The 72,089-nt window shown below is 36.6% G+C and overlaps 1 protein-coding gene across 1 annotated transcript; it reads right to left on the bottom strand.

The window, feature by feature from the left end:
- Positions 1-23,251: 23,251 nt before the first annotated feature.
- DSC3 (desmocollin 3) lies at positions 23,252-65,143 on the bottom strand. Its single transcript, XM_069467845.1, has 16 exons — positions 64,919-65,143; positions 55,574-55,658; positions 54,904-55,103; positions 53,588-53,707; positions 49,974-50,129; positions 48,558-48,702; positions 46,736-46,902; positions 43,668-43,802; positions 43,087-43,272; positions 36,740-36,996; positions 36,485-36,627; positions 35,385-35,609; positions 32,911-33,135; positions 30,235-30,356; positions 25,584-25,841; positions 23,252-23,449 (listed from the first exon to the last, which is right to left on the bottom strand). Exons 1-16 carry the CDS (start codon positions 65,141-65,143, stop codon positions 23,252-23,254), a joined length of 2,847 nt encoding a protein of 948 aa, XP_069323946.1.
- Between the last annotated feature and the right edge of the window lie 6,946 nt (positions 65,144-72,089).

Below are 72,089 nucleotides of genomic sequence, written 5' to 3'. Positions count from 1 at the left end.
ATCACAGCTCTTCTTTAGATTAGGAAAAGCCATGGTTTGTTAATACTTGCACATAAAAGTGCCAGAAATAAATATTTAGTATGAAAATTATAATATTTAATGTTTTCTTAAGTACAATATCAAAGGCTGTATGAATGAGTAATTAAACATAAAACTGAATCAATAGTTTAGAATCCTAATTTTCTTTCGATTTCTTTTTCCCTTTATGACTTTGATCTACTTAGTAAACCTCATCACATCTATTAATGTAAAATAGAAATGTTAACAGCAAGCTTCTTGGTAAGTATGTACTGACTACTGACTTTAATTGGTTTGACAATTAATACAATGGTGAATATTAATATTATTTACATTAATCCTTGATATAATATTTTAAAATTATCTTTTCATTAAATACAACTAGGAAAGAACAGGTAATTTGTTTTAAATTATAAACAGGTGATCAGAAGCTAGCCTTCTTTGAGAAGATAATTCATTAGCTGTGCTGTAAATAAGTGAAAGTATTTCTACCTCGAGTTGCCTAAAAGAGACTTCCATTCCATTACAGGGTAGATTATTGTGCAGGTAATAGCAAGAACACTTGCATACTAGCAGCATGTTTCATTAAAATAAAAAAAGATAAAACCTGGAGTAGTGGCATACCAGAATAAATCAGCCCGGCTCTGTGCTGATCAGCTTTAGCTTTTACAGTACTGTGTGGATATGATGGATATTTTTTAAAGCCTAGATTAGACAAACTGTTCGGAAAGGAATGAGTTCTCGATCAAATGAAAATTAAGGTGAAAATAGATGTCCTTCTTCCCTCCCCCCATGGAAATATTTAAGAATAAGAGACAATTACTTCTCAGCACTAAGTCCTCTTAGGATTTTTCTCCTTCATACATTATGCAGCAACTATTTCAAACTCAGTCTATCTCTGAGGGGTGGAAGATGGAGACAAATAAATGAAGGAAAGCCACTGAATATCATTCTTTCTGGAGACAGAAGGCACATGTCTGCTTGAGTCTCTTTTTTTATATGATTCCACAGAAGCAGATGGTGCAAAACCCTTTTTTTACACATTGGATTTCTCGCTTTAGTCATTTCTCAGATGACCACAGGATGGCAGCATAGTACGATAAATCAAAATTGATTGCTGCATTCAGAATCATCCACCAGAGGTTATTAATCAGATTTGAATCCTTTCCTGCCCGACACATGGAACTGGTAGCAGATTCATTCATGGGGAAAGTGTGTGTGATATTTACTTCTACCTGTGTGTCGCTGCAATGACACCTCACCCAGGGATTTCTCAATTTAGTCCAGTAAAAAGGGCATAACAGAATCTGTCTTTCATGCTATAGTATCTTACAGCATCACAGTTTTAACAATCCAAACATGATTTGTAGTGAGAAATATTATAGCTTCAAAGAAGATGTACAAGATCTGTCACGACAGCCTTAGAATTTCTCTTTTTGTAGAAATCAACACCCAGTTTCTTGTTTCTGCTCCCACTTCCCTCTTCCATAATGATAAAATTAAAATGTGCAAAAGTCCCTTCTGATTATATCCAGTTATTTTGGCTCATTAATGCAGGATTTTTTATTTTCCCATTATCCACTGCAGAATAGAACATATTTTATTTCTAATCTGGATGAACTAGCCAACGAATTTTAGGTTTTTTTAAGTTTAAAAATTGCAATCTTTTCAAAAATTACTTTGGGTTTAGAACACATATATTCTATACTTTCCATTTTCATACATGCTACAGTTACTTCAAATCACATTATTTGTCAAAATGCTTAGAAATCCTCATTTAGAGGAATATTTTACCTTAGGAATGTTCCCTAAGGAAATGTTTTATTAAAAGGGTTCTATTTGGGAAGTTCTACATATTCTTCCCTTTGAAGAGAAGGGATATACACATTAGCATATTAAGTCTCTGAAAAGTCCTCCGGAAAAAAAGCCTATTTTATCTTTTATGAATCCAGCCTTTTAAACCTTGCTATTGACATGCACTGAGAAATGCTGCTTTAGAACATATAAGCCAAAACATTAATATTACTCTCCAAGATCCATAATATCTTTCACGTGCAACACTGGCATTTTGATACCATGAATACTGAATAGCCAATCTACTTAGTTGTCAACCCAGAGTATTTGTTAACAGTAAAAACTCCATCAACTTCCAAAATTCCTGAAAGAACTATTTTAACCCTATTTTTGAAATTTCTCATGTTTCTGAACTGATATAAATCATTGAGTTTACCTAATTTGTGTATGTGTGAAAATTGTACACCTCATAACTACAACTTGGACCTAACAGTGAAAACTATCAAATTTATCAACATATATTGCCATCTAGTGGCCATTTCATAAATCACAGTTTGGACTCAAAATGGAGCGGACATTTGGCTAAAAAGGGCCACGCTGGAGTGATTACATACAGAAAGAGAAGTTTTGAGTAGATCATCACTGAACTCAGATTCATTTATTATAATTCCATTATAATAACATTTTAATTTGTGATGACTATTTCTTCCGGAAATCTTCCATTTAATTTTCATTTCATTTATCCATTTTTTCTAAATTTACTGAGTATGTCTAAGTGTAAATAATACTTAACTACTACTATTTCTGGGGTTGAATGTTAAACTGTTTCTGACCTACCTACTACTCATGCATATTTCCACCTGGCTGTTTACATTCAATTTAATTGATAAATTTTCCAATCATGTCATGTTAGGGATAGTCATACTGCCTTTTAGAAGAAATAACAGTTATGATACCAGTTAATTGCAACTAACTAAAATTAAGTTGTGGTCAGTTCCTCGAGTGATAGAATGCTCCTACTTTAAGCCCTAAACATAGTTACCATTTCACTGATTTAAGAAAAAGTTTTAAAATATCTATTTGGTGATTTGTCATATGCTGAAAGTAGAAATAAATGATAAACAAGATACATCTAACCTCTGCTCCATGGGGCATCTACGGGAGAAAAAATGTTAAATAATTATCCAAAAAAATACTTCATTGGAATTTAACCTAAGAAAGTTCTATCCATTCACGAGCCAACATCCTTGAATATATTGGGGAAGAAGGTGGTTTCACATGTCTACCCATCTGTGCACCTAGTGACTACTTCTCCAAGTCTGTTCCCCACTGGTCACTGCATATAGTCACCAGCCACTGCCCAGTACGGTGTGGCTGTCTCCACGAAGGACCCTGTAAATGTGGGAGGGCCTGCTTTTCTTTGCTGATTTCTCCTTTGTGTTGATCAGTTAATACCAATTTGGTGGTGAGTACATGTGGTGCTTGTTTTTCCATTCCTGTGATACTTCACTTAGCAGAATGGGCTCCAGCTCTATCCAGGTTAATACAAGAGGTGCTAGATCACCACTGATTTTTGTGGCTGAGTAGAACTCCATGGTATACATATACCACATTTTATTGATCCACTCATGTATTGATGGCCACTTGGGTTGTTTCCACATCTTTGCAATTGTGAATTGTGCTGCTATAAACATTCGAGTGCAGATGTCATTTTATTAGAATGTCTTTTTTTCCTTTGGGCAGATGCCCAGTAATGGGATTGCTGGATCAAATGGTGGTTCTACTTGTAGCTCTTTGAGATATCTCCATATTACTTTCCACAGAGGTTGTACTAGTTTGCAGTCCCACCAGCAGTGTATGACTGTTTCTATCTCTCCGCATCCACACCATTTGTTGTTTTGCGACTTTTTGATAAAAGCCATCCTCACTGGAGATAAGTGATATCTCATTGTGGTTTTGATTTGCATTTCCCTGATGATTAGAGATGTTGAGCATTTTATATATGTTTGTTGGCCATTAGTCTATCTTCTTTTGAAAAGTTTCTGTTCATGTCCTTTGCCCACTTTTTGATAGGGTTGTTTGATTTTTTTTCTTACTGATTTTATTGAGTTCTATATAGATTCTAATTATCAGCCCTTTATTGGATGTGTAGCACGCAAATATTTTCTCCGATTCTGTAGGTTGTGTGTTTGTTCTCATGACAGTTTCCTTGGCTGTGCAGAAGCTTTTTAATTTGATCAGGTCCCATTTATTTATTTTTATTGTTGCTGTGATTGCCTTTGGGGTCCTCTTCATAAACTCTTTGCCTAGGCCAATGTCTATAAGTCCTTTTCCTTTTTATAAGCCTATGTTCCAGGCTTTCTGTTTGTGTATGAAACAAATAATAAATTAAGATTCATTATAGAACCAAATACTCTTTGATGATTATCTCTTAGCTGCACAAAGACACAGCAGACATTTTGAAACTAAAATTACTGGGAGCTCTTCCCTTTGTATGCCAGGTCAAGTTTATGAACAAGGAATTCTTTGACCATTTAGGTAAAAGGAAGTAAAAGTCTTTTATTCGTCTACCATTTTTCAAACCAACCAATACCTGGGAGTGAGTGCTCGGTAGCAACGGTGACGGTGTTGGTAATGAAGGGAGTAACAGGTGAATTTGCTCTGATTGTGCAGTTGGAGTAAGTCCTCAAAAGGAAATCTAATCAAGTGGTAAAAGTTTGGAATATCATAACATTTAGGATGATTCTTCAATAATTAATAGAAAATTGCCTTGCATAAAGAAGCTAGTAAAAAGAATGGGAAGAATTCCAAGTAGAAAAAGAAGTATATGCAAAGGCCTCAGTGTAGAAAGCAGCTTGACCTCTAAGGGTCAGTTAGTATTAATAGTAAATAAGGGTCATCATGCCTTAGCCATGGATTATAGCTATTTCAACTCCTTTGGGGATGTGCCTTTCTTTCGGTGAATTGTGTTAACTATGTTATATCTCACTGTGTTAGTGGAATTTAGGCTTACTTACACTCCAAGGGTATTTACTTTCCCTTTTTCCCAGACTGAGTACACTAAACAACCCAGTTAAACTCCAAAAGTACAAATGGGAGCCCTCCACTTCATCAGATGTCCAGGAATCTCCCTGGAGACTCAGGTGTTGGGAGCAGTATGGAATAGATGACATAAGATGACCAAGGACTGTGGTGAAGTCTTAAGGTTGATCCCACTCACGTGTTGCACTTGGAGTGCAAATTCTCTTGCAAGCAGTGTAATGTTTCTACTTACATGGGAACTGGAGAATTGGCAGTGTAGGACTTTGGATATAATTGTGTGACCTCCCCAATGACACCACATACACCTAGCACCTGGGAGTCTCCCCCTCATAATACAAAAGTCCTGAGATCAGCTCTTGAGTCTGATAGTGAGGCCCTCAAAATGATGCTGAGCTACCATGGATGCTTTTATCCCAATCTAGAGAGCTACCCTCTCTTCAAAGACTTAGATATTTTCTTTCATTGCAGCCAGAGACAGAGGGAATGGGGAGAGAGTGTAGGATCAAGGGCCAGAAAGAGGCAGAGACAAAGGGAGAGAGAGAAAGAAAAAAAAAATCAAATCTTTATAGCTTGCTCACTTGGAAAGAAGTTCAAAAAGTAACTGGGGAAATATAAGAGTAAATTATCATGTGAAAGGGGAAACAAGTTAGATGTTTAATAAAATGGTAATAGAAAATAATGCTACCATGACCACTGACTGAAGTTTGAGATGGGTAGCCTAAGAGAGCCGTGAAATGAAAGAGAGAAAGAACAGGAGAAAGAAAGACAGAGAGGCTGGGCGCAGTGGCTCATGCCTGTAATCCTTGCACTCTTGGAGGCCAGGGCAGGAGAATCGTTCGAGCTCAGGAGTTCGAGACCAGCCTGAGCAAGAGCAAGACCCCATCTCTACTAAAAATAGAAAGAAATTAGCTGGAAAACTAAAAATATAAAGAAAAAATTAGCCAAGCATGGTGGTGCATGCCTGTAGTCCCAGCTACTTGGGAGGCTGAGGCAGGAGGATTGCTTGAGCCCAAGAGTTTGAGGTTGCTATGAGCTAGGCTGGTGCCACAGTATTCTAGCCTGGGCAACAGAGTGAGACTCTGTCTCAAAAAAAAAAAAAGGAAGGAAGAAAGAAAAGAAAACAAACAAAGAAAGAAAAATAGCCTTGTCATACTAAGATTTGCTAGTCCTCTCAGTTTGAACAATCTTTTCCTCCTCACACTTCTCACACAGAGATTAAAAATCCATACCTTCCTGAAAAAGGAAACTCTCACATTACAAAAAGAATCGTAAAATATAGTCTTGAAATATTTACAATTATTTATATTTATGTTTTTAAAGAATTTTCTCTGGCACCCTCTCTAATTGGAAACAAATCATGTTTAAATTTGCCATCAATTTTGGGAGAAAATATTTATCATGTGGAAATATTTTTGAAACATCAAGATCTTTGGCACTTTTTTCCCCAGCTAGAACATCTGTATAAAAATTAAAGAGACAGCAAGTAAGAATGACAATAAACTAAATGACTAAGTTGGTGCTGGCATTCAAATAAGCTTTTGGGTATTCAAATAAGCTAATCTTTGATATATTTTTAAATTGACTGGGGTAATATATTTTTTTCAACACCACCATTGTTTTCATGGACTGAGGACAGATAATTTCTAAAACCTATTATTGAAAACACCTGTATTCTTGGCATGACATGAGTAAAAGGCCTGTATATAAAAGGTGAGCTTTTGCTCTTACCACTCAGATTTTTCATGTTGGTACACATAGCTACAATATGGTAGCCTAATATGGTTTCTTCTCAAGCTGATTTCATCATAAAATAGGAGAGAACCAGTTAAAATAAATTCACCAGTTGCAATCAAACAAGGACTAGAGCTTCATCATATGCCCCTAAAACTTTGAGAAATAACAAACATCAAAGTAAGGGGGAAAAAAATTCATGGGTTTATAGGTAGCTTCTGGCCTCCATCCCACCCCAAAGAGAGAGTACTGAGAAACAAATATAAATTATTTTTAAAATCCTGAGTATTCTTACTAATAGCCTTCAATCCTGAGATAAGCTGACAAATGCTTCATGGAAATTTACAAAGAAAAAACCACTGAGAGTAGAAAACCTCTGGGAGCAGAAGTTCTCAATATTCACCTTGAGACCTCAGCTTTCACAGGAAGATCACACACAGCTTTTCATCTTTCAGGGCACTAGGCTGAGTGTAGGATGAAACTTTGTTACCATAAGAACAGAAAAGATCTCTAACTGGGATAGTTCAGATTGGTAAGAACTTAAGGATGATATGCATTTTGTTACTTATATTTTCCTGTCAATGTTTACATTTTTGAATAATAAGCATGTATCATTTTTATTATAATAATACCCATTTTTTAAAAGCACAGAAACATAAAAAGGTATAATGGGGAAATAAAAGGTATTTCTAAAATATATGCACAAGAAGATTTATCATATCAAGTGGTTATTGACTCGTTTGAACACTGACATTCTGGTATACTCATGGGTAGTCAACACCATGGAGCAGCTCATCTCTCTCTAATGTTTACCCTTGTGTCATTATTAAAATAATCCTTTAAAAGTTCTTGGTTGACATACTCTCAAAGTGACCCCTTTATTCTCAAAGGTCTTATTTGGACAAATTTTCATCCCATGAAGCACTTCTTAGTTAATTGAAAAGGTAATTGGAGGCAAAAACCAACTTTAAAGGCTACTTGTGAGGATATTCCATAATTACAACATTAATTGGGTTGATTAAATCAACACGATTTTGAAAATTGCTTTCACAAAGACAGTTCCTATGCCCACATATGTTTTCTCAGAAGAAAAAGTGTCATTTCTTTACAAAGAAAAATACAAGAAATCTCTAAAAACATTAAAAAAGGATTTTAAATATGAAAGCAATGCTACTAGGTATTTTAAATTACATTTTTAAAAATAGAAACAAATATATCTTTTTTAAAATCGAAAGCCAATAATTTTATGACTCGAATGAAATGTAAAGGATATTTGAATTACATATTAAAACATTTGAAGTATTATATAAAGATATTTACCAAGCCTACAGGGAAACCAAGCATACGATGTTTTACACAAATAGTACTCCAGTCAGAAAACATTTTATAAATAATTTCTATGGGCAAATGCTATCATTGAGCCTGAGTTATTAGGATTTAATATCTTCCTTGTGGCTCAATAGGGAATAAAGCTAAACTTTTGGGCATTAAACAATACATCCTTTAATTTTTTTTTTTTTTTGGCCTAGCACATCTTTTCACACATAAAATACCAGAAGATGGGTAGAAACATGAAAAAAAAAATAAAAAAAAGAAAAGAAATTATTTGGTTGGTTAGAAACTCTGTAGAATTCAACATGAGTAGAACGGCAAACTAGGAAGCTCCAAACTCTCCTTTCTTCATAGACACATTGAAAAAATAACCAGAAAGTATCTAAACCAACTTTGCAGGAGCTCTAAAAAACAAAGGTTTGTAGCAACCAAGCAAACCCTAATCAAGAAGAAAACATCTCCTAAATGGTAAGAAAGTTTGTGGTGTTTTTATTTTCCCATCCTCTCCCTGGCCCACAGGCCATCTTGGTCTAGAGCAGAAGCTGCCTAGTTCCCAGTTCCCCTCATCCTTGAACCACAGGGAGCAGAACGTACCTTATTTGCAAATTATTATGTACATCGATGCTAACCCGGATGGCGAAGATTTGACGGGCTGACGTATTAGGCTCTGTCTGACATAACTTAGAATGCAGGGAGGGAAAAGAGGTAGGCATTCCTCATAAAAGCTACAAGGGACTATGAACCCACACATGCCTGGGATCAGAGATCAGGAGTGGAGACATACAGTGGGCCATCTAAGACCCAAAGGAGAAGCTGGGGTGAAACTCTTTGGGAAATCAGGAATTTCAAAAACAGTGGCTTGTATATATGGGGGATTTTAGAAAGTCACAGGTGCACGCCCAGGCAAGATGCATGCTCAGAAAAGTCCCGAGATGACCTCAAGCTTTCACCTTGAGGCGATCCCTGGGCTCAGAGCAGGCTTAGCTAATTGGTGAAGTGAAGGGCTGACCCTGCACAAAGCCAGTTTGCATAATACTGGGAGAAGTAGTTGTTTTTCTTTTCAGTCTTTTTTTTTGAGGGGGGAGTGGGGTGTGTGTTTTTGTCTGTTTCAGTTCCTGGCACACAAGGAAATCTCCATCAAAGCATTTGCTTAACACAAGCTAAAGGAAGAGACTTCAGTGAGCTCATATAACAAGAATAATTGCTTCATAGTTTGAAGTTGTCTCAAAACAGATGGACTACTACAGCTTTTAACAAGTAAAAAGATAGAAAATCCTGGAGAATGGGGAAAATCTGATTTTCAGAGTTAGCGCATTATAATCATCAAACGCCCAATTTGCAATAACAAAACAATAATCACAAGGTATACAAAGACCAAGAAAACATGACTTCAAAGGAACAAAATAAATTGACATAAACTGTCCCTGAGGAAGTCTAGACATCAGATTTACCAGACAAAATAATTTAAAATGACTGTTTTAAATATGCTTAAAGAGCTAAGGGAAAACATGGATGAAGAACTACAGTAAAGTAAATCAGGAAAATGACATATGAACAAAATGAGAATATCAACAAAGGAATAGAAATTATAAAAAGGAACCAAATAGAAGTTCTGTAGCTTAAAATGAAGTAACTGAAATGAAAAATTCAGTAGAATGTTTAAACAACTAATTTGAGCCCAAAGAAGAAAAAAATCAGCAAACTTAAAGATAGGACAATTGAAATTACTGAGTCTGAAGATTATTATCAAAATATTTTTTCTTATATAGACTATGAATTTCTTAATACCTTTCTTAGTAGATATTCTATATTTCTAGGAATTGACTTTGTTGTGGACTGAATTTTGCCCTCCCTCCATATTCATATGTTGAAGCTATAACCACCAACATGGCTGTATTTAGAGATAGGACCTTTAAAGAGATTATTAAGGTTAAATGAGGTCATTAGGGTGGGGCCCTAATACCATAGGTCTGGTCAGGAAGAAGCCATCTGTAAGCCAGGGAAAGAAGCCTCCTTGCAACCCTGCTGGCATTGTGATCTTGGACTTCCAGCCTCCAGAACAATGAGAAAACAAATTTCTATTGTTTTAGCCACCCAGTCTGTGATATTTTTGTCATGGCAGTCTGAGTAGACTGATACAGACCTTAAATAGACTCTGGGGCTTGAACTTCAATGCATTATTTGCAAATGAGTAAGTCATGGAGAAAAGTTATGTCAAATGTTGATATCATCACCTTCTGCTTGCCTTTTCTATGGTCCCTCAAATATTTTCGGACTTGATACTCTTAAAACAAAGGGTTTAAAAAATATTGATCTCTTTAGTTGTTCTAATTTTTCCATATCTAAGAGCTGGCCTAGGTCTTTGCCCATTTTGTGTTACTATAATATAACACAATACTTGAGGCTGGGTAATTTATAAAGAAAAGAGGTTTATTAGGCTCACAATTATGTGAGGTCCAAGATTGGGCAGCTGCATCTGGTTAGGGGCTCATGCTGCTTGAGCTCATGGTGGAAAGTGGAAGGGGAGTGGGTATGTATAAAGAGATCACAGGGTGAGAGGAAGAAAGAGAGAGAAACCAAGGAAGCCAGATTCTTTTCAACAACCTCCTTTCTTGGACACCAACCCATTTCTGCAAGAGTGAGAACTCACTCCTAATGAATAGATTAATGCCCTCATTAAACTCTTCACGAGGGATTTGTCCCTATGACCCAAACACCTTCCACTAGGCCCCACCTTCCAATACTGTCACATTGGTAATCAAATTTTAGTATGAGTTTTGTCAGGAACAAACCGCATCCAAACCACGGCAGTCTGCAGCTCCCTAGTTACCCATTACTGAAAATAAAGATATCTACATTTTTTCAATATGCAATAGCAACCAACGCCAAGGAAACTACCATTTTTCAAACTTCTAGAAAATAATAGATTTCAAGTTTCAGTTATCAGCAAGAATTTTATATTTATGAATATGTGTGTATGTATTGAATATGTAAATGTTATTTTAACCAAAAAGTAAGAGTATATAGATATGAGGATTAGGGTAATGGAAGTATTTTCATGTGATGAAAATAAAGAGGCAGGAGAGATATAGACCATAGAAACGCTTAACAAAAGAAAACTGTATTACTATCAAATTAGAATTTGAGGCAAAAAAATGTTATAAGAGATAAAGAGAAAAATTTTATAATGCTAAAATTATCAAATGAACAAGAATATATGAAATTTTAAAATTTGTATAAAGTTGTCAAAAAAACAAGAAACAGGCAAATTCATAATCATTGTAGGAGGTTTTAACACACCTCTCTCCATACAGATGTGTGATAGAATGAGCAAAATATGTGGCAAGAAAATACAAAACTTGAACGACTTGATTATTCAAATGTACCTAAAGGGCATCTATAAAACGACTACCTGTAAAAACTTTAGAATGCACACTCTATTCAAGTTTGAGGAACAGTGATATAGAATACCCCATTTTTTGACAATTTCAAATAATGTTTACCACAGTGATCTGAGAAGTTTTCTACCTGGTTTTTAGCATTGTAACCATTTAGGAAGAAGAGAGGGACTGACTGGGCCTTCAGTTGGGGAGGTGTCTCCCCAACTAGTTGACTGGGATTTACTCTTCCCAGAAAGGGAACAACGTCATTAGTTGCATGAAAAGAGTCAGAGATATTTTAGGTTAATGAAAGAAATTTGATCAAGGATTACTATAAAATATAAACTCTATCATGTAGAATATAGCATCATTGCTTAAAACAGAGCATCTTAAGCTGTATGCCATGCTACTCAGGCGACTACTCGTCAAATAGGTTTTTTTGTTTGTTTAGATGTACCTTGCTAGTTTATGCCCCTTGATATATTTTTCAGATAGTCCAGATTCATACAAATGAGGGAATCTAGTAAGGTGTAAAACTGGGAATTGAAACCTAGTTTTGACTCTGGATCTGGTAATATTAAATATCCAGACAAATGCTGACATTTCTTGAACACTCACTCTATGTCAGGCAGTGTTTTAAGTATTTCACATGTACCAGCTCAGTTAATCTTTGGATCAATCAGTGAGACAGGTACTGTTATTGTAGCTCATGTCTTTCTACTCATGAAAAGCCACCGGTGGGCTGTCATTTTATTCAGAGTAAAATCCCTGACAAGAAATTTACAAGAGTTGCTTGTCATTACAAAAAAAAAATACTTAGCAAAATTCCTCTGAGAAATTTCTAAGTTCAGAAATCATGAAATTTGCTGTTTAGTATCATCATGAAAGAACAGAAAGGGGCCTGTCAGTTAAAAGTATCTCAGATAAAGTAATACATTTGATGTCATTAATAACTGACCATTTTTTTTCTGACTCAGGGTTTGTAGTGAAATTAGTCAAATACATAATTCTACTTAAGAACTCCCCATTGATCCTTCAAAATACAGGGATTCTGGAACTGCCCAGGTTTGGGGGGAAAAAAAGAAAGAAAGTCTTCTTACCACAGAGGTATGAAATGAGCATGGACAATATCTGCAAGTTTAATAAGTATTATTTTAGATAGAAAATATAGGGACAGGTTTTTTATTTCAAAGCTATTTAGATTGTTGTCTATCCTGAAAGCTTAACCTCATCAGTTTTAACATAGAATTTTTAAAAAATAGGTCTTAGTTCTAAACTGGGATTTTCACTTAATGTTGGCAAGGTATGGAAAATAAATTAATTTTATCACAGAAACCATCTCAAGCACATTTATTTGATTCATGTTTGATATGAGCAGCAGCAGCAGGAAGAAAGCGCTTATAAATATCTATCCACCACACATGAATTGCTCTGGGCTTTTATGGTGTGTGAAATAAAGCATCTGGTTTTAAATGGAGAAGGGGAAAGGAAATAAAAGGAAACATTGTGTTAACTATAGATTAAGGTACAACCGATATAGTTAACAATAAATAAAATTGATTAAGAATTATCACATCATACATTACTCATATTTGATACCTTCCAAAAATTATCTAAAACTTGTTATTTGGACACATAAATAAACTCACAGGTAAATTTACTCTGTAGTAAAAGAATTTGACAAGTGACCTCACTTTTTTTATAGTAAATGTCAGTAAACACAATTGAGATAATTTATAATTTATAATAAAAGTTACATGAATTACCAAATTAAATCACCCTTCAATCTTTGTTATAATCTGCTTAATCATCAAGATCGTTCAGTATGTTTGTTTGACAAGCTCGTTGGAGCATGAATATTTATATTTTTTTACCTTTCTTACCAGCACGTAAAATTTTAAGACTATTGGTACAGGGATGAAAAGAAAACCTAAATTAAGAAATATAAGCATGTCAAAGCATGACATAAGGTTAGTAAGGGCACGCAGGTCCTGTGTAAGGGGGATATTTTTCAAGCACTGTAACAAGAGTAGATTGACTTGGGGTGGAGAGAAAATATTCAAAGGTAATGTAAGCTGGCTGGAGAGCAAACATCAGATGTGAAATCAGCTCAGACTCAGGGCTGTGAAGACATGTTAGAAGACAAGTTAGAGTCCCATTGTTGGAAGGAGGAACAAGATGCCAAGTGTTGATCCTGGCAGCTTAGGTTCTCAAAAACACTTGCCGGTTCCTGCTTTTTGATGTATTTTCTATGATATTCCGAAGTCATTCACATGCAGGCCTCCACTATGGCATGCAAATAAGACATGTGGCAAGCGGCAAAGGCGGAATGCAAATTCAGTTCTAACTCTGGGAAAGAGTAAAAATATGACAGAAGAAGGAGGGAGAAAGAGGAGGAAGGAGAGAGGGAAGAGGAGGAAGGAGAGAGGGAAGAGGAAGAAGGGGCAGGAGGAGGAGAAAAAATGAGAAGAAAATAAAAAGAAGAGAAGAAGGCAAAGAAAGAAGAAGAAAATATATGTACTAACTCATTTAGCCTATGGCGTATGCACTATTATAACTCAGGTCTCTCTGCTCAAAAGCCTCCAGTACGCTCTTACCTTATTCAAAGTAAGGTCTGCCTTCCCACTGTGACCTCCCATAACTCCTCCCATGCTTCCTCTCTTCCGCTCAAGTTCAGCTGCACTAGTTTTATTGAACATACCAAGCAAAATACCACCTCAGGGCCTTGGGTTCATTGTTTCCTTTCCCCTTCATGCTCCATACTCACATGGCTTGTCCCCTCACTTCTTTCAGGTCTCTACTAAAATGTCACCTTATCATAAGGGCCTTCTTTGACCACTCTTAATAAAATAAAAATCTGCTGTCATTCTCTGTGCTCTTTACTGTTTTATTTTTCTTCATATTATTTATTGCTGCAGGATATATTTTACACGTATTTGTGCATTTGCTTATTATCTGTCTCCTCTCCTTTCCTGGGATGTAATTCACAGGGGAATGCAGATTTGGCTATTTGATTCACTGCTGTATCTGTAGCATCTAGAACTGTGCTTGGCAGGTGGTAGTTGACCAAGAAATATTTGTCAACGTCTGAATGACTGAATAACTGAAGAAATAGCCTCATTTTAGACAATGAACTGAAACACAGAGAAATTAAGCATCTTATCCAGGTTACTTGCCACATTAGTTAAATATTTTTCACCTGCTAGGCCAAGCGATTGTTGTGCCTGTTCAGAACATAAATTTCATTAAACTTCAAGCTTATCTTTTGTTTGTGTGTATGTGTTTTGTTTTCTTGTCCTTCTCTTTGGATCATTGTTCTTTTGTTGTTTTATCCTCATCTATCGAGATAATGATCTTATGCTACTGTTAGTGTTTGATGGACATGTTGGGGTGTAGATTGGAGATAGGAAGTTACTTTCTTTGGCTGGCTAAGATAATTGGTTTAATTAGATTACCTAGCAAATCTGGTCAGAAAAAAATTGGCTAGATTCAAAAGTTACAATTTCTTCAAGTGTTAGTGAAAGGTAGCCTTACTAAAATAGCCTGTCTAAAAGAGGAAAATAAACAATATAACAGAAAGTAAAGAAAAAACTCACAAGGCAACTACACCCTTTGTTTTGTTTACTTAAAACACCTGTGTTCTAACTCATTACATCTGACTTCATTTTCTCAGCCTGGAAGAGCCCTAAGTGAACAGCAGGGGTGCAAGTTCCTTATTTCAGTTCTCACCAGCACCAGATTTCAAGGACTCAGATAACCCAGCCTCACAGAGAAAAGAAAAATGCAAACACCTACAACAGTTTCACTACCAGTCTGGTGAAGCAGAGAGGGAAGAAAAGCCATTTTTAGCCTTTAAAACTCCAAACGACTTTCCCTCGGGCTCGGCATTTTCGCTTCTTCCCGTGTGCCATGGCCACTGCCTCCTTTTCTCTCTCTCTATCTCTGGCTTTCTTGATTAGAGAAATAAATAAACTTTTACTGTGTGAGAAATCTTTCTCAGCCTGCATGTGGACTTCATACCCTTTCAGTTAGTAAAAAAGTAGTATTAAAAAAAGAAGTTGGAGACGAGTCCTGGATCTGAAGATCTCAGGAACAGAGACCCCTCACTCTGACTCCTGATTATATGAAGGGGCACATATTCTTTGAAATTCAGATACAATCTATAATTCAAGAGTGAGGCAAAGTATAATTGTAATCTAACAAAATTATATTTTTATTTCATTCTTTCCTCCCACCTAAATGGGGCAAGGGGGTGTCAAGATAAAAAGTAAAATTTTTCATATTTTATGAAAAAATAAAGGCATATTTTCTACATCTGAATTCGTGATTGATGATATTATTGGTAGCCTAAGTTAACAAATAAAATCTAATTCCTCCTAAATGATATGTGATCTTTCTGAATCAAGAGGGTGAGGCGAGTGGGGCCTCCTTTGGAAGAATACAGCATTTCAAGATTCAGACTGAGGAAGAGATTCATGTTTAACTCTGAGGCACCACTTTCCTTATGGATCACATATAACCCACTTCACCAAGTTAGAATCACAGAACAAAAATGTGACTAACTCAATATGATTCCAAGATAATTCACATCCCCTTTTTTCTTTGTACCTTTTTTTCTCCTCTATGACTTAGAAGGAGAAATGCTTAAGCTATTTTTTGCATTTCCCCAAATAACCTCATATTACTATATCTGCTTTGACTTGTCTGTGATGATTCATATTAAGAAAAAAAACTGAGAAATTTCAATGTACCAGGAATTTCTGTGAAATTGCTCTTTAGCCTGGAACCTGTCATATCATATCACAGAAACTCATGTAGGCTACAAGCCATAATTTCAATGTCACGGCACAATTCTATAACCCATAATGCAATTTAACTATATGGACTCAGATTACATATGCATAGGAAGTGAATTTATTAAGGTTAAAATGAAATTTATCTTTTAGCAAATTAAATGTATATACATTTATAGCACACAGCATACATTTTATCTTAAAGTATTTTGAAAAGAAAACAATAAAATCAATACAAATTATGCAAGAATTCAGTAAGAAAATATTTAGGTTCCTTGTGTATAATTATATTGCATCTAATTAGCTTGGGCCAATAAAAAATACTGGTTCATAGTATCCATAGTGCATATTTTCCTCCCACTATGGTTCCCTTGTGCACAGGAGGCAGAGAAAAATTATAGAATAGGTAAGTTGCAGGTGTTTCTGCCTAAGTTTAGGTTTTTTTTTCAAATTGGCTTCTGAAGATCTTTCTACTCTTGATGAAGTTATGTGTAATAACAACATGCTTCCTGGCACTGTCAATGATGTTTGTTCAATCCCAGGTGTCTGCTCCTGTTTGCTCTTAAGCACAAGAGAGGTGTGAGTCACTGAAGGGTGTGTCCCCCATTCTCTTGTAGAAACTTGAAAAGAAGCCACAGACAGTGGGAGCCAGAGGCAAGGGCAGAGCCATGGCTCTCCCACCTTGGGAACTCACATGGAACTAACCTAGCTAAAACAAAACAAAGAACGTAAACCAGTTTTTCTTGAAGGGAAATGTTTCTTACCTTTGGTTCATTAATTTCCAATTGCTTCTTTGTTTGAATAGTAGGTAAGAACCTTTTCATATGTTCCAAACAGATAGTTCCTTTTATTTTCCTATTAATCAATCTCTATTTCAAGTCCTTATTGAGCCAAAATGGTAGAAGATAAATTACAGTCATTCCCACGTGATTTTATCTTCACCCTAAGCTTTCTGTGGTTGAATGTAAATGTCACCTATTCCTAAGGAGTAACAAGGGTTCTGGGTAAGGGGAACATCTGGTGTTTGATCACTGACGTACACAGGTAGTCCCTGAGACAGCTCTGACTCTGGTCATGCTCACCTGGGAGCATTAGACCTGGAATGTCTATGTTAATTCTATGGTACACTTACAAGTATCTAGTAAACACAGAAGGGCATAGTTGCTTAAATGGAATGGGAGTTGGGGAGTATGAACAAATTAAACTATCAGAAAAAAAGAGCACGTTACAGATTTTTTGTGTGTGGGTATTACAAGCTTATGCTGTGGGGGAAAAATTAATTTCTTCCCCACCCACCCAGCTCTCCCCCACAGCCCATACTAAATCCCGCGGCTTCTCTGTTCCCCGTAAAGCATAACCTGGGGCAGTCAGCAGACAGAGGCAGGGGCTCCTCTTGAAACTCAGTAAGGACAGTCTGGGAGAAAGAGCATCTTACATAATGGCAAATATGATAGTTTTTAAGTAGATATGATGCTGCTACTTTTTTGGTGTATTTATTTTCAACCAGGGCCTAGTATTTTAGTGCAGGCTCCTCTCTGTCATGAATGTAAAAAGTCTAGACAAAGACTCCCTAAGGATTGTTTAATGGCGTTACACAGAAAGTGTTCTGCCATAGCAACATAGCGTGTGTTTTTGGAAGACTACCCTGAGAACCGTTTCTATTTCAAACAGCATGCGGACTAGTATATAGGGCAGGTAGACAAAAAGAAGGATCCATTTGGGTAGTTTCGATCTGAACAACAGAGAGGTTAAAGCAAATTTTCAACTCAAGTGTCAACTTTTTAGAAGATTTTACTCTTTTGAGTATGGATAATATAATCAGAATTATGCCCAAATTGATAAATTTCTGTCTAGAAAATATTTTTCAACTCAAATAAAATAAAGCCATTTGGATTTTACAAATTCTTGTACAGCAAAGTTAAATTCCTATTTTTTCTTTTTAGTATTTTATTAAAATAGTTTTAATAAGAATAAATATTTTCATTTATATTTTGCAATGCAAAATTGATTCATTTGATCACGGGGCTGTTTATATAAAATTTTACCAACTAAAGCTTCTGGATTGTCAAGTTTTCTTGGTGGTCATTTACATTAGTCAATTTTCATATCTCTAAATTTTTGGCAAGAATATATGATGCTTCTACAAATAACATATTAGTACATATTGTTATACTTATTATCAGATCTACTTTTGTTTTATCTCATTTGATTTTTATGAAAGAAAATACTCATTTTAAATTTGATGGAAGACTAATAGTCAAATTGTTTCTGAGAAAAGTCTGAACAAGTCCTTTCAGATAATCTAGGATTTCTTTCCAAAGGAAATGGATGCACAAAAGTTTTTAATTTCAATGAAAGAAGCCAGACATAAGCCACTTATTATATGATTCCATTTCCATGAATATCCAGAGTAGGCAAATCCATAAGGACAAATAGTAGATCAGTGGTTGCCAGGAACTAATGAGTAGGGAAATGAGGAGTGACTGCTTAAAAGTTTTCCTTTTGGGGTGATAAAAATGTTCTGGAACTAGATAGTGGTGATGGTTGCACAAAATTCTGAGTGTATTAAAAGTTACTGAATTGTACACTTTAAAATGGTTAATTTTATGTTTTATGAATTTTACTACAATTTTTTTAAAGTAAAGGGAAAATGAAAGTTCTGAAGTTCGAACCTGTGGAATCAAAATAAACTGTCAGAATAGAAAGGCCTGCAAACTTAATCCTGATACTACTTGTTTAAGTTTTCTGTCCGTGAAACCAATCCTAATTGTAAATAATGTAAGAGTCAAAAAGAAGCTTTCTAGCATGCTATTAACCTTTTTTGTAAATTAAAAATGTTATCAATGTTCATTGTGGAAAATCAATATGGAAAGCATAAATCATCTATAATTCCATTATCTGGAAAGAATCTATTTCAGGAATTTTTTTATATATATAAGCACAATTTTTTTCCCTAAAGAGATTAGGTATTGTTTTATAGTATATCCAACTACCTAATTTCACTGACTATATACAATTCTTCTACTGTGTGCAGGCAATGTTCTATGTGCTTTAAATATATTAATAACAGATTTAATCATCCCAACAATCCCATGAAGTTGGTATTGTTATTCTGATTTTAAAGATGAGAAAACTAAGAGAGGGAATAAGTAGTCTTTCTAACTTCACACAGCAAGTAAGTGGCAGATCCAGGATTCACAGCCAAGCATGACGGCTCTAGGACCCATGCTTCTCAGCCATTAGGACCCAATATTCAACCAAATCAATACTGCTGGACACTTGGAATTTGTCCAGTGTTTTGCTACTACAAACAAACATCCAATGAACATTCTTGAAGCCACACACAAAAATAATGGTCACCATAAAATTCCTGGAACTAAAATTGTGGTACAGATATTAAAATTTAAGGCTTTTGATGTAACTAATACATTTTTAAAATGGTCAGCCTTACATTTGTGGGAGAGTACACTCATACATGGGGAAAAGCTTCACTGTGAAGCACACAGTGCCTTATTTGGTTGGATAATCTTGAGATTGGTGCTCAGGCATTATCTACCCTGTAAGTGGCAAAATCGAGACTGGAACATTGCCTGATTTTTTTTTTTTAACTTATCATTCTTTCTCTTGACTACAATGCTCCTTAAAGTAAAACTTCCGTATCAGTGTACTATTTCTGCAATACTCAGCAGTTACAACCACCTTCTACTACCTTCTATACCTAATCAAAATTCAATATTAATTCAACGGGTGAGGAACTTGCTGCCTTGGGGCCACATGTGAGCTTCTGGATCCTGGAGTGCAGCCCTTGAGGGGCCACCCTTGGGGATCCAGAGGGCCACGTGTGCCCTTTCCGGCTGCAGGTTGCCCACCCCACAGACCCATTCTCTAACATATCCCCCACTAATATAACAAAGACATTATTGAGGATTTCTATTTCCACGACAGCCTTAAGCACAATTTTGCAACATGATCACCTTGGAATGATTTAATCTCTAAATACAGCAAAGACAAGAAACGAAGTTAACATTGTTTTATTACATCCTATATCTCTACATATGACTTTATACATCCAACTTTTACGTGTTTTAACTTGCCCACGTTTCTTTACAAGCAAAGTAACTTCTTTTAATAGCAAAATTAAAGTCCGTTTAAAGCATTGCAAAACAAACCCCACTACATTTAGGCAGCTAACTGCTACCTTATGAAAATAAGAAAAAACAACCTGTCAATTTACATGAAAAAATTGAAGATCATTCACTTGGGAAAAAAATGAAAATTTTAAAAAGATATTTCCTTTCACACTACAATAGCATAATTTTCACCTTACACATATAAGGAAAGAATAATACTACATGTTTCAAAGTCAAATAAAATAGACAAATCTCTAAAATTTATAAAACTTTTATTAGGCAGGAATGAAATGCAATTTGGGGCATACACACAGATCAAATGGTCTTCAGAACGTCCGAAGAGCAAAGTGAAGATTAGAGGTTTTATAAAAAGGGAAATGTTACGTATTGTTCTTTGAGCAAGTTCACTGGCACGCCTAAGGTCTTGGGAGCTGGCAGGTTTTGACTGGCGGTGAGATAAACCACAGCAGGTTGTTTTGGTAGCCCTTAGACAAAATTGGTTTCAGGTTACAGCAGGCAATTTCAGCAATGAAGTTTGCAGAGACTTACATTCTTGGAGCGATGTTAGGTGCCCTGAGTTCTTTTTCTCCCTGGCTCCACTCTGTTTTAGTCGGATATGACAAGATTGACCCAATTCATATGATCAAACTTTTACATGTTAAAAATGATACCATTAAACTAAGGAGACTTAAAAAGGAAAATTACCCTTTTAAAAGTCTAAGTCTAAAAACACCTAGATTTTAGGGGCAAATTAGAAAACAGACAATGTACAATCAAATCAGGATTTTAGATACACATTTAATTGAAGACCTTCTTAACGCCCAGAGGGCAGGGGAAGGAATCCGGCCTTTCCCACGAATGCCTGTTTGTTCTGCACACCCAGTCCAGGCCCGCCCTGCACATGCCTTTGGACTCAGTATGTGGTCAGCTCTCATCTCCTACATTCCTCACTCCACATAAGGTGAGGCATGGAGAAGGGGTTGGCTGATACTTCACCAAAATTGAATGGCAGCTGCCACTGGCCTGGGAAAAGAAGCAAAAGGCAGGGCTGGGCTTCAGGAAAATTATCACATCCCTTCTTGGCCTCTCTCCCTGCCATGGAGGGCCTGGGTCTTCATGTTGCTCTCTGACTCCTCCAATACCCAGCTTGGGCTGCCTTCTCCCAAAGTTCCCTGTGTTCCAAAATGGAAACTCAATCTTTTTCTTTCCCGCATTAAAAATGTCTATTTCTTCTATTATTTTAAAATTTCTTGTAAGAAAGCAAACTGATAAAAATTAATTCACACTGAAGGATGACTGAAAATCTGGAGTATTAGCCACCTAAAGGAATCTTGGTTGAAGGTGTTATGGCAATGGTGGCAGTGAGCTGAAAGAAGGGAGCCCTTGAGTCCTGGAATTCCTTGAATGATACCAATGCCACTCTAAAACAGGACAATGAGGAAAATGAAATTCTGCAGTTCCCAGGCCCATATTAGAGCATGGTGTAGGCCAGGCTTGGTAGCTCTCCCACGTAATCCCAGCACATTAAGAGGCTGAGGTGGGAAGAGAGCTTGAGGCCAGGAGTTCAAGACCAGCCTGGACAACATAGCAAGACCCCATCTCTAAAAAAAAAAAAAAAAAATAGCCAGCACAGTAGCACGTACCTGTAGTCCCATCTACTTAGGAGGCTGAAGCAGGAGGATCACTTGAGCCAAGGAGTTCGAGACTGCAGTGAGCTATGATCACACCCCTGCAGTCCAGTCTGGGTGACAGAGTGAGACTCTGTCTCAAAAAAAAGAAAGAAAAGAAATGGAAAAAAACAAACAAAAAAAAAACCCAACAAACAAATAAAAAAAAACACTGTGTAAGCTGTAAAGGGTTTTGTGGGCTTGGGTCTGAGAACAATCACTCCTCACACGACAATTTCAGCAAGATTTCCCCCCCAACTCCCTTTAGCTCTCTGAGAGGACGTGATTATTTGGCTCTAAATTTAAAAAATGTTGGTCAATAAAAAAGAGAGAGAAAATGGTAATAGAAGATATAATAGGTTTAAAAAAGTTTTTAGTATTAGGTCCCAAGAAAAATACCTCATCTCTGGAATCTTGCAACCAGAAAGCAGGGAGCCCTACCTGTGGCAGGTACTTTCAGTTTGCTACTAACTTGTGGGTACAAAAATAAATCTTTAAAAAGACTGCAAAGCAAATCTACTGTTCCATGTGGTTCCCTCTTTTCTTCCCATAGAAACCAGAAAAGTTGAATTTGTTTACAAGTTTAAACAAATTACACGAATGGACATGAATTATTTCCTGATATGCTCAGTTATCACGCAGTATGTAAGAACTAGGCCTAAGAAACTCTCTTTTTTAAACCTTGAATCCCTACTTTCGGACAAACCATACCCAGCCTCATTTTAAGTTATTGCCATTTTCCTCTTTCTTTTCATTTTAAATGTTGCATCAATCAATAATTTTATACACATACATATTCATTTCAAACTATATTCCTACAGAAAATTGCCACTCCATGGGCTAGCGCAATAAATTTTGCCTCCAAAGTCGAATGAAGAATTTGGAAGTGGGGTAGGGGGAGGGCTGATACCAATTTTTCATAAGCTGCAATATTTTTAGTTTAATTTAGTATTAATTGTTTCTCTCCCAAAACTTTCTTCAAACAGTGATACTTATTATTTCTTGTCTATTTTTTTAAACTATCACTTGAAATGAGTATATAATAATGTGATATTAGCATAGCTTAGCTATTGTTGGACTAGTATTTACCCAACATAGTTGTTCGGAAAATATCTATAAAGAACAGCAGATCCTTTATAGACCTTAATTCCAATGCTGCAATATGAGACTAACTGTCTATGTTAACATTTTGTACTTCTTGAACAAGATAAGCAACAAATTGCTTCAAAATTATAAATTGGTGAGTAGCATAATTCAGAGTTGACAAAATATTCATTATATATATATGCTGTAATTTAACTTCACAATATTATTTTGGGAAACCACCAGAATGTCTGGGAAAGACTTAATTGTGCACTCTGATACTATCTCTTGGTGCATGCTTCTACTAATGCCATAAATTTGGGTTCCAAATTATTTAAAAAATCAAGGCCGTCTTCTTCCTGTTTTTCACTGCAGCAGCCTACAGAACCAGCTGGAGATCCTCTTCCTTCATAGTTATATGTAAGGACATAATCTTGAGATGGCACATGTTGTTCATTCTGATTGCATAGATGTAATTTCTGTAAAATTAAAAAAAAATGAATTGCATTATTGTTTTCAACAACTTAAGCATATGAACATAAAATGTATTTTTTATTTACCTTTCATGTTTAATTTTTAACCAGTGTGTCCTCTAATGGATTCCTACACACAAAAAATGCACATGATTGGTCTCTATCATAATCATAGCATAAAGTCAGTATATTTTACATTTCTAGTAATCCATATAAATAAAAATTATGTATACAAATGTTATCTTTAAGTACATACAAGTTATTATTAAATGTTTATGCCTAAATTTTATGTCTAGGAAGTCAGGCTAGTCTACAAAACAGAGACAAAAGGCATAATGTTTAGGAATTTGAGATTGGATATCCAACAGTCCTGGTTTTGAGTCAAGGCTCCAGCTTTTCCAACTAGCTATATGACTTTGTGCAAGTTACTCAACATCTTTAAATCTCACTCTTCTCAAATCTAAAATGAGAATGCAGACAGTGACCGTTTCACAGGATTATTTTGGAAACTAATGATGATATAATAATGCATAAAATGTGCTTATTATGCCCAGCACATATTAAATGTACAATAAATGGTAACTAAAATTGCTATTATATGCAATTATAAAGTAGGTAAGAATTACCACATTCCCTTTGGAATCAAGTTTCCAAGATAGCCAAAATATGGCAACATATTGAGATGCACAAAATAATTTAGTGAACTTGAAAGTGATCAAAATAACCCACCCTGCAAAAACTGGGCTTTTGTAATGAAGAGGCCAAGCATTTGCCCACATCTACCCTGTCTGCCACTGGCCTGTCTGCCAACTTGTCAAACTTCTGTGCCACCTCCCTTACCTCACCTGAGTGTCCTCACCTGAGTGTTCTCTAGCTACACTGGAGCTCACTTGCACAGCTTAAGTTATCAAGTGTCTTTCTTCACGACCTTGACAGCTTTACCTCCCATTACCTGATGTGCATATTGAAGGACACTCCTAAGAGTGTGACTTAAGCTTCTCTCCATCTCAATCTGATCTTACATGAATACTGACTGTTTAAAAATAGAAAAAGGATTAACATTGGAATTTGACCAAAAAAAAAAAAAATGCTATGGATATATGATAAGCTACAGCCCTATCACAGAATATTGCCCATCTGTAGTCCATGCAAGCAGTAAGGGCTTCTGGCGCAGTGTTCGTGCTACATTGGCACTGGGATCCTCTGATAAAAAAGGTGAAAATTTAGAAACAGAAGAATATCTAATCCAGTGGCTCACTAACCTAGCTGAACACTTGACTCACCGGAGAAATTTTTAAAAAGAAAAAAAAAAGCCAAATCAATTAAATTAGAATCTTTCAGGGTGGAGTCAAAGCTTTCGTATTTTTTAAAAACTTCCAGGGGATTTTGATGTGGGCTGAGAATTCTTTATTTAATCCCCACTTTCTTTCACATTGTTGCTCTCCTCTGAATCAAAACACTTCATATTTGTATGGTGCTTTATATATCAAAAATATTTCATATAATGGTGACGATAGTTAATAATAGCATATTGTACATTTAGAAATTGGTAAGAGAATAAATTTCAAATGTTTTCATCACAAAAAATAAGTATTTGAGGTGCTAGATATGTTAATAAGCTTGACTTAATCATTCTACATTGTATACATATACCATAACATTGCTTTGTACCTCATAAATATATACAATTATTGTGTCAATTTGCAATAAAATAAAAAAATTGTCATATGTTATATGGAATTTCTAAAACTGTATTCAGATGTTTGTGTTTTCACAGAGAAATACAGATTTGATTTGGAAAGTTTGTGATAATTTTTTTTCACATTCTTCTGTATCATATTCTTCTATATTTATGAGGTAAAGGCACATCTAAAAAGGAAACTTTAGTGAAAGACATTAGAAACCTTCAATTTTTATGAGATTTTAGAAATTAAGTGAAATATGACAGATGAAATAAAATCTCTTTTAAATTAGTAATGTAACAAAATCAAAGAGCATAGAAAAACGACCAGAGCAAGCAAGAGAGGGAACATCGAAAAATCTAGAAAAGCAGTTTCTGAAAATGTATGATAATTTCAATGTCCTATTGTTCTGCACTTGGATATTTAAACTTAAGATCAAAACACCTAAGGAAACTCACCTCACAGAGATGGGGCTGAGTGAAACTGTGCCACTCCGAGTAGTTGTATCTGCAGTTGTCCACCTCCGTGTGTCCTCCCCTGCAGGAGTCCAGGGTGTGATGGTGCCCAGCTCCCCGGCAGGATTCCAAGGTCTGGTGTCCTCCTCTCACCATTTCAATGGACTCCTGTCCTCCATTTCTGGTTCCTGACCCCATAGTACCACAAAAACCTTGGCTACAGTTGTTGGCAGTGTGGGTCGTGAATCCATTGGCAGAACACTGAAAAAATAAAACCATTCATGTTGAGAGGAAATGGATGGCAACTAGCTACAAGAAGGCAAAAGAAAGAGAACATTTATTCAACCTTTTATTCATTCACTCATTTCTTCATGCATTCAACAGACATCTATCAGTTTCTAATTATGTGTCCAGACACCTCTTAGTTCTGTGCTGTTATCACAGAATACTTGAGGCTGGGTTATTTATAAAGAACAGAGATTTATTTCTTACGGTTCTGGAGACTGGAAGGCCAAGACTGAGGGGCCCACATCTGGCAAGGGCCCATGCTGTGTCATCTCATGGCAGAAGGTAGAAGGGCAAGAGAGAAGAGAGTGACAGCAAGAGCGAGAGAGCGAGAGAAAGAGAGAGAGAGAGAGGAGCAAGAGGTGGCCAAACTCACTTTTATAACAAACTCTCACAATAATGAAACCACTCCCACAATAAGGACATCAATCCATTCATGAGAGCAGAGCCCTCATGACCTAATCACGTCTTAAAGGTCCCACCTCTCGGCCCTGTTGCATTGGGGATTAAGTTTCCAGCACATGAACTTTGGCGGACACATTCAAATTATAGCAGATGCAAAAGCACAGGGATATAAAGACAGGCATGGTCCCTCATGGCTCCAAGAAGTGCTTATTCCGATGAGGCAGAAGAAGAGATAATTATTTTAAGAAAGTGATTGCTACATCGATGAGCACAGAATGCTACAGGAGCACAGAGGTAGAGCATTAAAATTCAAACCCTGAGAGGGTAAGTGGAGTAGGCTGGGACAACCCTGAGCTGAGGGACTGAAGACCAGGACAAGAGGGAGGAAGAATGCAATGCCTGCAGGAAGGTCTGGAGGCAAAGGCAAGCAAGGCACTTCGAGGTCCTCAACTTTAATCAGTGGAGAACGGCTATCACAGAGGGGACAGAGAGAGAGAGAGAGAGAGAGAGGGAAGAGGCTGAAGAGGTTATAAAAGATCAGAGGATATAAAGATGTATATACCATGCTAACAAATTAAGACTTTATCATGAAGATTATGAGGACCATGAAGCATTTTAACTTATTACAGACAGGAACATATTTTCAAAATGTCATTCTCGGCAGTAATGTGGAAGAAAAATTTAGTGTCATGGAGCTCAGATGAGGTCACTAAATTATTCCAGGTGAGAAATGATGAGGACCTACGCCAAGGCAGAAGCAGTGATGACTGAAAGAAGTGGAGGGGCTTTTCAGAGAGTCTACTGGTGGCCAGAGGAATGAGGCAGCAAAGGGCAGAGCCAGGAATTATTCTTTTGTGTTCTACTTTGGCAACTAGACAGACAGTGCAAATCACTAACATAGGGACGAAAGATGTGCTTGTGGGCAAGAGAAGGGTGAGCAATTCAATTTTGGACGTGATAAACTTGAGAAACACACAGGATGTCCCAGATGAATATATGAGTATGTACATTTGGAGCTCAGGTGAGAGAGCAGAGTCACTACCAAATAGGTGATAGTGGAAGCCACGGGAACAGATAAGATATCCAGGGAAAACTGTAAAGAAAAAAAAGAAAAGCATGAGAAAAATCATGTTTTGAGGGGCACGTAAGGAGAAATACAGCTGTGACAGAAGTGATCTGAACAGACACTGAGATAACAGAGAGACTACAGAGGCAGGATGGAAGCCATGCAGAGAAAACACAGTAAGGAGACAGTGGTCCATGATGTTAAAAAAAAAATCAGAGCAAGATAAAAACAAGTTCCAATAAAGTAAGAGCCTTTTGGATTCAAGCCTGTTAGAGTGGCCACTGGTGATCTTTGTCAAAAGAATTTCCAAGGAGTCCTGAGTGAACAGGAAATAATGTTATAGAGAATTGTTCTTTCAAAAAGTTCAGTTCCAAAGAAAAAGAGAGATATGGAGGGAACTAGAGGATGACAAAGAGTCGAGGAAATGCCTGAAAATGAAAAGGACTTGATTAAACATTAACTTAATATTGGAACTTCAGTCCAACCCTCTGGGCCCTAGGACAGAAGTTTAGTTATAGTGGTGATTTCAGCATGTCTGTTTTCATTATAAGTCACTATGTTACTTTCATGACAAGAACTTCCATTATATTCAGGTTCCATTGTGCCATCTTCTTATCAATTTAAATTTTTTCTATTGAAAATGCAGAATCTCTAACTAAACTGGAGGATTTTTCAAGTTCAGATGATTTCCTGAACCTGAACTATATCTACAAAAGTCATACGTACTATCTCATCGCCTTAGAAAATAATATCAGAAAATAGAATTGAAAAGTAGCCATGTGGTGGCAGTGCTACGCTATATTTTTACTTAGGTTGCTGATACAGTAAAATTCTATTGAAAACATCCTGATTATTAAATCTCCTTGATAGTATAATTTTGCCATAATGAATACATTTTCAGAGATAATATTTCTAAGCTAATGAAAGGGAAATTGAAAATAAACCAAAACCGATGCCAAAGCCCACAGAACTAGCTTTTACACTCTCTTCTCTGTTCTTTCCTCCCTACATCCATATCCTGCATTCCCCAAAGTATATTCTCACTAAGTATCAACAACTCCTTATCCATGTCAGCAATTTCCAGACTTCCTTTTTCAGATTTTTCACCCAACTCCTAACCCCATATGAATACCTTCAGTTGAAACTCAGACCCAGAACTAAAATCATCATCTTTACTCATTATATTAAAATGAGTTTATATAGTCATTATGAAATTTTGTTGTGGTTTGGAAAAACTTGCATATTATCTTTTTGTATAAATTAATAATTCCAGTCCCTTTTTAGAAGTATTCCTAAAAGAGAAGAGGTGAACATGGTGAAGTGGCCAATCAATACCATCAGCTCTAACACCCAATGGCAAAGGACAAATAAAGTCACTCTTTCCATTTTTATATATAAAGTAAGAACTTACAATGAATCAAGGACTATCAAGGGACTAAACCTATTTTCTGACTGGAAAGACAATCGCAGGGTTCCACACGCAGACATGTCAAGCACAGATGTGCTATGATTTTGTGTGATGGTGGGGAGGAGTTGAAAGAGAGAAATAGCGAATAAGAAAGGCATCTTCACCCTGAGATACAGAAAAAGACTGATACGTAGTCATCGTCCCTGGCTATAGCCTCTGCCACTTCTACTCCGCCTTTTATGTTGTTCCTCAAGTTCAGTCAGTCAACAACCTTATCGTTTATATCTTTAAAATATTTCCTATTCATCCCTATCTCAATAATACAATTACCATCATCCTAGTAGAATTATCTCATGCTCCAACTATCAAAAGGTCCTAAGTCTCCATCTTCCCCAACCCTAATATCTTCCTATTCTTATTAATCCCCCTACTGACTCAGCGTCACCCTGCTTGCATTAGACCACTCTCTGGCAGAAAAGCCCTGCCTGGCTCTCCCTTATCAAGAGAATAAATCCAACATCTTTCGTGCAGCGTAGGAAGGTCCCATCTCCCACTTCCCGCTAATATCCTCTCCTCTAATGCCTGACATAAATTTCAAGCTTCTGTTCCAACACATGATTCCTTCCATTCTTAACCAATTTATATATTATTTGTTAGACAGTCCCTAAACTTTGTCATCGCCTTTCTTATTCGTTAGGCTGCTTTCTTCCTCATTAGCTATTCCACCATCTCTTCACTTTCAAACTCTCCTTATCCTTTAAGTTACAGAAGTGAGCGGTGCCCCTTTCCCCAGCCTTCCTCCAAACTCCGTGAGTGTGCTTGTGTACCCTAAGTATCTTTGAACTTGACAGTGCTTTATCATGTTGGTTTATAGTCATGTTCCTATTTCTCTTCTCCATAAAAGTAGATTCTATTTCTCATAAATGAATTTAAACCTCTTTGAGGAGAGAACATGCCTTCTAAGTGCTTTTCTTATATGTATTTTTCACAAAACAAGAAGCATGGAACCAAGCACCTCAGAGGTCCCAAAAAATATATAAGGAAAGATTAGCAGAAATCTTCCAAACCCCTCTCCCATTTTTTTACATATATCTCTTTGACATTTTCCTAGTTATCTTGAGAAATTTTAGAAAGTTTTTTTTCTATTATAAATGGTCAAAGAGTTAGATAAACAAACACTCTCTGAAAATACACAATGTAGAGAGCAGCCAAAAAAATTATTGTTATAATAAACTCACAAAATCAAAGAACAAGTTTTAAATCATAACACTAGAGAGTAGAAAAAAGATAACTAAAATAATACATCAGGGTTAAGAAGTTTAATAAATTACCACTACATAAACAATTGAATATTGGCAGAATATTTATTCCTACAAAATCTGACCCAATTAAAAATATAAATTAACTCCTAAATTTTGAAGTAAGTTCATGAGGATGAGTTAAAAAAATTATGGAAGATACAGATAAATATTCATTAAAAAATTACTTACCACTCTATCATCTCCAGGTGCTTCTGTGTTTGAGATAATTAAGTTTTGCTGTGCTAAATCTTCAGGAAGACGCTTGGTTTTTTTTGTACCAATAACTCCACATACTAAAGTTAGCAATACAGCTGGGTAAAAGAAAAAAAATTTTAATTTAATCATCCATAGAATAAAATAATCATCCTTTATTTCTTATGACCTAAGGGTCACCAGAGGTAAATAAAGTCACGAAGCTTTCCTATGAATTTTCTTGGCCTTTCCAAATTAACACGCCACAGTTTTGCTTATATTTTACAATGTGAAGCAATCATATATTTTTTATCATATCTTTCTCTATTAAGAGTGTGAATTCTTCCCATAATGGAAAAGTCCTTAGAATCATGAGTTAAGTAATACCAAAAAAAAAAAAAAAAAAAATCACTGACATTTATTTAAGACAAAGACTCTGAAAAGTTTCACTGATTCCCAAAAGGATGATCTGTCTATACAAAAACATGAAAAAACAGACTTTATTTCCTAGACTAATCTCCAAATATTTTAATTGAACCTACTTAGTATCTTGTCTTTTCAGAATTTTTATTTCCATCATAATTGTGGAAAATAGAAAATATGTGATAATTAAACCAACCTTTAATGACAACAATTCTTCCCAATGATCTAAAAGACCCTGTATCATACACCCCCAAATACAGCCCACTACATATTTTTGTATGGTCCATGAGCTAAGATTGGATTTTAAATGGTTGAAAAAAAACAAAAGAAAAAAAATAGTTCATGACATGAGAAAATGACATGAAATTCAAATTTTTGCATCCATATATAAAGTTCTATTGTAACACATCCACATAGTGCCCGTCATTTACATAATTTCTATGGCTGCTTTCTTATTTCAAGGGCAGGTTTGATAGATTACAATGAAAAACACGTGACCTGCAAAGCTTAAAATAGATACCATCTGGTCCTTTACAGAAAAAGTGTCCCAACCCTTGTCTGCTCTATATGGCCCAGGGCTACTTTTCTGGTTCCATTCCCTAATCCTCTTCCCCTCACCCACTACTCTCTAGGCACACTGATCTCCCTGCCATTCCTTGATTTCTCCAGACATAATCCCCCCAAATTAGGGCCTTTGCATTGACTTCCCTCTCTGATTGAAAGCTGGCTCTTCCCCCAGGTATTCCACATGCCCGACTCACCTCTTCCCCAAATCACCAAAGATAACCTTCTCAGGTCAATTATCTATTGACTGGCACCAATACTCTAACACTGCAGTCCCCAACCCCTGAGCCGAGGACCGGTACTAATCTGTGGCCTGTTAGGGACCGGCCGCAGAGATCCGCTTCCCTCCCTGCCTGTCCCCACCAAATCCCCCACCCCTCCCCCTCCTACCCCCAGTCCCTCACCTCTCCGTCCCTCCACCCTTCACACAACCACCCCAACCCCCCCACACACCGGCCAGTGGAAAAATTATCTTTCATGAAACTTAGAAACTGGGGTCACACAGCGGGAGGTGTGAGTGGTGGCCAAGCGAGGGAAGCTTCGTCTGTATTTACAGCCACTCCCCATTGCTGGTATCAGGGCCTGAGCTCTGTCCATGCCCCACCCCCGCGGTGGAAAATTATCTTCCAAGAAACTTGTCCCTCTGGTGCCAAAGAGGTGGGGACTGCTGCTCTAACACACACCCCACAGCACTACAGATCCTAATTATTTTGCTCTATTTTTTTTTTCCTCCATAACATTGAATTTATTTATTCATTTACTATCACAATGGAGATTGCTTATTTTTGTTTGTTTTTTAAAAATTATGTTTATTTTGTTCACACTTGAATTCCAAGCACCTGGAACAGTTTCTGGCCTACAGTAGGTGTTCAATATATATTTATTTTGTTGAGTTGATGAAAAATAATGAATACATTAGAAATTTACCATGCACTGTTCTAAGCACTTCACATGCATTAACTCAATCCTCAGCGCTACCCCATACAGTAGGCTACTATTGATACAATTATCCCCTTTTACAAGTGAGGAAACTTGAAGCACAGTTAAGTAACTTGCCCCAAGTCCTGTGGCTTGCAAGGGATGAAGCTGAGGTTCACACTCAGGCAGTCTGGTTTCTTTGTCTTGCTCTTAAGTTCTACTCCTGTCACAAAACAAAGCTAGTCTAGGCTGGAGGACTGAAGAGGAATAAACATGGCATCACTGGGAACAACATATGTGGCAAGAAGAAGGGTCACAGAATTTAAAATTGGAAAGATATATCCAAGAAGAGACATTGCTATGAAGTGAACATCTCCCATAAGCCTGTGACCAGATGGTGAGAAGACATGAAATGGACATGGCTTTTAGTGGATGTTCATATAGCAGAAGTTTTAGATTGCTCTATTTAGCCCTAAAAGGGATAGCACTGGAACCAAGAAATAAAACCTATTCATTCGACAGATTCAGTACAATCTAAGGAATTTTCAACAATTCTGCCCAATTAGAACATCTTGTATCACAAGAAGGATCATGTTCCCTTCCACAGAAAATATTCAAACAGAATTCATATAATATTAATAACACAAAAGGAACTTGTAAAGGGACTCACACCTGTGGATGCTTGGACCGGTTTCCTTGGAAAAGACCGTTTCCTGCATCCAGATATTTTATTATACATTTTGACTTCTAGTAAGTGAAAGTACTTACAAAATAGTAGTGCTATTCCCAGTAGTATCGCAAGGATTGCCCATTTTCCAAGTACGACTCCTGCACTCCTTGTAGCCAAGCGACACTGACTTGGATGAGTACAATCACACAGATTAACTCTCAAGATTTTCGTGGCAGATTGACCTGCTCTATCTTTTACAGTAACGGGAATAGTGTATTCTTGAAATTGGGCATTTTTCTGATACGAAAGACGGGCAGCTGTATCTGAAAGAAGATTTAAGCAGTTTATTTTTCAGTGATCATTTATTCCTCCCTTAGCATCTATTTCACCACACGTGCACCACTCTCAAGGAACTGCCTGTCACATGAAAATAAAGAGAAAGGGAGAACTATGTTCAACCTTTTCAAGCACTGATAATTACCTTATCTGGGTTGCCCCTTGTAACTCTTTAGAAGAGAGCCCTAAAGAAATAATTTGGCATTGGAATGACCCAGTAGTATGTGGCAATATTTAACATTTTTTATCCTACACAAACTAATAATGCTAGGTTGGCTCTTAATATACAGTTAAAGCATTTTTCTTTAGTACCAGTTTATATATTCATAAAGAATTAACACCTTCAGGTACACAAAAAGGGTGCCAGAAATTCACATTCTCTTATCCATTGACCTTCTAGTATCTGTCCATTATTCTAATGGATAAGGTAATTTTTCAGAGCACAATAGATTTTTTACAATTAATGCCTTGCATCTGGAAGTAAATTCAATACCAGAAAGCTAATTAATGTCACTCAGGCTAGTTTTGGGCTTACACAAAAAACGGGTACATCTATATCATAACTGTGATAGTCAATGTCCCCCAGTAGTCTTGATACCTTATTTTAGTGACCTTCTTATCAACTGACCAAAAGCTCCACAGACCTTCAATGACAATTACAACATCCATGATGTTGTAATAGACTAGTTAAAATGGCAGAGTAGCACAATGTACATCCTGGAAGTCATCTGGGATTTCTAAACCTTGATTAACTGCACTGGTGTAGCTATAAGGACTTCAAAGATTTTGTCTGCACCTCATACCTGAAAGCTCCTCAGGGGAATATGAATTATGACTTGGGTTTATTTAGGACCCTTCAATACCACATTATGTCTAAGGTAAGATCCTTCAGGTTCCTCTCCTCCCTCAAGACCACAAGCGGACCCACAGTCAGGTCTTAGTTATTCACTGTAGTTTATCAGCTCTGATCTTCCTTCACTCAATTCTGCCCTCTTCAAATTGTCCTCCTGACTGTCAACAATGCCACCTTTAAAAGACAGAGATCTGGGAATGGCACTGCCTTACTTGCACATTCCCCGTGCATAGCTACTGTCACCTACTGTGCAAAGGTCGGTCTCCCCAGCCTGGCACATAGGCCTTTCACCACCAGATGCCACCCTTCTTCCCACCCAAACTCTTACATTCTTACTAAAACCTTGGACATTCTAATGACACTGATATACTTATTCCCCTAGTATGTTTCTTCTTTTATGCATATTATTAGTTAATTATTGATTAAGCAAACATTTATGAAGCAGTTAGTATCTGATAAGCACTAGGCTAGGTGCTGGAAATGTAAAGACAAGTTGCAAATGTTCTGAGAAACTCATGTACTGGAGGAGAGAAGTCATGAGATGATAATACAACAAGAAAGGTGCTATAGCACAGATAGCAAAAGGTCAAAGTGCCACTCTTTCCACTTCAAAAAAAACTTCAGAAGTTGGGCATCTTAGCTGGGGTTGTGTCTATCTTGTTCATCTCTATGTAAATCCTCAGGATCTGGAACAGTGCCCAATAGATAGTAGGTGCTCATAAATATTATGAATTAATATCAAGCTGAGAAATGGGGGAAAAAAAGGTATTCTAAGTAGACGGGGCAGTACACACAAAAGTCCAGCTGCATGAAGAGCATGACATGGTAACAAAACAACGGAGTGGAGTGTGAATGAAATACGGAATACCACATCCCCCGGAAACTGCTCTTGTAGGGGACAGTCCCTGAAAGCTCCAATGCGATCCCTTCCCATATCCCACCAAGCTCACTTCCAGAAACTTCACAGAGTGTTTGTCCCATGCACCCAGATTCCTCACTTCCAAAGTCAGCTTACAATACAATTTACACTGCACACCTTCTGGTCTCTCCTCACCGCACTGGTATCTGGTCTCTCCTCACCTCACTGGTATTACTTTAACAACACAACGAAAAAAGTATAAAACTGCCCAATATTGTAACAAAACTTTTTTGTCTTTGTTGTAAATGTAAATTTTGCCTTCATAAAAATTACGATTTCCTTCATTTTGTACACAATCTATAACACTGTCCCCATATAATATTTGTAAGGTTAATTTAACCTTCTAAAATACATTAATGAGAATCAATTGTACTTTATGCTTTGTGTAAGTAAACAAGTAAATCCATTCTCTAGTTATTCTCAGTTATTTCAGAGCATATAAATCATCATTTTTGATTAAATACCGTTAACTTTGGTGAGAGTCCATAGTCTGTTGATTTCTGGGGAGGGGTTTGACAAACTGAAATAAAATGGAGCTCCATGGACAGGTTCATCGGGATCGACAGCTGAAATGTCGGTGTACCCCATCTTTGGTTTGCAAATCGTCAGATAATCTTGAAGTATTTCTGGTGCATTATCATTCACATCTTCAATGTTCACAGCAAGTGTTCCAGTACATGATCTACCATCTAAGAAGAAATGAACAAGCTTAAGCGTTATTTTTAAATTGTTTCACAGTTTCTTAAAGAAAGTCAATTGTATTCTATGTGTGATACGTATTTTTAATAAACTTTGATTATTACAGGAAATAGTAAATAAATAAGAATATAGATGGATAAATGAAATCAGGTAATCTAAAATGATTACTGCTGTCGATAATATCAGATACAATTGCCAATCTACGTTTGACCAGAATTACTACCAAATAATAAAAATAAATGTCTGAATTTCAAACTCTTTCCTTGGGTTCCCGGTGCGGATGTTAATGAGCAGTAAAGTCGCTGCATACAAGTTATTCTAATCTTGATACACGTTCAAACCACTTAGGAATATTTTTTTAAATATATGGCTCCCAGGCTCCACAATCAGAGATTCTGATTCACTTAGTCTAAGGAAATGTCTATAGATTGACAGTTTTATTTTAATATGAAGCCGGGGTTGAGAAATTCTAGGCTACTTTAAGGAACAGAACTCAAGGAAAAGATCATTTTGACCTAATAATGAGCTGAACTATTTAGAGGCTCAATTTAAAGTGACACAAAGGGATGTGGAGGAGTCTGACGAGACCATTTTATCTAGTTCGAGATTTGTCCCCTAACACAGAGACATATGAGCATTTAAGGCCCTGCCATGCTGGGGATATAAAGATAAATAAAACATGGCTTATTGTCACCAAGCAGCTTCACCTTGTTAGACAATTAAGACAGACAGAAACAGAGTTTTTAAAGTCATTTCAAAGAATTCCGTATACTACTTACCACAAGAATAATTCTGCATAATATTAATTGCATTTTATTCACCAAGTCCTTTATAAAATACCAGATTAAAACTTTTTTTTTCTTACCTTGGTCTATTGCCAGGACTGTAATATTATATAAGCCATGTTTGGGAGGTATGGCTTCCCTGTCCAGGATTTTGGAGGTTGTGATTGACCCTGAAATTTCATCAATGGCGAGCCACCCTTTAGGATCATGCAATATTTTATACCTGATAATGAAAAATAAAAATAGTCTTTAGCATTATACAATGTTTTGAAATAAGTCACTATCTCAGTTATTACAAATACATTATTAGTATGTGGTTATAGATTTCTTTGTACCTTAAACCATTGCTACTTTTAGTTTCAGGGTCATATGCCTTATAGCCTTTGATATTTGACCCCACTGCTAAGTTTTCTTTAATCTGCAAATATTGGGCCTGAGGGCTGCATTCAGGCCCCTCATCCAGATCCTTCACGTGGACTGTAACCAAGGCTCTGTTCATGGCTGTCACTCTGGGTACATCTCTAGTCAAGGGAACTTCATTGCTTACTCCAATTTCCAGGTTCACTTGATGGTTTTCTTCATAATTCAGTGGCTTTAAAATAAAGTACATGTATATCAGCATCAGCATAAAAGACATTCAGCATTTCAAATAGCAAGTGAACTTTTACCAGTACGAACAGTGCTGCATAAATTCTATGTTCAAGTTTTGTTAACATTGACCTTTATCCGTTACTAAAAAGAGAGCTGATCCCGTGCTAAGCCTTTAGCAAGTGCAGTCCAAATGTTTCTGCAAGTGGTTTTATAGAATTGCAGAAACGACATTTCCGAAATATTTTTTTATTTCACTCTTACTAAGGAAAATTATCCTGATCCTGGCAATAATGTAAACAGATGAAAGTGTTCTCAAGGCCCTGCTTAGAGCACAGTCTAACAGGCTGGCCTAAGTGTCATCCAACTAGGAGAAGGGACTGTTGTTTGACTTGCTATTTACTATTGACTATGACCCAGGCGTTTTAATCTTGTAAGGTTAGATGATGATTTTAACAAAACTGAAAAGGTGTAGTGATTTTATTTTCTGTCTGATAGAAAATATATTCCAAATGTCTATTTTTAATTGCCCTATAAGGTATCTAACTGAGCCATCTCATTTCAGCTTTTCCTTTTGTCAAAATCCAACCAGAGTCTCATTTCTTCTTGGGAATCTGCTTTGTCTTTTTGCCAGTTCCTTCTTGAATGAGCTAAATAAAATTTTTAACCATGCTCACTACCTGTTTTTATGAAAATTACACTTTTGACCATTTGAGAATTCTACCTTGGCATTGTCTATAGTTTATCCAATGAAACTTTCACAGTGGATACACGAGGAGTAAGAAAAATCAAATGTGCTTAATTTTAATCATCATTCAGCATATAGCACTACTCTACATAGCGGGGATAAACTCATTGAATCCTCACACCATTATGAGATAGATATTATCATCAACCTTGTTTTACAGAGCAGGAAACTGGAGAAGAAGGAGATAAACTGATTTTTCTTAAGGCAGAAAGATAATCATTTGAGTTTGAAGCCAGGTAATCTGGCCTGAGTTCATTTCCTTCACTGCCACGCTAGAATCCCTCTGTTATACTGTGCTACAATAATGGGCTCACCAGTCTCTAAAGATTTTTAAATCAATCTTTGATTAAAATTGATTTTTTGATAGCAAATCAAGCAAAACACTATTTTACACTGTACTGTAAAATCTAAGCACTTCTGGTTTGATTTGGTTTCTGCTTATCAAAACAGTCAGTGGCTAAACATTGAACAAAGTCAAAACTGGTGAAAAGAAAAGTGTTTTAAACATTTTCCCATACCTAGGTATTTACAGATTGAGATACTAATATCATGACTCCACTAAGAAGTCAAGAAAATTCCTTTAGAATCCACAAAATGTACGGGAAACTCTTTTTTAATTTTTACGAATAGCCCAGAAACTGGAGTGTCAGGAGGGGGAAAAGATATTAATGTCTGTTTATTTGATGCTGCTGAACACGGCTTCACAAATTACATGTGTTGGTGTGATCATACAGCGCAACTGTTGGCAATGAGAAATGGATGGAAATTTAGGGAACAGCGGCTGCACTGGAGGAGGTGCAACTATTCGATCCAGAGCTACTTGCTAAAGCCTTAGAGTTTCTTTGTGCAATTTTTCAAGGCTTAAGATGGATATTGCCTTAGTGACTTAAAACTCTGCAAGACTAAAAATCTAGTGAGATGAAATCCCAATGATTAATGAAAGCATGTGAATTCTCTTCCACCTCAGGGTATGCTTTTGTTTCATCACTTGAACAAAAAAAAAAATTGTTCAAAAGTATCCCAGATCTGCACTGAGATTTTAACAACTCCCTAGAAAGATGTATAATTGTGGAGATGGAACTGAGGACTCTCCAGGTTGAGAATAACTGAGAATAATATCATCCTCACTGGAGGCCATGTGCACCACTGCTGCTGCTAAAATGGACAGCAAACACTGAGATGGAAAGATCACCCAGGACTCAGCTAACGACTGTATCCACTCACGCTCTATGGCTTCAGAAAAGTTACCTATTATGGAAAATTATACCACTAGTCCCAAGAACACAGTATAACTTTTTAAAGTTAAATAATAACGTCCTACAGTTTACCAAGTGCTTTTACTTTCATTATTGTATTTGAATAACTATTAGGGAAGCGGAGAGAAGTATTATTTCCATCTTACAGTTAATACAGAGGCTAACTTTCCGAAACCACACAGGTATGGAAAACAATTTAACATAATGCTTGAAGAGCACATACTTGTAATCAAAGAGACCTAGGTGCAAATTCTGTCTATACTACATCCTAGCTGTGTGACTTTGGGAAAGTTTCTTAATCTCTCTGAGACTAAGATATCTCTTCTGTAAAACTGTTGTCAGAATGACAGTTAAGACTACGGCATAGAGTAAGTGCTTTATACTATAGTTCTTAGTAATCTCTCAAGCTGTCACACAGGCAAATGAAGAGAATAAATGATGTGGTTTTTGTTAACAGCCAACATAATGCAATAATGAGAGACACCAATTAACAAGATAATGTTTTCAAGCTTTATTCAGCTAAAAGAAGTATACCTGAGCAATTCTTGGTTCAGCCTACTAATTACTTAATCCTTTTAGGGTTTAAAGGAAGGAATTAACATGTACACCTCTCTTGAACATAATTTTTTTTTTTTTTGAGACAGAGTCTCGCTCTGTTGCCCCAGCTGAAGTGCAATGGTGTCATAGCTCACTGCAACCTCAAATTCCTGGGCTCAAGCGATCCTCCTGCCTCAGTCTCCCAGATAGCTGGGACTACAGGTGTGTGCCACAATGCCCGGCTAATTTTTTCTACTGAACATAATTCTGACTAACAAGAAAAAACAACCAGGGTATTGTAAAAGAAAGATTTCTGTAGAGTTATCAACATAATGATGTCATTCTTTAACCAGTATGTGAAAGGTTAGTCATCATTAGGTACATAGATGGATTTCAAATGCCATGATTATACAGCGTGTTTGATTTTAAAATAAAAGGTGACTCACTGATGCTAGAAAGTACCTAAACATATAACTTAACTACATAATCACAACTCTTTTTCAAGGAAACGAATGAGATACCTTCAAAGACCAGTGAGGCTACTAAAGGAGCTCTGTGATGAATTCAGATTTTCTAAGAGTTTGGATAAAACATGAAAAGGAAGACATAACATAGCAAATGCAAATTTTTTTCATCAAAATGTTAACAAATAATACGAATGACTCAAAGAACAAGTTAAGATTAGCAAAGGAGCTAGTAATGACAAAAAGAAGATATAATTTAAAAAGTAAACCGATAAAAGTAAAAATTAATTCAAGGTCTAATAACAGAAGGTCCTCTTTGGCAAACGAAGTTAAGGATTTATCTAGCTAAGTAACACAAGTAGGGAAAAGAGGAGACAAGAGGGACCCAAAGATACAAGGAGAAGGAAGGAGAACAGCACAGGGATTGTGAGTAAGGTTCTGTATCAGACAGATCTGGGTTTGGATCCAGGCTGTATGAACAGCACTATCTGTCCTGTATGGGTTGGACATTCAACTGCCTGAACGTGGGGGGGATAAATCACCTGTCCCAGCTGCATGAACTGCAGCGTGTTACTTCTCTTTAACTCAGCCTCCACATCTGGAAATGGGAGGAAAGAAAGTAACAACCACACGGGCTGTGGTGAAGGTTAAAATCCTTAAATTCAATGTTGTTGGGATTTTTTGGACACTGTTTCAGAGCATGGAAAAGAGGAAAATAAATTTGCTTTATTTGTATGAAGCAAGCATAAATTGATAGTGAAAACTTAACAGCAGCTGTGCAAAAAAAAAAAAAAAAAAAAAAACTACAGACAAATCCATTTGTAGATACAACTCTAAATCCGAAACGGAAATTAGAAACAAAAGCCAACAGGAAAGAACATTAAAAAAAATAATACAATATAGTTAGCCAGTACTTTTTTTTCCAAGAATGCAAAGATTGTCTGACAATAGAAAATGTATCAATATAACTCACTATATTAATTGATATAACATTGTTCTGGCACCCAATTAAGTAATAAGTTAAAAGTATTGGAAAGAAGGAAATAAAATTATCTCTATTTGCACATGTATTGCATGCATGATCTGTGTCTACATAGAATATCAAAGGAATCAATTCAAATAAAATTACAAACAACCAGAGAAGTTAACAGGTTGGTTGAATAAAAAATGAATATACATAAATCTGCAACTTTCATGTATACAAACAACTACTTAGAAGCCATAGTAAAAAGCCCCATTTCAATATAAATAAAATTTCTATAAATAAATTTATTAGGTAATGTGCATAATATAAATGAATTAACTTTATAACACCTGAAAAAAATAAAATTATCATCTAGGGTATGACTGAATATGAGAAAAATATTAATTCTCCTTAACTTTTTCTAAAAATTAATATAATCCCAAAAACATCATGAAGAGTATTTTTTCATGTATAAGCTAATATGAAAGTTCATATGGAAAAGCAAACAAGCAAAATATTCATAGGGAAAAAATCCAGAAAGGAAGAGCATTAGGTAAGGGTGGGATGGAACATTGCAAATTCTAAAATACACGTTATGGATTTTGTATTCTTATAGAGCAGCAATATAAGATAGAATATATATGCTAATTAATAAACAATAAATTAATGGTACAAAAGAGAATGTCAAGAACTCAAATACAAATCTATCTTAGTATATGACAAGAAGAATATGTCAAATCAATGAGGGAAATGTATTATTCAACGAATTGTGTTGGGACAGCTAGAAAAACTAAACTTGGATTCTTATTGCACATTTTATACCAGGATAAATTCCATATAAATCAAAGGTTTAAATGGATACCTAGATAATAAAACAATAACAAACTAGAAAAATTTCTGATAAAATTCTTTCATAATATCAATGCCATGATAACAACACAAACCTCACAACCATAAAAGAAGTATTTAACAAATTTTGACCTTGAAAAGCAAGCTCTGCCCACAAAAAAATTCCTAGAAGTCAAAAACCACCAACAACAAACTTATAAAACAATATAGGGCAAAAATATTTGCAAAAATATTCTGTGGTATAAAACTCCTACAAACAGATAATAGACAAGAACACAACATAGAAAAGACTAAAAGGTAGGATAAGAGCTTAGAGATATAAAATATATGCAGTTTCTTAATATAAGATAAATGCTCAACTACACTAAAACATTATTTTCTTTTTGCTATCTGATTTATATCAAAATTTGGTAATTTCATTGGCAAGCATTGTCACAACAGGCATATGTGTACATTTCTGGTGAAAATGTCAACAGGCACCCCCACCATGGAAAACAATTAGGCAACAAATCTACTACATGAAAACAGCCATGTCCTTGACTAAGCAATTCCATTTCTAGAAATGTATCCTACATATAAATGGTAGTGTATATTCATTTTAGCATATTTTAAAATAACAAAAAGATTAGAATTTCCATCTATATGGCCTAAATTTCCATGTGTACATAACTAATTAAAAAATATTTTACATCCACACCATGGATATTACACTGTAATATCTGAAATATATAGCTGTAAGAAAATAATGAAAATATTTACATATTTAATACTAATATGGAATGACTTCAAAGATAAGTTGTTGAATGAAGAAAAGTGCAGAACATGGAGTATAGAGTATCCATTGACATGTTCTAGACTTCCATAGAGAGGAGGTCAGTCTCAAATGGACATAGCAGCCTTTTCAAAAGAATTATTCCTGTTCTGAATAGCACTGGAGGAAGAATAAGAACCAAACATGGGCTATAAGGAAAATAACTTGGGCACAATAGAAGTAAGAACTTCTGAGAATCAGAGCTCTGTAAATACGGAATAAGCTACCAATGAGAACATGGAGATCTTTATAATTGAGGATGTTCAAGTATAAGCTACGTGTTAGTAACTGGCAATAAAATTATAGAAGACAGGCAGGCATTAGATACAAACAGTGGGTTAAATAGATTTTAAATTCTCTTCCAACTTACAGAGTCTATGATCTGAAACTATTTAGTTGATTAAACCATTAGTTGAATAAAATCTGTTAACTTGCGAAGTTGTCAATTATTCAATATTACTGTACCTTTACAACACGTAGAACACCTTCATTAGTTTCTTTATCTGTACTGATTTTGAAATTTCCATTTTCATTTCCCTTTAAAATGGTGAAATTGGCTCTCCAGTTGGCAGTTTTAATTAAATCCTTATCTTCTATAGGTATTCGTAAGATTTCCACATTGAATGCATTTTCCTCTACTGATGCTTCATACTGAAACAGGGAGAACTCACTGAAAATTTACTTTATAATGAGAACTTTTTCAAATAAAGTGAAATGTTTCTTCTGCTTCAAAAGTACTTATCATTTTATATAGATTATTTCAAAACTATGAATCACAGATGCTATTGTTTCATTAAGGGTTATCTTTTAAATAAAAGAAGAACTTCATTACAAATGCTCTAATGTTACTGGCCTTTAACAAAAGAGATAATGCAAGTACTAATATGAATAAATAAAATAGATTTATATATCATCTGTTTAAACTTTAATTTTAATCATAAAATAAACATAAAAATCCCAAAGTATGATAAATATTTTATTAATTCAGATTAAATAACAAATAATAATAAATAAAGCAGAGATAGATTTTGGTATTATATACTTACAGCATTTTGTCTGAAAGTGGGTGCATTATCATTCGAATCTTTTACTGTTATGATACAAGTTGATGTACCTGTCAATCCAAAAAATTGACCATCCATGTCTTGTACTTTCATTATCAATGAGTACTTGTCTACAACCTGAAAACAAAGCAAATATTTAACTAGTCTTGAAAATTTTTGTTTGTATTTATAAATAAAACCTCAATTGCATACTCTTCTATTTGTGTGGATCCCTGCTTTTATTTGATTTCCATATTTGCATATACTCTAGGAATTTGGTAAACAAGAAAAAGCTGAAAAGGTAGGCAGAGGTTAAATACAAAGAGCCATACCAAGAATTTATACTTAAGCTTTAAGTAACAGATAATAGGGAAAGGTTTTATGGAAGTCATAAGGGAAGCACAAAATTAGAACACTTGAATTTCAGGAAGAATATCCTTTTTAGGGGTGGAGACAAGGTCTTGCTCTGTTACCCAGGTTAGAGTGTAATAGTGTGTCGTATTTCACTACAATCTCAAACTCCTGGGTTCAAGTGATCCTCCTGCCTCAGCCACCTGAGTAGCTGGGACTACAGACGTGTTAACACACTCGACCAATTTTTCATTTTTTGTAGAGACAGGGCCTCACTATGTTGCCCAGGCTGTTCTCAAATTCCTGGTGTCAAGCGATCCTCCCACCTCAGCCTCCTAAAGTGCTAGGATTACGGGCTTGAGCCACTGTGCCCAGCCTAGAAAGAATATTCTTAAAGAAGTTTTCATGTAATTTGGAATGAGTTAATCTGAGAATCAGAGCAAACAGTCAAAGAGCCCGTGAGATAGTCTAAGACAAGAGTTCCAAATTTGAGGCTGTAGCAATAAAGACAGAGAAAGGGTGACAGGAAAGTTATTGGGGAGTCAGAATGGAATAGGATTTGATAATGAATTCTATATGCAAGTTAAGAGAGAAAGAGCAGGTTGAAAATGATGCTCAGGTGTCCCACTTGGAGAGATAGGGAGACAGGGATATCACCAACCAATTAGAGAAAACGCAGGACAGACAAGTCTCTGAGGAAATGAACAGTACTGGGGTTGGCAAAGAGGAGTGAAAATAATGAGTTTGTTTTGCATGTGTTGAATTTAAGGTGCCTAAGGAAAATCTAAGGAGTGCGGTCCAGAAGGCACTTGGGTAGATGCCCTCATACTTAAGGGAGAGATTGTGGCCAGAAATATCTATCTGCAAGTCATCAGTATGTAAATGATGCCATCAAAATTATAGCAGGAAAGGTTATGGGATGGGAAGAGCTGAAGATATAAGGAATGACAGCATTTCAAGCACGAGGCAAATAAGAAGACTATGCAAAGGCCACTTAAAAGGAAATATCGGAGAAACGGGAGGAAAATCAGAAATATAAGGGAAGAAAGAATTTCAGCAAACGTCAACAATAGACAGGGATTTAAGGTAATTGTTGGATGCGGCAATGGAGTTTTGCAGATGGTGTGGTGATATTGAACTGAAGTCATTAATTTGTGGAACAATCACCTTTGCTGCCTTTCTTTTACCCTACTATTCTGTAGCCACTCCTTTTGTTCTTTTATTTTTCTTCATTTTCTGTTTCCCTCTCCCTTCCGTTACTCCTCACTTTACTTGATCTCTGTTCCACATTGAAAACAAATATTCCCACTTTAAAACACTCCTTCCATAGCCTTCAAAACTCTCTGATACCCTATCTTTGCTTCTGCTTCCTCTACATCCACTGTTTCTTTATCTCCCACGTTCATTTCTTTACTTCTGGTATCATTCTCCGCCCCTCCACACACAAACCCTCACCACGAAAGCAAGCCTGAGTTTGAACCCAAAAATGTATCTGTGTAACCTTAATTTTTCTAAACCTCATTTTTTACTCTGTTGATTAAAACCTGTTAACTTGCCAGTTGTCAATTATTCACTTGATTATCACATCATCTCTACATACTCTACAGATGCAAAAACACATTCATATCCCTTCAAACTTTCCGATTTATTATTATCCTTATGTTTATAATATAAAATAAAATGCTCTGAATCAACAAAAAGAAATAACTATAATTAAAAACGTTGTCTACTTTTTTCTTTTTTTTTTTGTTCTTTTTTAGAGCCCTCCCCCCACTGCCCCCCCCCTCGTTGTCTACTTTTGATTCCTTTTCCTAGATTCCCACCAGCCCTCCCTTTTTCTTTGGCATCAAATTCCCTTGATTTCTTCTGTGCAATATCCCTCCCAGTCATACCAACCCTTCATTTACGGTATTCTAGCTGTCGTGGGAAACACTAGAGTGTTCTATAAAGCTATTTTCTACATGGGAAATCGATTCATCTGCTTTTGTCAATAGTGCACGGCTCTGAGTTAAATGGAGGCTGACAAAATGAGCAGAACAAAAACAACAAAAAAGATTAGCAAATTCAGCGCAATAATTTAACTTGAGCAAATCAATCAGTCTTCTGACTGTCAGACTTCTCCTCTATAAATTGGATATAACACCTATCTTGTCAAACAAGGACATTCTAAAAATCAAATAAAATTATGCATAAAGAAGTTGAACATAAAGTGCTGTATACATGATATGCTATTATTATCACCCAAAAAATGTTACATATTTTAAATAATCCATCAAGTTTCTTTCAACTAATCCTTTCCCAACTAAAAGCACATATATCTGTAATAATTGCATAGGAATCAGGGTATGATCTACACTCATGCAACAAGCAAACCAAATTGTCCTACGTGAGAATTGAAACCTTTGCTGAACTGGAATGAACTAGCCACACATAAAAAAATAAAATAATATTCAATAACAATTTTTATAAGAAATATCTTTTTTTCTTTTTTTCTCACTCCTTCTAAATACTGATTCATCTGTATATCTATGTCTTGTGGCTACTCTTACATAAGGAGAAATAGAATTACTATAACAAATAGGAAAAATGCCAAGAATTCTTAACATCTTATGCCTAAAATAAAATTAAAAACTCAATCCACCAAATAGCAAATTAGAGTCGATGGGAGAGGGGGTGCTCAATTCCCCATGAAATGAAACTCCATGGAGTGTGCAAACTACCTCTCTGTCCAAATAATGAGAGATGATGGTGATCACGCCTGTGCTGGGATGCACGGAAAAGAGCCCGGGGGATCTTGGCGTTTGCTCCAAAATGCTGTACTTCAGGCGTGTATGCATCGTGTCTGGTTCATCTCTGTCTGTGGCACAAACCATCCCCACTGTAGTACCTACACATTAAAAAAAAAAAAAAAGAGCCTTTAATTTCCTGAATTGAAAAATATGTTTAGAAGTATGTACATTTCTAAAGGTTCAACAATGACGGTGGAAACTTGATGTAAAATATATTTCTTACCAGAGGTATTACATCTTTAGATAGTACTGATGAATGTGACTTCAAACTTACACAAAATACTTTGATGCTGAAAATTAAAGTATACTTTTATTTTGGTCACAGTTTAAAATGTTTGCTAGTAAATGACTAAAAAAATTAGTTAAATGGCAATCAAAAACAATTTTAATACAACTTTCCACACATTGCAATAACAAACCTAGGTGGAGGAATAAACCATGGCTCCTAAGTAATTCAGATTTTTTTTCATGGGATTCTTGATTAATGGCTATATCAAGACCAACTTGGGGGAATACAGTAATTACACAGATGGTCAAATTGACCTTTAGTAGCCTAGTCTCTCCTTTCTGTGATCTTTTTTGCTAGTCCCTGATTTGACTTATTCCCTCCACCAACTTAGTATCACAGCCTTAACTGGTCTGAACCTACTGACGTAATGTGTTTAAAGTATCCTGGGTTAATCTGGGCGTCAAAAGTATTTGTCCTTTATTTTTCTCTGTTACTATTCAAGAGTACAAAATCCTCAAAAAAGAGTCTGAAATCAATTACCCCTTTTTGAAGAAGGGAAAACATAACAGAGTCATAAATTGTGAGGCTAAAAACATTATAGCTTATAAAACGTAATTAATTCCTTTTACGGGTAAGAAAATTCAAAGGGACTTCCTTGAGTTCCCACAGTGAATTAATAACAGACCCTACATCAAAACCCAAGTTTCCTACACTACTGTAACCATTTTTATTATTTACATGTATCCTATAACATCACATTATAAACCCCCACTATGCACAATAAAATTTATTCAAAAAGAAAACAAAACTAGGTTTCTTAAACTCCAAACCAATGATCTTTTTTATTTTTTAATTGTACCAGGTGAGTAATTAACAAGTTAACATCAATGACATTAAATTTGCAAAGTAAAATATGAAGGCGAAAAGCAGATAGAATAATGCAGCCAAGATCTAAGTGACTACTGGCAACTTTAATAGGCAAGGTAGCCAAGTCATCCCTTATGACTGAGTCCATGTCCTTTCAACTTTATTGTGAGTGGTTAATCTCCATATTGCAAGTCTCAGAAGCCATCCTGAATGCCACATTTAAGGACCAGGTAAAATGAAATACTTTGGTTTTCCACATGTGAGAGCAAGTGTTTAGGATGAAGAATATGTGATATAGGTCTCTCTGCAGTGATTCCAGCATTCATTCGAGATTGGAAGTAGTGAGGTACTAGTTTTAAAGAAGAGAATATAAACTAGAGCTTAAAATAATTGTACCCTCAGTGAATGTCATTTAACACCTTCCTAAACAAAACCTCATAAAAATACGTACGCTCATTTTGATTTTTTTGCTCATTCTACCCTGCATGGCACTTATTGATTGGAATTGGAATTTAATATTATATTTTCTGATAAGTAAATACCAGCTGAGTGTTATCTCAAGATGATCTGGCCTTGAGTATGAAAAGGCTCAGTGTCTCAAAAAGTGTACACAAACATATTTAAAATGATACATTTTATTCTTAAAAGCAGACTTACCAAGTCTACTACTTTCTGAAACTTCAAAATTATAAACTGCTTCTGTGAAAACAGGCTTGTTGTCATTCTCATCTTCTACTCTGATGGGCAGGGGAAGAGGTAAATCCGCTGAGTAGCCGTCTGCAGTCGAGGCATAGGCGATCAACTGTAAAACAGGAAAAAACAAGGTCAGTAGCCCATTAGTATCAGCTTCTAGCAAAAGAGAATAAGATGCTTTATCTACTACCTTATTTGCAAGTCTTTACAATACTAAACCACATGAAAGATTTTTATTCAATGCTTTTGAAATTATCAAAGCATCGAATGGAGAAACACTTTACTGCAAAGAGCATCCAGTATTTGGTAGAAGTGACTACTTGAAAAAAAACTTCAGTCAGAGTACAGAGAAGTAAGGGATGACTCCGTCCATTAGACTGAGGAATTAAATGTGAACATAGAAATTTGCACTATAGTTTTTATTTTCTCCACAATCAGAAAGTTACATTGAGGAGAACAAAATAAACCCACTGCAATGGGAAAAATCCCTACTATGTCATCTAAATAAGCCAATTCTCAACTTCTCACTACCAAGCCCTTTTATTGTTTTACCCAAGAGACCACATATTTGCAAGCAGTTTTTCTAACAAAATACACTTACTGATTGCCCCATTGCTAATTAATTAAAGGCAATGTAATGTCAAATAGAATGTATTTCTATTCAGCACATTATTAGAACACTAAATTGAACATTTTCTAACCAAAAGCAAAGAATGTCACACGGGGGACATCAGTCATGTTTGCATGTGCAGCATCTCTTCCCTCTTCTTCTGGGAACAGAATCCCTCTTCCCAATGAAGAATCATCCCTGTGAACCACAAGAATGGCTCGTGACCCCACGGCATTTACCGTATTATACTGAAAATTGTTCGAGTTACTCCCCATTGACTGTAAGCTCATCCATGTCTGAATTCTGGCTTAGTAACCCTTATTTGGGTTTGGTCTCCCACTTTTGCTTCCTTATCTAGTTCTCAGACATGATCAGAGAATCATACATGTGGAAAAATGACAAAAATGGTAGAGCAGTAGAGAAAAAGGACCCTTCCAATCAACTATGGACACGTCTTGGAGAGAGGAAAATGTATCAGTGGCCAGAAAGAGAGAGATAATGTTTCATAAGCAAAACCAATTGATGGGAAATTTACTGAAATTTACATTCAAATACAATTGAATCTCTTTGCTTCATTTCAGGCTTACCTAACAGCAGTTGAGATAAAGAGCCGACCAAGTATCCCAAAACATTGCACACTCTACTTTCCTTTGACTCTAAGATACCTTCTAAGCAGAGAGTGCAAGCAGACAGGAAAGAGTAGATGGAGTGAGTATCAGAAGGAACACAGTTCAATAATTTAAAGTCAGGTATATCAGTAAAACTCCTACATCAAAAATATCATATTCTTCACGATCCACGGGCTTGGTGCAAAACAGATTTCCAGTGTCTCTTTCTATATAAAACAAATTTAAAGGTTCTTGGTCAACTCCACGCCCACTTATTGAGTAGAAGATGGTGTAGTTCTGTGCTGCATCAGATTGAACCTAAAAGGGAAAAAAAGTATGCAAAAAAATTACAATTAAATTCAGTTAAAATGATATTTTAAAATGCAGCTGATGCATTTATGTATGTATATTTTTTTATGTTAAGGAGATGATTTCAATAGAAAAGAATAATAACACCCATTATTGCCAAGAGTAAGGCAAATAGGGACTCTCACATACAAATGAGAGGAATGCCAATTAGAACATACCAGGGAGGGAAATTGACAAAAATTAAAAGAATGAGTTATAATAAAGATAAATAGGAAAGGCTCTTCCTGGCAGAGGAAATAGCAAGCACAAGGGAACAGGCCAGGGTTGTGCCTGGAATATTCAAGGAGTAGCAAGAAAGCCACTGGGATTGGAGGAGAAAGAGAAAGGGAGAAAGAAATAGGAGATGAAGATGTAGTAAGATAATAGGGACCAGGTCGTGCAGAATCCAAGGATGTTGACTCTTTCTTGGAGTCATATGGGAAACCATGGGAGACTTTAATTTACAGAAGAATAACATCATCTGATTTATATTTTCAAAGAGTAATAACTTGCTGTTTTGTTAAGACTAGATTTTGGTGGGTAAGTAAGGAATATAACAGAAAGACCACTTAGTTACTGCAAAACTATAAGGAAGAGATGATAGCTGGTTAGACTAACATGGTAGCAATAGGGGTGGTGAGAAGTGGCTGGATTCTGGATATAATTTAAAGGTACAGCTATTAGAATTTGCTGATGGGTTGGATGTATGGTGGATGTATGGTGGAAGTCAGGGATAATGTGACAGAGGGTGCTAGTATTTCTTAATACTTATTCTGCCCACCTTCTTGAAGATTAGAATTTATAACTTAGCAGAAGGTTGCCCAGAAAAAAAGGCATTTCTCAGTCATCTTTTTAATTAGGCACAGCCACATGAAAAGGTCAGGTCAACGAGATGTGAACAAAATAATATGTGCAAGATCCAGACTGTGCTCTAGAAGGTGAGGGAGTGTGTTTCCCCTTTTGGACACAGTGAAGAGCCACCTCGAATGTTCAGAACTGACCAAGCTAAAAAATAAAGACCCCTGGGTCCCTGGTGTTTTCTCAAATTAGAACCTTTTACCAGATCACACTTTTATATGACAGTCACTGTCTTGCTTAAGTCACTCTTATTTGGGATCTTGTAAAATGTAGCTATACCAACTCTTGTAATAGTATAGGAATTAAAAGTTTAGCTATGAGAAGAATAGATGGGTATGGTAAATTGGGGCTCAACTTCCATTTTATTTTCCTTTTACAATGTCCAATGTCCTTTCATAGAGATACTAGAAACATTCAAACAAAAACAAACCAAAAACCTTAAATCTTGCAGAATCTCTTGAAACCAGAGTTCTGAATTTAAATATGGACATTCAGATGTGCTTGCATATGATTTGGAAACCATAAGTGAGGTAGATGTCTTGTTTTTGCTACTGCTGCTGATTTTGCTGGCATTATAGTTTGATGCATTTGTTTTCTTTTCTCTCCTTTGCTTTTTCTATCTTTCTTTTTTTTCCCCCGCAAAAGCAGAAGTACCTCTTGTTATTCATGAACTTTGTGGATGTTATGAGTCAGGGTATGAATCAATCTTTTTGCTGATATTGGTTAGAGTCATTCAGAGATTGTTCTGAAGTTGCATGAGGAGGAACAGCTTCCTTCCTGTGGTGTTTTCCTGACTGTGCCAGTGGCACTTTGGTTCTAGAATCAGTGACTTCTCCACCATGGAGAAAGTAGTACGTCCCTCGGTTGCGCGTTCTGTGGTGTAGCTAGTTTGAGGACTTGTTTCTGAAAGTTCAACTAAAATTTGTTGCTTCAGCCCTCCCAACAATTCTGTACACTCTTTATTACATTGCACTAAATCCCTATCTGTTAACTACTTGGAGAGAAGTATGCTTTCTACAACCAAAACCTTATGAAACAGACTCCAATGCTCAAATAGTTAGAAGGATTAAACTGCCACTAACTGAGATGGGAGGATGTTTTTAGGAGAAAAATCAAGCATTTTATTTGTATATGTTAAGTTTGAAATTCTATTAAACTTCCAAGAAGAAATATTCATTAGGCAGTTTGGGCTGGAAATATGAAGTTTTAAGTATGCAGTATCTAAACACTACTTACAGCCATGAGATTGGATGAGATCACCAAGAGCATGGATGTCAATAAACAAAAGACAAGATTAATTCCCCAAGCCCTGAAGTTCTCCTAAGTTTAGAAACTGGGATGGGGGGCAAGGCTGGTGGAAGAGGAAGAACATACTAAGGAGTGAGTGGTCAATGAGGTAAGTGGAAAACTAGGTGAACGGTGTTCTAGAAGCCAAGTGAAGAAAATATTTCCAGGAGGAGGGAAAGGTCAGCTATGTTCAATGTACATATGTCAAGGAAATGAAGACTAAGAGGTGGTGACTAGTTTAGCAATGCAAAGGCCAAAATCAGCTATGATTAATATAACTTTGGCAATCAAAAATCATTTCTTAATATGCCTCGTCAGTGTTTGAGTATAATATTCATGAAGAAGAAACAAGTGTCTAGCACTGAATAGAATAAAAAATAAGTGTGAAAGACTCTCCTGGAAGGACAGTTAAAAACTTAAACAAGCAGCATACAGGTCACACCATCAATGTTAAATAGCAGTCACAGTAATAGAAATTTAAGGGGAAGAAAAACGAAAGCACAAGGCCATAGCCCTACTTCAGTATTTGAAAAGTAAACCTGATCATGTCATTAACCTGCTTAAAAGTTTCTTCTTGTTTTTAGGATAAATTTCAACTTCTGAGCAGAACATGCACAGCCCATAATGGTTTGATTCCTACCTGCCTCTTCTGCCCCATCTCCCTGCTCCACCCCATATCATATTTAGGAAGATTAAGCTACCCAGAGCTCCTCTAGGGAGCCATGATTGCTCTCACCTCTGTACTTCCCTCTTCTTCCCATAATTATTTACCTGCACAAAATTTTCCCATCCTTCAGGACTCAACTTGGATGTCTCCTCCTCTAAGGCTTTTCTTGCTTTTTACCCCTTATCCCAGGGTTTGGTGTTCATCCCATGTGTTATCAGATCTACATCTCTGTCACAGAGTCATAGCACTCATCACTGAGTGTTCTAATCATTAGCCTACTTCTATCTCCTTCACTCAGCCAATAAACCACATGACAGCAAGGCCATGACTAAATTTATTTCTATCTTTAGAAGCCAGAGCAGTGTCTTCCATAGGATACAGTAGATGTTCAACAACTATCTGCTAAAGGAATAAACAAAGATCACTCAATGGCTTTAGAATCTTTCTCATATCAATTTTTTAGTGATTTTCTTTCTCATTTTACTCGCTTTTATTATACCTCATGAACATCTTCAGTCAGATCAGTTTATTTTTAAATGTTTAAAGAGTTATTAAACTGGAACAAAACAGACTCTTAGAATTAAAGCACTCTCCACCAGAAGGAATGTAAACCTACTTGCTGAAGAAACAAAGGGAAGGGGCCCAAGGAATTTTCTTGCATTGAGCAAGGAATCGGTGCCCATCTCCTCTTGGCACGCCTGAGAACAGTTTCTTTAGTTTGTCTTTTCTTCAATACCTGAATTTAGAGAAAGAAAAAATGAATAAACAAAAGCAGCACAGTGTACTTTGTTGTAAAACAGCAGACAGTCCTTAAACCTAATGCCTCTCTGGAGGTTTAGGCTCGGGAATTTCCATGCTGAAGCTAGCCCAGTAAATAGTCTTTTTGCATTAGAAAGGTAAGAAAGAATATATCCAGATCGTAAACATTTCCTAGATTAGATAACTTCCTTTTGTTTACCTTTCTAATACACCCATATTTTCAGGTTAGGAAAATCATCATTGTACTCTTAGCTCTTCTTGCTTTGTCCCATATAAAGATGGAGAACACTTCCTCTCTCTAATAATCTCTAGACAGCACATACTTGTTCTTTCTGTTAAAACCTCACACTCTCAGGTGAACCAGAGAAAGAAAATGCAAGTCCTTCACTGCCTTAGTGCTCTATCTGTACTGTCCAATATGGCAGCCACTAGCCACCACCAGCCATGTGATATTTAAATATAAATTTACTATAATTAAATAAAATGAAAAGTTCTATCCTTCAGTTGCACTAGCCAGACGCCAAGTGCTCAGTAGCCATTAACATTGGACTACCATATCAGACAGTGCAGATTCTAGGACATTTCTATCATTGCAAAAAGTTCCATTGGACTTTTTAGTGATGTCCATTTATTTCATATTACAAGGGAGACAACTTGTTTCATGAAAATGAATTAATAAATAATTGTATTAAACATGGTTAGTAAAATTACTAAGCAGTTGTTTAAATTTGCTATATCATTAATAGAGTTAACATAAATTAGGTGTAATCCAGTCTAACCCTTTCATCATTTTGTGAGGACTTTCATAACAACATTCTTCATGATAAATTGTTTGCACTAATAAAAAATTCTGAACGCTATGACAGAGGGGTAATCAAACTGACACTAGTGCACAAAAGCCATTAGTTAGAATTCAGAGGTGGAAGAAGCCTTCACAAGAGAAGTATCATTTAGATTTAACAAAGTAAACCCAAAGCCAACGTTTACACAGTGTTAGGAAAGACAGAAAGAGAGGAAAAGAGGAAGAGAGAAAGGAGGGGGATAAAGGGGGTTGGGGAGAGGAGGGAAGGACAGAAATACCATATGTATCCTTTGGTCTTCTTTGCATTTTTAATGACAGCATTTTAATGAAAAGAAAACTATGCCTGAAAATATTCAATGCACTTTGAATACCTTCTTCCGATGTTCCAGGAGAACAGTAATCTCTTTCTGAGTCTGTTTCTTTGTGTCAGAAAGCCGTATAGTGAAGGATCTTTTCTTATCAGACAACACAAGAGCACTGGCTGTGTACACTGACCCGTCATCTAGAACTCTGAAACCAGGATCACTTGACTGCATGAGGTCTGCGGATCTGAGACACTCTTTCAAATTCACTGCAAGTAAAAATCTTCAAGTTATAAGGTAGAAACGCATGCAAACCAAAAAAAAACAGGTGTTAAAATAACTTAGACAATCTTCAAAATCATGAAGTGGAATGAAATAAACCCTCACTTTGCATTTTTCAAACATCTTAACCTGTCTTTTTACATTATTAAAAAATTATGATTTTCTTTCAGTTAAAAATAATAATTCTTGATTATATATTTCTATTAAATAAAGTGTTTTAAACCTTGAATGCTTCTAGTAGGCCTATAGAAATGATCTTCTAATTAAAGAGGTGGGCACATTGCAATCATGAGAAAGCTGAGCTACACACCCACAAACACACCTGAATAAACAAACAGAAAAGGTTCCTTAACAATGCAGCTTGAGCCTTTTAAAATACATCTTCAGCCAAAAGTCATACACCTGAGCTCAAAGAGCGATCAAGTAATAAAAATATGTCTGTTTTGAAATTTCTCACCTCTGCCGACCATTTTGTCTACCTGTAGTTTAGAAGGTACACTAAATATCGCCTTTTTGCAAGCTTCACCAGCAAGACTGAAGACCTAGAATTTAAAAGTCGACATTAATACAATATAGAATAAAGATCAAAAACCATGTGATGGGGGGGAAGGGCAATATATATAACCTAAACTTTTGTACCCCCATAACATGCTGAAATTAAAAAAAAATGTAATCATCTCAATAGATGCAAAACAAGCAATTGACAAAGTCCAACACCAATTTACAATAAACCCTCGACAAATTATGAATAGAAGCGAACTTGCTCAGCGTACATAAAGGGTACCTACGAAAAACTTACAACCAACTTCCCACTCAGCACAGAAAAGCAGAATGCTTTCCTCTAACATCAGGAAGAAGACAATGATGTCTGTTACCACTTCTATTCAACATTGTATTGGAGCATCTAGCCAGAGCAATTACACAAGAAAATAAAATCAAAGTCACCCAGATTGGAAAGAAAAAAGTAAAATTGTCTCTATTCACAGATTACATAAACTTGTACATAGAAAATCCTAAGGAATCCACTGAAAAATTTATCAAAATGCATAAATGAGTTCTGCAAGGCTACAGGATGTAAGGTAAATGTGCAAAACTTAATCACATTCCTGTACACTAGCAATGAAAAATCTGAAAAAAAAATTAAGCAAACAATTGCATTTGCAATAGTATCAAGAAGAATAAAATACTTCAGAATAAATATAGCCAAAGAACAAGATTGTACACTGAAAATCAAATCATAAAACATTGCTGAAAGAAATTTAAAAGACCCAGGTAAATGAAGAGATATCCCATCTTCATAGATCAGAATATATAGTCCCCAAATTCATCTACAAATTTAATATAATATCTATCAAGATCCCAGCTAACTTTTTTAAAGAAATTGAAAATTAATCTTCATGCAAATACAAGGAACTTGAAAAAGAAAAAAAAGTTGGACGTATATTTCCCAATTTCAAACCTTACTACAAAGCTACAATACTCAAAGCAGTACTGGCATAAGGATAAATGTATAAATAAATGGAATATAACTAAAATCCCAGAAATAGACCTTTACGTTCATGGTTAGCTTCCAGAAAGTTCAAGGGAAATAAACAGTCTTTTCAACAAATGGTGCTGGGACAACTAGATATCATCATGTAAAAAAGTGAATTTGGACCCCTAACTCACATCATACACAAAAATTGACTCAAAACTGACCACAAACATAAATGTAAGAACTAAAACTATGTATAGAAAAACTTTAAGAGTAAATCTTCACTATCTTGGGTTAGGCAATGATATCTTATATATGACACCAAAAACATAATGATAAAGAAAAATTAATAAGTAGGACTTAACCAAAATTAAAAACTCTTGCTCTTCAAAAGATACCATGAAGAAAGGGAAAATACAGCACAAAGAATGGGAGAAAATATTTTCAAATCATATAACAATAAAGGACTTATATCTGAAATATATAAATAACTCTTACAACTCAAAAAAAAAGACAACACCAAAAAAATGGGCAAAGGATTTGAACAGACATTATCAAAAAAAAGATATGAAAATGGTCAATAATGAGATGAAAAGATGCCCAACACCATTAGGCATAACGGAAATGCAAATCTAAAATATTCATAGTACAAAGCATTATTCACAATAGCCAAAAAGTGGAAACAACTCTCATGTCTATCAACTGGTGAACTGATCAACAAAACATGGTATAGCCATACAACAGAATGTCATTTAGCTCTAAAAAGTACTTTGTTAAGGATTGATACATGCTACAATATGAATAAACTTAAAAAGTGCTATTCCCAGTAAAAGAAACCAGACACAAAAGAGCACATATTTTATGATTTCATTTTTATAAAATGTCCCAAACAGGCAAATATATATAGATAGAGTAAGTTAGTGGTTGCCTGCGGCTGAGGGTAGAAATGGGAAGTGGTTGTAAATGTGCATGAGGCTTCTTTTTAAGGTGACAGGTAAGTTCTAAAATTAAATTGTGGTGATGAGTACAAATTTGTAAATCTGCTAAAATTCATTGAATTATATATTTAACAAAGGACAATTTTCTGGAATGCAAATTATATCTCAATAAAGTTGTTAAAAGCAAAAAGGAGACATTGTCATTGATTAAAAAAAAAAAAAAAAAAAAAGATTGTTTCCACATTCACCTCTACAGATTGGCAGTGATCAACTCTCTCAAATGTGTAAATTCAACATAAATAATTTCAGCAAAATAAAATGGTATAATAAGCACAAAGAAGTATTTAATTTCTGATATAATCAAATATAAAACAGATTTCTACACAAGGTCAAAAGATTTTAACTCGTGGTAACATAACTGTAAATATTAATATGTGCACATGTGAATATATACATAACCAAAATTCTTCTAATATGTGCTCTAAAGGTTACTGCACTTCTCAAAGATCTACCTCACTCTTGTTTGAAGTAAAGAAAATACGGATAAATAGGGTTAACATGTAATAGTGTTGTTTCATTTAAACGTAATAAGCCAAAAAGTTATTTTTAGAAAATCATAACCAGATTACAAACTGAGACGATAAAGTCATAATATGTTGGCCCTTTAAAAAAAATAAACTATATTATATATGCTCAATTTAATGTTGTCCTTATGTATACAGTTGTCACACTGGGGTGAGAAATGGTTTTCTTCAACAACGTATGCATTGGTCCAAATATATTTTAACTCTGTAGGGTTGGTATGTGTGAATCCCAAAGGAAAGCCATGTTTGGTATATTTTAATCACCTTTCTTTTTAAAATATTTTAAGTTAACTGTGAAACATTTAAATCAAATAGAACATAATATAATAAATGCTCAGTACCCAGCCAGATCTTTTAAAAAACTAACATTTTTCCATGTTTATTTCATTTTTTAGTTAAAACTTACAGATGTGGCTAGAGTCCTATGCTCTATTCTATTTCCATCTCTTCTCCAGGGAATAGTTTCTTCTGAAGTAGGTGTTAATACTTCCTCTATAGGATTTTATACTTTTAGTATACAGTGCATGCATCTTCCTATAAAATATAGATTGGTATTGGGTAGTATGTGTCTATAGGTATCCTTTTGCAATTTGCTTCTTTCTCTCAACCATGTGTGAGATTTTTCCATGAATACACCCATAGTTTTTTTAAATCATTCCCCTATTGATGGTCATTTAGATTGTTTTCCATTTTTTCTATTACAAATGATACAGCAGTGAACAGATCTGCAGGTGCAAGATATTAAGATATATACCTGAAATAGAAATTGCCATGCCATCTACGAACATCTTCAATTTCATTAGCTATTGCCAAGTTGCTCTCCAAAGTACTATTATTAATTTATATTAATATCCCTAGGGTATCAAACCTATTTCTCATATCCTCTCCTCTAATCAATTTTATGACTTTAAAGTTTTTTTCCAAACTAATGGTTGCTGTTTTAATTTGCATTTTCTTAATTTCTAGTGAGGCTGAGCATCTTTTCTTGTGTCTATTTGCCATTCATCTTCTGTAGATTGTCTATTCTTTTCCTTTAATCGTTTTTGTATTAAGTTTATCTTTTTTAAGTTTTTTACTTGTAGGTTTATGTGGTTTGCTTTTTCACACTTTTTGTATTAATAAAATTATTTGATAAACAGAATGCTTCAATTTTAAAGTAGTCAAATTTATTAATCATTTCCTTTGGTATTTTTAATGTAGTCAATTTTATTAATCATTTGTGCTGGCTTGTGTTTTTGTGTTATTAATTGTTAAGAACTCCTTCCCTATCTTATCATAAACGTATTATCCAATATTTTCTTCTAATTATTGCAAAGTTATCTCTTAACTTTTAAATCTTTTACCCATCTGGAATGTATTTGTGCGTGATTCACTTTAGCTATATAATTTTATCTTTTGCCACATCAACACCCAGTTGATACAGAGCCAACCCAATGGCTCTTCCTTTCTCTACCAATAATGCCACATGGCTCCACAAATATGAAATCTGTTTCTGAGCTATCTGCACTATTTCATCAGTATATATGTGTTCATCTCTACATCAATACTATATAGTTTTAATTAAGATATCTTTATAATAAATCTTGGTGTTTGTTATGGTGACCCTAATCCCTATCATCTCTCTTTCAAGTAGTATCTGCTCTATTTAGCCTTCAAATCTCAAAAAACTTTTATGATCAGCTAAATTAAAGAAACAAAATCCTTCTAAAATTTTTGATGAAATTCCATTTAATTTATATATTAATTTAAGAAGAATTTGGCATTCAGGCTATTGAGATTTTCAGCCATGAATGTGATTGATTCTCTACTTATGAATTATTTTTGCCTTTCAATAAGGCTTCATAATTTTTGCAAACACACTTTCACATTTTTTGTTAGATTTATTTTAGATATTAAATACATTAATGATGATTGCTATAGTGAATGGGATTCCTCTTAACTTATATTTTCTAATTGTTTGCTGATGGTATATAGAAATCATTTAAAAATATTGAGCGGCTATCCAGGAAACTTGCTGACTTTTATTAGTTCTAGTAGTTTATCAACAGATAGTGTTGAATCTTCCGCATAGCTAATCCTATGGCTGGCAAAATGATGATTAGATTTTTTTCCTTTTACTCCTACATCTCTTTCATTATTGCTATTATATCTTTTATCGTATGTGCCTGTTAGGACCTCCAGTAGAACGTTGAATAGAAACAACTATAGTGACCATTGTGGATGTGTTTCTAACTTTAAAGAGAATGCTTTTACCATTTCACCATTCATTGAGTCTTTTTCTTCTTTTCTTTATTACATTCATTCATTCATTTTTGTTAGATATGCTTCATTATGTTAAGAAATTTCATTCCCTATATTCCTAGTTTGCTGAGGTTGGTTTGTTTGTTGGAGACAGGGTCTCATGCTGTTGCCCAGCTAGAGTGCAGTGGCATCACCATAGCTTACTGCAACCTCAAACTCTTGGGCTCAAACAATGCTCCTGCCTCAGCCTCTGGAGTAGCTGGGACTACAGGCGCTGGCTACCACACCCCACCAATTTTTCTATTTTTTGGTAGAGATGGGGTCTTGCTATGTTGCTCAGGCTGTCCTCAAATTCCTGGCCTCAAGCTCTCCTCCCACCTTGGCCTCCCAAAGTGCTGGGATTACAGGCATGAGCCACCACACCTGGCCTTACTAAGATTTATTTTTAAAAACAATAAATAAAATTTTTCCACTTATTTTGAAACGACCACAGTTTTTCTCTATTAATATAGTACTATATTAAAGCACAATAGATTTTCTAATGTCAAATCATCTTTCCTGGGATAAACCATACATGGATATCATGATTTTTTAAATACATTATTGGTTTGGTTTGCTGCAATTTATTTCAGTATTTTGTATATGTCCATAAGTGAGATCAGGCTACTATTTTCCAACTTCATACGATCCTCATGAGTTAAGAAGAGTTCCATTTTTTTCTGTTCTTTGAAACAATTTATATAAGGTAGAGATTGTCTGTTCCATATAATTTTGAAAGAACTCACCTATCATGAGTCTGAGACTGGAGGATGTAAAGGAGTGTGTGTGTGTGTGTGTGTGTGCAGACATCTGGTTTCAGCTGTATTTCTTTAATGGTTATAAATCTATTTAGATGTTGTCTACCTCCTCGAGTCAATGTCAGTAATTTGTACTTTGTAGGAAATTGCCTGTTTTGCATTTTCAAATTAACTGGCATTAACTACTACTAATATTACTTTTTTAACATCTGTCTTCCCCATAACCGTGCCTCCTTTTTATTCTTTATATTGCTTTATCCATGCCTTCTCTGCTTTTTACTTGCTCAATCATAGCTGGGTTTGTCTATACTTTCAAAGAAGAGCTTTTGGTTTTGTTGATCCTATTGCTTTATTCTTTCTTTTTAAATGTTCTTTGTAAAATATAATACACAAGATTAAATATAATATATATGCATATGTTAATAAATAATAAAATGAACATTAGGGTACTTAACCTTCAAAGTTAGGAAATAAAACAATACTAATATTTTCAAAGTCCCCATATATCAAAGTCCCTTTTACCCAATTGCATTTCCCTCCCTCCTTCAACTCCCAAAATTCAGGTAACCAATAATGGATGATTTTTATGTTAACCATTTCTTTCCTTGCCTCTGCTTATTTTTATCCCATGTGTATATATCCCTAAAGAAGGCGGTTTTATTTTACCACTTTTTGCCTTTGAAATATATGTAGTCATACGCTAATTGCATGCAATTTGCTCTCTTTGCTCAATATTATGTTTGTGAAATGCATCCATACTACTGCCTCAGCTGTGTATGTATATACTGTATATCCTGTATACTCAGTATACAACAATAGTTCATTCATTTTTATTGTTGTATAAGGTATCATTGGAAAGAATGAACAATGAATTCATTAATATAATTTTTGAAAGAAGTAATGTTCATACATAGATTTCAGTTATGATATAGTTCTTGAAACTATAATTTGGTACAATATTTTTGTGAGGGTTGGAGTATTACTGAAAATAAAATCAAGTAAAAAATGTAAAGGCATTATTATATTAACGATCATGAGCTAATAACCTTTAAAAGTATTTTCAAAATAACTTCTATATAGAAGAGTAGCCACACTTAAAGTAAAATGTAACAAATTAAGTTTTTAAAAATGATTGCCTGCTGCACCCTGGTAAAAAATAAATTGCTTTGCTGTATTTTACAGCAGTATGCAAATTTTATTAATTATATGATATAAAGCTTATCAGAAAAATCATTAAATCCTGAGAGAACAGAGAGAGTGAAAATTAAGGGGTTATCTGCAATCGTTTTACTTTTATGTTGTTGTTTGATTTTATAGTGAATACACAAAAATGGGTTTCCTAAAATAGCACCCTTCTTCAATAGAGGAAAAAGAAGCTAAAGAACGGAGATTTATGGAGTGTCTGGAATACAACTCCAAAGGTAAATTGCAAGATTTACCTCTCTGTATCCTCAACAGTTAGATGATTCTAATAAATTTCCTTTCTACCCAAAGACATTGTGAGATGGGAATTCTAATTAGATAGAAAGTATGATTAATCACAGGTCAGTACGGATGCCATATATGGAACAGAACTGCCATGGGCATTACAACAGGACCAAAAAATGTGCAAGGGCTTACATTTATTTACTTATTCAGAAGTTGCTTAAGGATCTAGCTGTATCGCAATATGAACATCAACAATTTCCTTTTAAAAAGGTAGCTGATCAGGCATTAGTTTAAATATGCATACATTAAAACTTTGATTTCCTTAAATTTGTAGTTCTAAAATAAACTAGTTCTCATTTACTTCATTTGCCTTAATCTTTTTAAGCAAATGTAAAAGTCAATAGAAATCACTATACTCCCTTTTACTTTAAAAACATGAATATATCTAATGTTATCAAGAGAAAAAAAGTACTTCTGGTAGGGAATCACATTATTCTCATTAATTAATTCTATAAAATCAGAAAAGATAGTATGTCGATTTATAAACAGAGGCTGCAGGTAGACTTCATATACTCCAAGGAAGAAAAGTACAGATTTGAGGGGAGTTATTCCAAATGTTAGTTCCTTTGCAAGAAGAGCCCTTTTAACAAAATGATGGGTTAGCTGTGCCCAAGTACACATCATTTAAAACACACAAAAAAAGATATAATTCCTGAGGTGGATTTGATAAGAACAGTATTAACACATATTAAAAAGGATCTCATTCTTTCTAACAGGCAGAAGACCACTCACTAATGCAAATTACATTTCACCAGCCCTAACAATTTTTGTTACATTAGGAGCACAAAACACTTTCAGAGATATTCAAAAAACTTAAAACAATAGGGAGATGGTCTCGTATGCTTCTCTTCTTGTTTCCCCTACTCTTTTCTTTTCTCTGTGCAGGTGGTTACTGGAAACTGTATCTGCAGTGTAGAGTGTGGTTGGGGACAGGGGTGGGAAAGAGATTCAGGAAGAGAAAAGTGCAAATTGGGAAGATTCCTTAACCTAAGGAACAGCTCAGTGGGAAGGCTAACATATTCCACGTCTCAGATTTGTGTTAAGGAATTGTTTTGAAAAGCCCTCTCCTTAGAACAAGCAATGTTTTTAAGGGATCCATTAAAGTCTATCAAATAAAAAGTGTTTCTGAAGTGCAACATCATTAATATTATACTGAAAAGTTGAGAGTCATATGAGTCAAAAGGAAAGAAATACAGACACGAGATAGTCACTAGTCTTCATGTGCACATCTGGACGGAAACTGGAAATGTTTATAAAATGACAATTGCAGAGGAAAGAAATTGTCATTCTATTACACTCTCCAGCATTTACGTTTCCAGATATACCATTTAATCTAAACTTTATAAAATTCTTTTTAAAAAGAATCCTAAATGAGTATGTCATAGATGAGAGCTGAAGCTTTCTCGCTTTAGATTTACTGGCACCTTCTTGCCTTGCCACACCCCGACACCCCGACACCCCCAACCCGCGCCTCCTCGTCTTCCACGCCCTCCCCTCGGGCGGGTAAGGGAAATCTCACAGCAATTACTTCTTCCCGTTCCCTTATCTCACAAAACACCAAATTCATTTTTTTTTTACCCGTAGAAAAGCTAGAAATGCTTTCAAATATATCACAAAAGAACACGTTTGTGAGCAGTCCCAACTTATGGAGTCATTTCATCAGCTCAGGTATTTTGTTGAAGCAGTTCCAGGGCAGATGGATGCGCTTATTTGTACAATTCCTTGTCTATAAATGCCTCGTAGATCGTAACTACCAACTCCATATTTTTTTTGTTGTTGTTGTTTTGTTTTTCCAACCCCGTATTCTTGACTCTCTGATTCAAAGAGAGGACAAAGCTTGGAGACACTCGCCCTGGCCAGGAAGCCGGAAGATCCCTGTAGACAGAGTTGACCCACCCCCAAGGCGGACACAGACCTCTCTAGGGGGCCCACAGGACCCCAGGCCAATCCGTGGATGCCGGGAAGTCGCGAGTCGGTGGCTTCTTTTTACTTGTCCTGAGTGAGACCCTGGTCGAGTCTGCTTCGTGCTTAACCGCGCCTTCAGAGTTCCCGGTTTTTTTCTAGAAGTCTCCCAGGTTCTCCAAGAATTTCCCTAACTTCCTCTCCAGACGGATCTACCGGGCAGGTTTCCGGGCACTGGAGACCCCCGGCGGGGCTCTGGGCCCGCGCACTCCTCCCTCGAGCCATACCCAATAGAAATCCAGCCCCTCACCCCACCCCGACCCTGCCACCCACAGCATCCCGACCCTCTCCCCTACCCCACCCTGCCTCACCACCCACCAGCACAGCAGGACACCAAGCCACCCCTGAACCAGCCTTCCCACTCCTTCGCGCCCCAGGCACAGCCCGCCCCCGACCGGGTGGCTGGCGGGGGTGGACGGCTTGGCCAAGCTCCTGAAAATAACCTTTAGGGGAGATAAAGCCGCGAAACTCGCTTCTCACGGGCAACCCCAGGCTGGGACCCAGGCGCGCGGCCCCGACCGCTCCACTCGCTAACGAACCCATCCGAGATCGACTGGGACCCGGGCGGAGGCAGCCCCTTGAACCCCATCTCTGTCTGTTGTTTCTCTTGCTCAGGGATCCTAAATAACTGACCAACAAGCACAGTCTTCCTCCTTCCCCACCCGAAGGCGCCCCCAATCACCGCCACCAGCCCAGCCCCGCAGCCAGGGGGGCGCAGGAATCCCAACCCTGCCCACCCCCGACGGACGACGCCCACCGGGGCGCAGCGAAGCCCGGGCGCGACTCAATTCAAACAATCGAACGCGGTTTTTCGCGTCCCAGAACAAAACGCTGAATCCCGAATCGTCTTTCAAAGACGTCTTTTGTTTCCTCACCCTCCAGGCTCGAATTTGGGACTCGAACCTGCTGCGCAGGATTAAGCTGAGCTGCAGATGTCACCTTTCAGCCCGCTACGTCCTCTACCCCATCCTACAGCGACCTGGGCGGATCAGCGCCCCTTTTCCCCATCCCAGATCCGTCTGAGAGGGGCGCCGGTGGCTCACCAAGAGGGTCAGCAGCAGCTCCCTGCAGAGGGCTCCGCGCAGGGAGCTCCGGGGCCCGGCGGCGGCCATCGGGGCGCGGGGCAGGGAAGGAGAGCCTGGGGATGCGGAGAGAGAACCGCGCAGATTAGAGGCGCAGGAGGAGCTTCTCTCGCTGCTGCTTGTCTTTAAGTCGCTTTGGCCTCTCTCAGGCTTGCCTGCCCGGGAGCGTCTTCGCTCCCGAGACGGGATTGGACCCAGGAGACGCCGAGAGGCCCCTCCTTGTTATTTCTCAAGTTTTATCACCGCTGGGGAGCTGCCCGAGCCTGCCCCTCCGATCCCCAGCGGCCTCCGGGGCGCTCGCTCTCGGGAAAGCGGTCCCAGGCCCACCCTCTGCCGCCTGTCCCACGCCCCTCGCACGCCCCGCGGCGCTGCCTCCCTGCCCGGCCCGCAACGCAGCCCTCGCCGCCCAGATCGTCTCTGGGGCGTCCCCGTCGCCGGCGCTGAGCGGCGCATACCCACTGCAGAGCCCAATCTGCCTGCAGGGATCCCTGCCCCAACACGGGCCCTCCTGGGTGCCAAGAACACCCTTGTCATTGGATCAGCGGATCCGCCCTTCAACTTCGGAACAAATTCTGGGCGATAGCTCCAGGTTAAAACAAAATACACGTCTTGTATTCTCTCCAAATTTGACAAACATGATAAAATAAACGACGGGAGGAAAATTATTCCCAAGTGGCATGAATAAACTGGCATTTGGTATGACGGAAATTAAAACCAAGTAAAAAATTCTGATCTGACCATTTTTACACACCCAAAGTATGTATGATTACACGCAGAGCTTTACTTATTGCCAATTTTCTGGAGTTATATAAGCCTTCTAAGAAAGAATTTGTTATGAGATATTGGCTTAGTACTTACATGGTAATTATACTAAAATGAAATTTTTCAGGTTGCATCCAAAGGAATATCTATCATGAAAAACCTTCTACTCTGAAATGAGGCTTATAAATTCATTATCATTCAACAAACATTTATCAGGGCCCAAAGTCAACTAAGCATTGTACAAGGGGATGGAGCAAAGGAAAAGGACAAAACCCAGTTCTTGCCCAAAACAATTCAAAGTCTAGGAGGAAAGAAAGGCAATCATTCTAGCACATTATGATAGATTTTTAATAGGGATATAGTTTATAACGCTAGGGAGCCCATATTCCCTTATTTCGCTCTAAACTGAAATTTTATGTCCTCTAAGCCCCCATGGATTCAGGAGGAAATCCCTCTCAGATATTTGTTGCTGCTCCTCAAAGTCCATTCAAAAGTTTTGATGTCAGGAATTCCAGACAGTCCAGTTTAAACAGGAGAGAGTGTTATGGCCTTCATTCATCCCATTGTGGTCACCTCTAATAGACTAAGCCATGTGTTCCCTAAAGGCTGGGCTTCCCTGAAACTCGTGAAGCTTAGCTCTCAGGACTCAGGCACTGTACCTTGAATTTCCCAATGCAAATCTCTGAAGCACCCAAGGCACTCTTTACTGGAGGTCTCTGTATAGAAGAGCCCTTCCATTCTCAGAGAAAGTTCTCCAAACTCCACTCCAGGGTTTTCACCTCCCATCCTCCAAACCTTCACTGCAACCAGGGCCTCAGGGAAAGCTTCTCACAGTCTCTTCCAGCCCCAGCCAGCGTTTACAAACACAAATAGAAGGTGCTTTCCTGAAACTTTGATGAGGAAAAGAAATGCTAACACCAATCTCCCTCCCTCATTTCAAATTCACAGTCAACAGTAAAGGGTTGAAGAATTAGAGTAAAGGGGAGAGGTGTTAAGAAATTTTAGAGTAGAGAATGTAACTCAGCTGAAGAAGGCTTTAAAGAAGCAAAGATGTTTGAGAAAAAAACAGAGAAAAGGGAAGGGTGGGAGAATGTTCTGGGGAATATGCAACAGCAACAGAACATGAGAAGCTCTAGAGAGACTTGTGAGAGCTTCCCACATTAAGGAAGCAGAAAGAGGTTGGCTCAGAATGGCTGGACGGAAAAACTCCTGTGGCTGGGAATTAGATTAGAAAGATGGGTCATGGCAAACCATGATGACAGGCTGAATTTTGTTCTGTAAGAAATAGAGAACCATCCATTCAGTGTAAAACGGGTTACTAACTAATGTTACGAAATTGTCACTTTTGGTGAGTTTGTATATTATTAATGTACCCGCTTATGCGTTAACATAGCTTTCCCTGATACTTAGGGAGTAAAAGTCTTTGTAGTGTTTTTCTTTAAGTATTCTTAGTTTTTATATGATTTCAACTTTATCTTCAGATTTACTAGAGTCCAACCTTATACTGACCTCCAAATGACTAAAAAACTATAAAGTCGATATGCTCTGGTTGTTTGGGTTGTGCTGTGCAATGAAGGATATTGGTAAGCCTACTGATTATATGACAATTTCTCTGAGCTTCCATTTTTAGCCTCTACAAAAATAAGTTGTAATAGTCTATTCCAGAAATACTATAAGAAAGCAAATCGGGGATATTTCTAATTTGCATTGCAAAATCTAGGTACAATATGAATATTAATAATAACTGCATGTAGTATTAGCAATAATTTTGGAATCTGCGGTTTTGTTATAACATTTGCTTGTCCACCATGAGTCTATGAGTCTAAGTCCTAATAAAAGGCAATGCATTTTTAATTTAAAAGAGGATCTTTACATGAAATTATAATTACTACATAAATATGACTTGGTGATAAATTGCTTATATTTTTCCTATGCATATTATAATTTAAAGTAAATTTGTTGAAGATACGTAAGATATATTTAAAATATGAGCTTCAATTTGAATAGAGCTGGAACTGGATGCCTTCTATAATAAAATCTATTTTAAATCATCATGAGACATTATAAAGGATAAAGAGCTTTTCTAAAAAGTCTTTATTTAATACCTTATCGAACTGCAAAGTCAGCTGGAAGTCATTGCTAAAAGGATAATGAACCAAAATGGGAAAGCCAGTTATTATTTTCCCTTGTTATGTTCCAGCTTGAAGGGGAAGAACAGCAAAAACAAAGGATCAAAAATGGGAAGTCGTTTTAGACAAAAGAACAAAACTTCAAGAATTCAGGTGAATTATATAATAACATTTTCAGCAAAAAGCAAGCTTAGGATAATGAAGAAGAGCTCCTTGGAGGTCTTCTCCTAAGATACCTAGGAGGAATCTCTGGCCGTGGAAAGGGTAACTGGTCTTAGTGGGAGCTGCCCCTTGTTCCACTGAGCCAGGCTGCCTTGCACAACTCAGCATCAACAGGTGCTGGTCTCACACACCCACTCATCTCAGTGGCTTACATGGACGGTGACATGGCAAGTGTGGAGCTCCTCAAACACTCCTGTAAAATACTGCCAGGACAACTGTGTAATGTTTGAAACAAATCTGCTAGCAAAAACAGAGAAATTTATGAAAAGAAGCTTAAATTAAAACCAAGTAAAAGATTGGTTTAAGTAATTCTTCTTGTGGCACAGAAATGAATCCTGCCAAGGGGTGAAAGTTTAAATCAAGAGGAATCAGTAAATATCGTATTGCTGCTCAGTACAGAAGCCATCCCGGAATCCCTGTCTGCTTCCTCTTTTATCTTCCTGGCAAGCACCCACTGCCCAGCGCTAATTCCACTCCCATGGAAATGCTACCCCAGGCAGCAATGAGAACCTCAAGTCTAGACCAAAATGATCTCTGGCCTCCTAAAACAGAGGTTTCCCCTCCCCGATATTCTGTGTTGGGTCCTTTCCGGTCCTCACTTCTCATTCTAGGATTCATTTCTCCCCAGAATGATTGACAGTGAGATTATCCATTAGGAAAAAACTCACTCCCATCCACGGAGGTGTGGCCTTTCACAACCTTCGCAACAACCATTCAAAAGTCTGACATTTGTACCTTTCTCAAATTCAGAATTAACCTGGTGTAAGTAACCACCATGACAAGAGTTCAATCCAGATAGGGTGTGCCAAGCTCAGAAAGGTTCCCTTTCAGCTCCTCCTTATTAATAATGAATGAGTCAAGAACTGTTACAATGAGGTTACTCTTCCTCCACTAAATTCTTCAGACTCCCTTACAAATATCCTCTTCTGCAAACAGTCCTTTCAAGGAGGGAGGAGCAGTCTCCCAGTGACTTCTTACTGAGCTGGAAGGAATGGTAATTTCCACCTAGAAAACAAAGCCCCATTGTGTGAGTGATAACTTCTTATAGTAACCGAACACAAGCCCTGATATAGGGTGAATTTTTTGTTCCCCTCATCTCAGGATCCTCCGATAATTTTTCACTTGGGTTTCCTTCAGAGTGAAAAATCTCTTCCCACTGGGTGAGGCTGTAGTCCCTCCTGCAAGTTCACATGTCTCCTGGAGCTCATTGTGTGCGTCTGTCTGTTCAAAGAGCATTGCTCAGGCATGAAAGTTACAGGTGTGAGTGGGCTGACTTCCACATCTCATGTGTCATTTATCCCGTCATCACTCCCTGATTCACTGCTCCACCACCCTTCTCTTTTCCCAGAAATTCAGGATGCTCATGCCTCAACTTCAGCCTGGGGAAGTGGCATATCCCTCAGCTCAGATGCCTGTCAACTAGCTCAGTAGCTCAGGGGTAGAGAAGCAGCTCTTCCCACCAGCTCCCTGTGAGCAGAACATCATTAATTCAACATTCATTCATTTGCTATTTTACTTATTAATAATTATGCATTAATTTTATTTACCCCAAGATTTATTAATCTTCATTTGTCTTTTCTGCCTGCCCAGTTTCCCAAACCCTTCTGTGACTAGATGAGGGAGTAGCTTTCCACCAATTAGCTATTTAGTGTTCCCTGAGCCGGCTCAATGCCACAATGAATAACCAGTTCTTTTCTTGCATGGTTTTCAACCATCATACCCACATTAGTCTTTCAGTGTTAAAATAAGCTACACTCCTCCCTAACTGATAAGCCCTAGTGTTAACTTGTACATATCTTTGTAGGGTTATACCAGATCCCCATTTCTATAAACAATTCTAATGCAGAAGTCCTGCCTGAACACTTAAAAAAAACAAAACAAAACTGAGGAGCTAGTAATATTCCCAGTAGGCATATGGGCATGTACCAGAAAAGCTATTTTCTTGCTCCTTCCTAGTAAAATTGCAGTGCCCTTGACGTGTTCAATAGGATTGGTTGCTTCTCCTAGTTTCCAAATTCTGTTTAGATGGTGGTCAAGGAAAGTACTGGACTACTATAATACTTCCCTTTTAAAATAAGACTCTCTGACCCAAATCTCCCTGCCAGGTCCCCTAAGTATTATAATAAATAATTTTATAAGCCTCAGAATAAATGATTCTAAACGTAAAGAAAGACACCAGCCAGAAGAACTTCTTTATTTCTTACTGAAGACAATACTGAGTAGTGATCAGATGGTGTATGGACAGTTTCTCAACTTTCTAATAATTAGTTATGTGACCTTGAGTGCTGTCGTCTCCCAAAGGTCTACGCAGAGCTTGGAGAACTCAGCCTGTTCCCACTCCTTGCATCCTAGGGTGGGTGGAGAAAAAGAAGTTGCAAATGGAAGAGCATGACCTCGACATCTCTTCTCCTTTATGGTGACCTGGCTTTCTGTGATATTCCCAAGATAATTGACACCAATGTTAGCCAGTCTCAACTCCTCCTTTCTCATTTGGCACACCGAGAGTTGGACTTTCTCGCTCCAGAGAGACAATGGAAAGTGATAAGCACAGACCTGTTCATGGAACATAATGTAAAATAAAGAACATCTTATTTCCTACCATATTCCCTTATCATAACATACAGATTATTCTTAGAATAAGGTGGTCTAAGCTTTGCTCTGCCAGCCTTTCCCAGTGACTGTTTTCCAAACTCATCTATTCACAGAAGAAAAAAGCATTGTATTATGGAAATTAGGCCAGGAATAGGCCATGTTTTTCTCCCAAGATCATCCAAACACCTCTAGCCTGTTCTTTCTCTTGACTTTTTTAAAAATTTTGAACAAATCAGGGAAATTTTTTAATTCACAATAAAGTTTTGTATTTGGCCATTGTTGAGGCAAAATGAAAGAGACCAGTTATGGCAACAACATAGTATTAGTAAAATGAAGAGACTTGCTCCAAAAATAGCAAGGATCCAAGTTGGCCAGACCTGGGTACTCTAAGCCCATCTGATTAGAGACTCTAACTGAAATTTTAAATTGTCTGTTGACTTTTTTGACATAGTTGCCTTGGGGTAGGTCCATGTATTTTTCAAATCTCTGGTCTCTCCATCTTGAAAAATATTTTTCTTTTTCCATTTTATCCACTTTGGTGATTCATGCACCTGAATAGGTCCCAATTTACCTTGGCCAGTTGGTCAACAATTGATACTCTTGACCTTTTTTAAATTTGTTGAGTTATAATTTATATGTATTAAAATTTACAAACCAAAAATATACAGCTCAATGAGTTTTGACAAATGTGCACATATATGT

The sequence above is a fragment of the Eulemur rufifrons genome, chromosome 5 (genome assembly GCF_041146395.1).
Source record: "Eulemur rufifrons isolate Redbay chromosome 5, OSU_ERuf_1, whole genome shotgun sequence".
NCBI lineage: Eukaryota > Metazoa > Chordata > Mammalia > Primates > Lemuridae > Eulemur > Eulemur rufifrons.
The sequence above is the reverse complement of the archived record's forward strand: the minus strand, read 5'-3'. Positions and strand labels throughout refer to the sequence as shown.

Coding starts and splice junctions, on each gene's coding strand:
- DSC3 (XM_069467845.1), bottom strand. CDS start 65,143: ATGGGTTCGTTAGCGAGTGGAGCGGTCGGGGCCGCGCGCCTGGGTCCC. Junction 36,628..36,739: donor AAAAGTAGCAATGGTTTAAG/GTACAAAGAAAT, acceptor TTTCATTATCAG/GTATAAAATATTGCATGATC. Junction 23,450..25,583: donor CTCAGCCCCATCTCTGTGAG/GTGAGTTTCCTT, acceptor TTAATTTTACAG/AAATTACATCTATGCAATCA.